General features: G+C 45.4%; 2 protein-coding genes across 7 annotated transcripts; one reads left to right on the top strand and one right to left on the bottom strand.

Annotated features, from left to right (window-relative positions):
- Positions 1–23272: 23272 nt before the first annotated feature.
- On the bottom strand, positions 23273–30988 carry LOC311141645 (endothelial lipase-like). 2 transcript variants are annotated; one of them, XM_084177043.1, is made up of 10 exons: positions 30703–30988; positions 28539–28723; positions 28150–28329; positions 27143–27254; positions 26624–26848; positions 25924–26166; positions 25475–25595; positions 24939–25169; positions 24565–24672; positions 23273–24088 (listed from the first exon to the last, which is right to left on the bottom strand). In XM_084177043.1, the coding sequence occupies exons 1-10, from the start codon at positions 30785–30787 to the stop codon at positions 24076–24078; spliced, it is 1503 nt and encodes a 500-aa protein (XP_084033169.1). In that variant the 5' UTR covers positions 30788–30988; the 3' UTR covers positions 23273–24075. The 2 variants fall into 2 exon arrangements, with proteins under 2 accessions (XP_084033169.1, XP_084033170.1); XM_084177044.1 differs by having other exon boundaries at positions 29959–30977.
- A 17384-nt stretch (positions 30989–48372) lies between these two features.
- LOC311140984 (E3 ubiquitin-protein ligase KCMF1-like) lies at positions 48373–70914 on the top strand. Of its 5 annotated transcripts, none has more exons than XM_084176251.1 (9): positions 48373–48533; positions 49649–49691; positions 50512–50679; positions 52183–52322; positions 58742–58843; positions 64648–64828; positions 67515–67603; positions 68258–68493; positions 69262–70914. In XM_084176251.1, the coding sequence occupies exons 3-9, from the start codon at positions 50649–50651 to the stop codon at positions 69554–69556; spliced, it is 1074 nt and encodes a 357-aa protein (XP_084032377.1). In that variant the 5' UTR covers positions 48373–48533; positions 49649–49691; positions 50512–50648; the 3' UTR covers positions 69557–70914. The 5 variants fall into 5 exon arrangements, with proteins under 5 accessions (XP_084032377.1, XP_084032376.1, XP_084032374.1 ...); XM_084176252.1 differs by having other exon boundaries at positions 48429–48533; positions 49566–49691; XM_084176250.1 differs by lacking the exon at positions 49649–49691 and having other exon boundaries at positions 48388–48533.
- Positions 70915–71315: the final 401 nt, after the last annotated feature.

Below are 71315 nucleotides of genomic sequence, written 5' to 3'. Positions count from 1 at the left end.
TATCTCTCTCTCCATTCTGCTTCTCTCTCTCTCCATTCTGCTTCTCTCTCTTTCCATTCTGCTTCTCTCTCTCTATTCTGCTTCTCTCTCTCTATTCTGCTTATCTCTCTCTCCATTCTGCTTCTCTCTCTCTCCATTCTGATTCTCTCTCTCTATTCCGCTTCTCTCTCTCTCCATTCTATTTCTCTCTCTCCATTCTGCTTCTCTCTCTCTCCATTCTGCTTCTCTCTCTTTCCATTCTGCTTCTCTCTCTCCATTCTGCTCATCCCTCTCTCCATTCTGCTTCTCTCTCTCTCTATTCTGCTTCTCTCTCTTTCCATTCTGATTCTCTCTCTCCATTCTGCTTCTCTCTCTCCATTCTGCTTCTCTCTCTCCATTCTGCTTCTCTATGTCCATTCTGCTTATCTCTCTCCATTCTGCTTCTCTCTCCATTCTGCTTCTCTCTCTTTCCGTTCTATTTCTCTCTCTCCATTCTGCTTCTCTCTCTCTCCATTCTGCTTCTCTCTCTCTCCATTCTATTTCTCTCTCTCCATTCTGCTTCTCTCTCTCCATTCTGCTTCTCTCTCTCCATTCTGCTTCTCTCTCTCCATTCTGCTTCTCTCTCTCCATTCTGCTTCTCTCTCTCCATTCTGCTTCTCTCTCTACATTCGGCTTCTCTCTCCATTCTGCTTCTCTCTCTCCATTCTGCTTCTCTCTCTCCATTCTGCTTCTCTCTCTCCATTCTGCTTCTCTCTCTCCATTCTGCTTCTCTCTCTCTCCATTCTGCTTATCTCTCTCCATTCTCCTTCTCTCTCTCCATTCTGCTTCTCTCTCTCTCTATTCTGCTTCTCTCTCTCATCATTCTGCTTCTCTATCTCCATTCTGCTTCTCTCTCTCCATTCTGCTTCTCTCTCTCCATTCTGCTTCTCTCTCTCCATTCTGCCTCTCTCTCTCTCCATTCTGCTTAGCTCTGTCCATTCTGCTTCTCTCTCTCTCCATTCTGCTTCTCTCTCTCCATTCTGCTTCTCTCTCTCTCCATTCTGCTTCGCTCTCTCCATTCTGCTTCTCTCTCTCCATTCTGCTTCTCTCTCTCCATTCTGCTTCTCTCTCTCCATTCTGCTTCTCTCTCTCCATTCTGCTTCTCTCTCCATTCTGCTTCTCTCTCTCTCCATTCTGCTTCTCTCTCTTTCCATTCTGATTCTGTCTCTCCATTCTGCTTCTCTCTCCATTCTGCTTCTCTCTCTCCATTCTGCTTCTCTCTCTCAATTCTGCTTCTCTCTCTCCATTCTGCTTCTCTGACTCTCCATTCTGCTTCTCTCTCTCTCCATTCTATTTCTCTCTCTCCATTCTGCTTCTCTCTCTCCATTCTGCTTCTCTATCTCCATTCTGATTCTCTCTCTTTCCATTCTACTAAACTTTCCCATTCCGCTTATATCTCTCTCCATTCTGATTCTCTCTCTCTATTCTGCTTCTCTCTCTCAATTCTGCTTCTCTCTCTCCATTCTGCTTCTCTCTCCATTCTGCTTCTCTCTCTCTCCATTCTGCTTCTCTCTCTTTCCATTCTGATTCTGTCTCTCCATTCTGCTTCTCTCTCTCCATTCTGCTTCTCTCTCTCTATTCTGCTTCTCTCTCTCCATTCTGCTTATATCTCTCTCCATTCTGATTCTCTCTCTCTATTCTGCTGATCTCTCTCTCCATTCTATTTCTCTCTCTCCATTCTGCTTCTCTCTCTCTCCATTCTGCTTCTCTCTCTTTCCATTTTGCTTCTCTCTCTCCATTCTGCTTATCTCTCTCTCCATTCTGCTTCTCTCTCTCTCCATTCTGATTCTCTCTCTCTATTCCGCTTCTCTCTCTCTCCATTCTATTTCTCTCTCTCCATTCTGCTTCTCTCTCTCTCCATTCTGCTTCTCTCTCTTTCCATTCTGCTTCTCTCTCTCCATTCTGCTCATCCCACTCTCCATTCTGCTTCTCTCTCTCTCTATTCTGCTTCTCTCTCTTTCCATTCTGATTCTCTCTCTCCATTCTGCTTCTCTCTCTCCATTCTGCTTCTCTCTCTCCATTCTGCTTCTCTATGTCCATTCTGCTTATCTCTCTCTCCATTCTATTTCTCTCTCTCCATTCTGCATCTCTCTCTCTCCATTCTGCTTCTCTCTCTCTCCATTCTGCTTCTCTCTCTACATTCTGCTTCTCTCTCCATTCTGGTTCTCTCTCTCCATTCTATTTCTCTCTCTCCATTCTGCTTCTCTCTCTATCCATTCTGCTTCTCTCTCTCTCCATTCTGCTTCTCTCTCTACATTCTGCTTCTCTCTCCATTCTGCTTCTCTCTCTCCATTCTGCTTCTCTCTCCATTCTGCTTCTCTCTCTCCATTCTGCTTCTCTCTCTCCAATCTGCTTCTCTCTCTCCATTCAGCTTCTCTCTCTCCATTCTGCTTCTCTCTCTCCATTCTGCTTCTCTCTCTCTCCATTCTGCTTTTCTCTCTCTCATTCTGCTTCTCTCTCTCCATTCTGCTTCTCTCTCTCTATTCTGCTTCTCTCTCTCTCCATTATGCTTCTCTCTCTCTCCATTGTGCATCTCTCTCTCTCCATTCTGCTTCTCTCTCTCCATTCTGCTTCTCTCTCTCCATTCTGCTTCTCTCTCTCTCTATTCTGCTTCTCTCTCTCTCCATTCTGCTTCTCTCTCTCCATTCTGCTTCTCTCTCTCCATTCTGCTTCTCTCTCTCCATTCTGCTTCTCTCTCTCTCTATTCTGCTTCTCTCTCTCATCATTCTGCTTCTCTATCTCCATTCTGCTTCTCTCTCTCCATTCTGCTTCTCTCTCTCCATTCTGCCTCTCTCTCTCTCCATTCTGCTTCGCTCTCTCCATTCTGCTTCTCTCTCTCTCCATTCTGCTTCTCTCTCTCCATTCTGCTTCTCTCTCTCTCCATTCTGCTTCGCTCTCTCCATTCTGCTTCTCTCTCTCCATTCTGCATCTCTCTCTCCATTCTTCTTCACTCTCTCCATTCTGCTTCTCTCTCTCTCCATTCTGCTTCTCTCTCTCTCCATTCTGCTTCTCTCTCTCTCCATTCTGCTTCTCTCTCTCCATTCTGCTTCTCTCTCTCCATTCTGCATCTCTCTCTCCATTCTTCTTCACTCTCTCCATTCTGCTTCTCTCTCTCTCCATTCTGCTTCTCTCTCTCTCCATTCTGCTTCTCTCTCTCTCCATTCAGCTTCTCTCTCTCCATTCTGCTTCTCTCTCTCCATTCTGCTTCTCTCTCTCTCCATTCTACTAAACTTTCCCATTCCGCTTCTCTCTCTCTCCATTCTGCTTCTCTCTCTCCATTCTGCTTCTCTCTCTCCATTCTGCTTCTCTCTCTCCATTCTACTAAACTTTCCCATTCCGCTTCCCTCCCTCTCCATTCTGCTTCTCTCTCTCCATTCTGCTTCTCTCTCTCTATTCTGCTTCTCTCTCTCCATTCTACTAAACTTTCCCATTCTGCTTCTCTCTCTCCATTCTTCTTCTCTCTCTCCATTCTGCTTCTCTCTCTCCATTCTGCTTCTCTCTCTCCATTCTGCTTCTCTCTCTCAATTCTGCTTCTCTCTCTCCATTCTGCCTCTCTCTCTCTCTATTCTGCTTCTTTCTCTCTCCATTCTGCTTCTCTCTCTCCATTCTGCTTCTCTCTCTCCATTATGCTTCTCTCTCTCTCCATTCTTCTTCACTCTCTCCATTCTGCTTCTCTCTCTCTCCATTATTCTTCACTCTCTCCATTCTGCTTTTCTCTCTCTCCATTCTGCTTCTCTCTCTCCATTCTGCTTCTCTCTCTCCATTCTGCTTCTCTCTCTCAATTCTGCTTCTCTCTCTCTATTCTGCTTCTCTCTCTCCATTCTGCTTCTCTCTCTCCATTCTTCTTCTCTCTCTCCATTCTGCTTATCTCTCTCCATTCTGCTTCTCTCTCTCCATTCTGCTTCTCTCTCTCTCCATTCTACTAAACTTTCCCATTCCGCTTCTCTCTCTCTCCATTCTGCTTCTCTCTCTCCATTCTGCTTCTCTATCTCCATTCTGATTCTCTCTCTTTCCATTCTACTAAACTTTCCCATTCCGCTTCCCTCCCTCTCCATTCTGCTTCTCTCTCTCCATTCTGCTTCTCTCTCTCAATTCTGCTTCTCTCTCTCCATTCTGCTTCTCTGACTCTCCATTCTGCTTCTCTCTCTCTCCATTCTATTTCTCTCTCTCCATTCTGCTTCTCTCTCTCCATTCTGCTTCTCTATCTCCATTCTGATTCTCTCTCTTTCCATTCTACTAAACTTTCCCATTCCGCTTATATCTCTCTCCATTCTGATTCTCTCTCTCTATTCTGCTTCTCTCTCTCCATTCTGCTTCTCTCTCTCTCCATTCTACTAAACTTTCCCATTCCGCTTCTCTCTCTCTCCATTCTATTTCTCTCTCTCCATTCTGCTTCTCTCTCTATCCATTCTGCTTCTCTCTCTCTCCATTCTGCTTCTCTCTCTACATTCTGCTTCTCTCTCCATTCTGCTTCTCTCTCTCCATTCTGCTTCTCTCTCCATTCTGCTTCTCTCTCTCCATTCTGCTTCTCTCTCTCCAATCTGCTTCTCTCTCTCCATTCAGCTTCTCTCTCTCCATTCTGCTTCTCTCTCTCCATTCTGCTTCTCTCTCTCTCCATTCTGCTTTTCTCTCTCTCATTCTGCTTCTCTCTCTCCATTCTGCTTCTCTCTCTCTATTCTGCTTCTCTCTCTCTCCATTATGCTTCTCTCTCTCTCCATTGTGCATCTCTCTCTCTCCATTCTGCTTCTCTCTCTCCATTCTGCTTCTCTCTCTCCATTCTGCTTCTCTCTCTCTCTATTCTGCTTCTCTCTCTCTCCATTCTGCTTCTCTCTCTCCATTCTGCTTCTCTCTCTCCATTCTGCTTCTCTCTCTCTCTATTCTGCTTCTCTCTCTCATCATTCTGCTTCTCTATCTCCATTCTGCTTCTCTCTCTCCATTCTGCTTCTCTCTCTCCATTCTGCCTCTCTCTCTCCATTCTGCTTCGCTCTCTCCATTCTGCTTCTCTCTCTCTCCATTCTGCTTCTCTCTCTCCATTCTGCTTCTCTCTCTCTCCATTCTGCTTCGCTCTCTCCATTCTGCTTCTCTCTCTCCATTCTGCATCTCTCTCTCCATTCTTCTTCACTCTCTCCATTCTGCTTCTCTCTCTCTCTCCATTCTGCTTCTCTCTCTCTCCATTCTGCTTCTCTCTCTCTCCATTCTGCTTCTCTCTCTCCATTCTGCTTCTCTCTCTCCATTCTGCATCTCTCTCTCCATTCTTCTTCACTCTCTCCATTCTGCTTCTCTCTCTCTCCATTCTGCTTCTCTCTCTCTCCATTCTGCTTCTCTCTCTCTCCATTCAGCTTCTCTCTCTCCATTCTGCTTCTCTCTCTCCATTCTGCTTCTCTCTCTCTCCATTCTACTAAACTTTCCCATTCCGCTTCTCTCTCTCTCCATTCTGCTTCTCTCTCTCCATTCCGCTTCCCTCCCTCTCCATTCTGCTTCTCTCTCTCCATTCTGCTTCTCTCTCTCTATTCTGCTTCTCTCTCTCCATTCTACTAAACTTTCCCATTCTGCTTCTCTCTCTCCATTCTGCTTCTCTCTCTCCATTCTGCTTCTCTCTCTCCATTCTGCTTCTCTCTCTCAATTCTGCTTCTCTCTCTCCATTCTGCCTCTCTCTCTCTCTATTCTGCTTCTTTCTCTCTCCATTCTGCTTCTCTCTCTCCATTCTGCTTCTCTCTCTCCATTCTGCTTCTCTCTCTCTCCATTCTTCTTCACTCTCTCCATTCTGCTTCTCTCTCTCTCCATTCTTCTTCACTCTCTCCATTCTGCTTTTCTCTCTCTCCATTCTGCTTCTCTCTCTCCATTCTGCTTCTCTCTCTCCATTCTGCTTCTCTCTCTCAATTCTGCTTCTCTCTCTCTATTCTGCTTCTCTCTCTCCATTCTGCTTCTCTCTCTCCATTCTTCTTCTCTCTCTCCATTCTGCTTATCTCTCTCCATTCTGCTTCTCTCTCTCCATTCTGCTTCTCTCTCTCTCCATTCTACTAAACTTTCCCATTCCGCTTCTCTCTCTCTCCATTCTGCTTCTCTCTCTCCATTCTGCTTCTCTATCTCCATTCTGATTCTCTCTCTTTCCATTCTACTAAACTTTCCCATTCCGCTTCCCTCCCTCTCCATTCTGCTTCTCTCTCTCCATTCTGCTTCTCTCTCTCAATTCTGCTTCTCTCTCTCCATTCTGCTTCTCTGACTCTCCATTCTGCTTCTCTCTCTCTCCATTCTATTTCTCTCTCTCCATTCTGCTTCTCTCTCTCCATTCTGCTTCTCTATCTCCATTCTGATTCTCTCTCTTTCCATTCTACTAAACTTTCCCATTCCGCTTATATCTCTCTCCATTCTGATTCTCTCTCTCTATTCTGCTTCTCTCTCTCAATTCTGCTTCTCTCTCTCCATTCTGCTTCTCTCTCCATTCTGCTTCTCTCTCTCTCCATTCTGCTTCTCTCTCTTTCCATTCTGATTCTGTCTCTCCATTCTGCTTCTCTCTCCATTCTGCTTCTCTCTCTCCATTCTGCTTCTCTCTCTCTATTCTGCTTCTCTCTCTCCATTCTGCTTATATCTCTCTCCATTCTGATTCTCTCTCTCTATTCTGCTGATCTCTCTCTCCATTCTATTTCTCTCTCTCCATTCTGCTTCTCTCTCTCTCCATTCTGCTTCTCTCTCTTTCCATTTTGCTTCTCTCTCTCCATTCTGCTTATCTCTCTCTCCATTCTGCTTCTCTCTCTCTCCATTCTGCTTCTCTCTCTTTCCATTCTGCTTCTCTCTCTCTATTCTGCTTCTCTCTCTCTATTCTGCTTATCTCTCTCTCCATTCTGCTTCTCTCTCTCTCCATTCTGATTCTCTCTCTCTATTCCGCTTCTCTCTCTCTCCATTCTATTTCTCTCTCTCCATTCTGCTTCTCTCTCTCTCCATTCTGCTTCTCTCTCTTTCCATTCTGCTTCTCTCTCTCCATTCTGCTCATCCCTCTCTCCATTCTGCTTCTCTCTCTCTCTCTATTCTGCTTCTCTCTCTTTCCATTCTGATTCTCTCTCTCCATTCTGCTTCTCTCTCTCCATTCTGCTTCTCTCTCTCCATTCTGCTTCTCTATGTCCATTCTGCTTATCTCTCTCCATTCTGCTTCTCTCTCCATTCTGCTTCTCTCTCTTTCCGTTCTATTTCTCTCTCTCCATTCTGCTTCTCTCTCTCTCCATTCTGCTTCTCTCTCTCTCCATTCTATTTCTCTCTCTCCATTCTGCTTCTCTCTCTCCATTCTGCTTCTCTCTCTCCATTCTGCTTCTCTCTCTCCATTCTGCTTCTCTCTCTCCATTCTGCTTCTCTCTCTCCATTCTGCTTCTCTCTCTACATTCGGCTTCTCTCTCCATTCTGCTTCTCTCTCTCCATTCTGCTTCTCTCTCTCCATTCTGCTTCTCTCTCTCCATTCTGCTTCTCTCTCTCCATTCTGCTTCTCTCTCTCTCCATTCTGCTTATCTCTCTCCATTCTCCTTCTCTCTCTCCATTCTGCTTCTCTCTCTCTCTATTCTGCTTCTCTCTCTCATCATTCTGCTTCTCTATCTCCATTCTGCTTCTCTCTCTCCATTCTGCTTCTCTCTCTCCATTCTGCTTCTCTCTCTCCATTCTGCCTCTCTCTCTCTCCATTCTGCTTCGCTCTCTCCATTCTGCTTCTCTCTCTCTCCATTCTGCTTCTCTCTCTCCATTCTGCTTCTCTCTCTCTCCATTCTGCTTCGCTCTCTCCATTCTGCTTCTCTCTCTCCATTCTGCTTCTCTCTCTCCATTCTGCTTCTCTCTCTCCATTCTGCTTCTCTCTCTCCATTCTGCTTCTCTCTCCATTCTGCTTCTCTCTCTCTCCATTCTGCTTCTCTCTCTTTCCATTCTGATTCTGTCTCTCCATTCTGCTTCTCTCTCCATTCTGCTTCTCTCTCTCCATTCTGCTTCTCTCTCTCAATTCTGCTTCTCTCTCTCCATTCTGCTTCTCTGACTCTCCATTCTGCTTCTCTCTCTCTCCATTCTATTTCTCTCTCTCCATTCTGCTTCTCTCTCTCCATTCTGCTTCTCTATCTCCATTCTGATTCTCTCTCTTTCCATTCTACTAAACTTTCCCATTCCGCTTATATCTCTCTCCATTCTGATTCTCTCTCTCTATTCTGCTTCTCTCTCTCAATTCTGCTTCTCTCTCTCCATTCTGCTTCTCTCTCCATTCTGCTTCTCTCTCTCTCCATTCTGCTTCTCTCTCTTTCCATTCTGATTCTGTCTCTCCATTCTGCTTCTCTCTCTCCATTCTGCTTCTCTCTCTCTATTCTGCTTCTCTCTCTCCATTCTGCTTATATCTCTCTCCATTCTGATTCTCTCTCTCTATTCTGCTGATCTCTCTCTCCATTCTATTTCTCTCTCTCCATTCTGCTTCTCTCTCTCTCCATTCTGCTTCTCTCTCTTTCCATTTTGCTTCTCTCTCTCCATTCTGCTTATCTCTCTCTCCATTCTGCTTCTCTCTCTCTCCATTCTGATTCTCTCTCTCTATTCCGCTTCTCTCTCTCTCCATTCTATTTCTCTCTCTCCATTCTGCTTCTCTCTCTCTCCATTCTGCTTCTCTCTCTTTCCATTCTGCTTCTCTCTCTCCATTCTGCTCATCCCACTCTCCATTCTGCTTCTCTCTCTCTCTATTCTGCTTCTCTCTCTTTCCATTCTGATTCTCTCTCTCCATTCTGCTTCTCTCTCTCCATTCTGCTTCTCTCTCTCCATTCTGCTTCTCTATGTCCATTCTGCTTATCTCTCTCTCCATTCTGCTTCTCTCTCCATTCTGCTTCTCTCTCTTTCCGTTCTATTTCTCTCTCTCCATTCTGCTTCTCTCTCTCTCCATTCTGCTTCTCTCTCTCTCCATTCTATTTCTCTCTCTCCATTCTGCTTCTCTCTCTCATTCTGCTTCTCTCTCTCCATTCTGCTTCTCTCTCTCCATTCTGCTTCTCTATCTCCATTCTGCTTCTCTCTCTCCATTCTGCTTCTCTCTCTCCATTCTGCTTCTCTCTCTCCATTCTGCCTCTCTCTCTCTCCATTCTGCTTCGCTCTCTCCATTCTGCTTCTCTCTCTCTCCATTCTGCTTCTCTCTCTCTCCATTCTGCTTCTCTCTCTCTCCATTCTGCTTCGCTCTCTCCATTCTGCTTCTCTCTCTCCATTCTGCATCTCTCTCTCCATTCTTCTTCACTCTCTCCATTCTGCTTCTCTCTCTCTCCATTCTGCTTCTCTCTCTCTCCATTCTGCTTCTCTCTCTCTCCATTCTGCTTCTCTCTCTCCATTCTGCTTCTCTCTCTCCATTCTGCATCTCTCTCTCCATTCTTCTTCACTCTCTCCATTCTGCTTCTCTCTCTCTCCATTCTGCTTCTCTCTCTCTCCATTCTGCTTCTCTCTCTCTCCATTCTGCTTCTCTCTCTCCATTCTGCTTCTCTCTCTCCATTTTGCTTCTCTCTCTCTCCATTCTACTAAACTTTCCCATTCCGCTTCTCTCTCTCTCCATTCTGCTTCTCTCTCTCCATTCTGCTTCTCTCTCTCCATTCTGCTTCTCTCTCTCCATTCTACTAAACTTTCCAATTCCGCTTCCCTCCCTCTCCATTCTGCTTCTCTCTCTCCATTCTGCTTCTCTCTCTCTATTCTGCTTCTCTCTCTCCATTCTACTAAACTTTCCCATTCTGCTTCTCTCTCTCCATTCTTCTTCTCTCTCTCCATTCTGCTTCTCTCTCTCCATTCTGCTTCTCTCTCTCCATTCTGCTTCTCTCTCTCCATTCTGCTTCTCTCTCTCTCTATTCTGCTTCTTTCTCTCTCCATTCTGCTTCTCTCTCTCCATTCTGCTTCTCTCTCTCCATTCTGCTTCTCTCTCTCTCCATTCTTCTTCACTCTCTCCATTCTGCTTCTCTCTCTCTCCATTCTTCTTCACTCTCTCCATTCTGCTTTTCTCTCTCTCCATTCTGCTTCTCTCTCTCCATTCTGCTTCTCTCTCTCCATTCTGCTTCTCTCTCTCAATTCTGCTTCTCTCTCTCTATTCTGCTTCTCTCTCTCCATTCTGCTTCTCTCTCTCCATTCTTCTTCTCTCTCTCCATTCTGCTTCTCTCTCTCTCCATTCTATTTCTCTCTCTCCATTCTTCTTCTCTCTCTCCATTCTGCTTCTCTATCTCCATTCTGATTCTCTCTCTTTCCATTCTACTAAACTTTCCCATTCCGCTTATATCTCTCTCCATTCTGATTCTCTCTCTCTATTCTGCTTCTCTCTCTCAATTCTGCTTCTCTCTCTCCATTCTGCTTCTCTGACTCTCCATTCTGCTTCTCTCTCCATTCTGCTTCTCTCTCTCTCCATTCTGCTTCTCTCTCTTTCCATTCTGATTCTGTCTCTCCATTCTGCTTCTCTCTCCATTCTGCTTCTCTCTCTCCATTCTGCTTCTCTCTCTCTATTCTGCTTCTCTCTCTCCATTCTGCTTATATCTCTCTCCATTCTGATTCTCTCTCTCTATTCTGCTGATCTCTCTCTCCATTCTATTTCTCTCTCTCCATTCTGCTTCTCTCTCTCTCCATTCTGCTTCTCTCTCTTTCCATTTTGCTTCTCTCTCTCCATTCTGCTTCTCTCTCTCCATTCTGCTTCTCTCTCTCTCCATTCTGCTTCACTCTCTCCATTCTGCATCTCTCTCTCCATTCTTCTTCACTCTCTCCATTCTGCTTCTCTCTCTCTCCATTCTGCTTCTCTCTCTCTCCATTCTGATTCTCTCTCTCTATTCCGCTTCTCTCTCTCTCCATCCTATTTCTCTCTCTCCATTCTGCTTCTCTCTCTCTCCATTCTGCTTCTCTCTCTTTCCATTCTGCTTCTCTCTCTCCATTCTGCTCATCCCTCTCTCCATTCTGCATCTCTCTCTCTCTATTCTGCTTCTCTATCTTTCCATTCTGATTCTCTCTCTCCATTCTGCTTCTCTCTCTCCATTCTGCTTCTCTCTCTCCATTCTGCTTCTCTATGTCCATTCTGCTTATCTCTCTCTCCATTCTGCTTCTCTCTCCATTCTGCTTCTCTCTCTTTCCGTTCTATTTCTCTCTCTCCATTCTGCTTCTCTCTCTCTCCATTCTGCTTCTCTCTCTCTCCATTCTATTTCTCTCTCTCCATTCTGCTTCTCTCTCTCCATTCTGCTTCTCTCTCTCCATTCTGCTTCTCTCTCTCCATTCTGCTTCTCTCTCTCCATTCTGCTTCTCTCTCTCCATTCTGCTTCTCTCTCTACATTCGGCTTCTCTCTCCATTCTGCTTCTCTCTCTCCATTCTGCTTCTCTCTCTCCATTCTGCTTCTCTCTCTCCATTCTGCTTCTCTCTCTCTCCATTCTGCTTCTCTCTCTCTCCATTCTGCTTCTCTCTCTACATTCTGCTTCTTTCTCCATTCTGCTTCTCTCTCTCCATTCTGCTTCTCTCTCCATTCTGCTTCTCTCTCTCCATTCTGCTTCTCTCTCTCCAATCTGCTTCTCTCTCTCCATTCTGCTTCTCTCTCTCCATTCTGCTTCTCTCTCTCCATTCTGCTTCTCTCTCTCTCCATTCTGCTTTTATCTCTCTCATTCTGCTTCTCTCTCTCCATTCTGCTTCTCTCTCTCTCTATTCTGCTTCTCTCTCTCCATTCTGCTTCTCTCTCTCTCCATTGTGCATCTCTCTCTCTCCATTCTGCTTCTCTCTCTCCATTCTGCTTCTCTCTCTCCATTCTGCTTCTCTCTCTCTCTATTCTGCTTCTCTCTCTCTCCATTCTGCTTCTCTCTCTCCATTCTGCTTCTCTCTCTCCATTCTGCTTCTCTCTCTCTCTATTCTGCTTCTCTCTCTCCATTCTGCTTCTCTCTCTCCATTCTGCTTCTCTCTCTCCATTCTGCTTCTCTCTCTCTCCATTCTGCTTCGCTCTCTCCATTCTGCTTCTCTCTCTCTCCATTCTGCTTCTCTCTCTCCATTCTGCTTCTCTCTCTCTCCATTCTGCTTCGCTCACTCCATTCTGCTTCTCTCTCTCCATTCTGCATCTCTCTCTCCATTCTTCTTCACTCTCTCCATTCTGCTTCTCTCTCTCTCCATTCTGCTTCTCTCTCTCTCCATTCTGCTTCTCTCTCTCTCCATTCTACTAAACTTTCCCAATCCGCTTCTCTCTCTCTATTCTGCTTCTCTCTCTCTCCATTCTGCTTCTCTCTCTCCATTCTGCTTCTCTCTCTCTCTCCATTCTGCTTCTCTCTCTCCATTCTGCTTCTCTCTCTCCATTCTGCTTCTCTCTCTCCATTCTGCTTCTCTCTCTCCATTCTGCTTCTATCTCTCCATTCTGCTTCTCTCTCTCCATTCTGCTTCTCTCTCTCCATTCTGCTTCTCTCTCTCTCCATTCTACTAAACTTTCCCATTCCGCTTCTCTCTCTCTCCATTCTGCTTCTCTCTCTCCATTCTGCTTCTCTCTCTCCATTCTGCTTCTCTCTCTCCATTCTACTAAACTTTCCCATTCCGCTTCCCTCTATCTCCATTCTGCTTCTCTCTCTCCATTCTGCTTCTCTCTCTCTATTCTGCTTCTCTCTCTCCATTCTACTAAACTTTCCCATTCTGCTTCTCTCTCTCCATTCTCCTTCTCTCTCTCCATTCTGCTTATCTCTCTCCATTCTGCTTCTCTCTCTCCATTCTGCTTCTCTCTCTCTCCATTCTGCTTCTCTCTCTCCATTCTGCTTCTCTCTCTCTATTCTACTAAACTTTCCCATTCCGCTTCCCTCTATCTCCATTCTGCTTCTCTCTCTCCATTCTGCTTCTCTCTCTCTATTCTGCTTCTCTCTCTCCATTCTACTAAACTTTCCCATTCTGCTTCTCTCTCTCCATTCTGCTTCTCTCTCTCCATTCTCCTTCTCTCTCTCCATTCTGCTTCTCTCTCTCCATTCTGCTTCTCTCTCTCCATTCTCCTTCTCTCTCTCCATTCTGCTTCTCTCTCTCTCCATTCTGCTTCTCTCTCTCCATTCTCCTTCTCTCTCTCCATTCTGCTTCTCTCTTTCTCCATTCTGCTTCTCTCTCTCTCCATTCTACTTCTCTCTCTCCATTCTGCTTCTCTCTCCTTTCTGCTTCTCTCTCCATTCTGCTTCTCTCTCTTCATCCAGATCAAAAGCTATGTATGGTTATTTTACAGATTTTATCCTCAGTGACGTACTTGGGGGTGATCACGTGTTTTTTGAAAACTACAACGAGTTTTAGGGATGAGTGAGGTTGATTTCCTGATCTCCGCTTGTCCCACCCCTGAATTTGGGGAATTTGAAAAAGTGTGCGTTCGTAGTTAAACAACCATGAGACTGTAGTTCTGTGTCAGTCAGAGTGCTTCTCTTGTTGCTACAGTCGCTACTAATGTATAGTGTGCTGCTGCATAGCGATGTGCCCCCTGCAGAGTTGGACGATTACAACTTTTATCAAGTGTTGATGAATCACCTTTATTCGCCAACTACAATTACACATACCCGGAATTTGACTTAGTGAGAAGGCACTGCCAGCAAAAGACAATAGACAGTACAAACAGAATTCACAGAATACAATATTGGAACAGTAAACAGAAAACAGAATACTCTGAAGTATAGGCTGATTAGTTTCCGTCAGTTTTGTTGGAGAGGAACCAGGAAGCGAATCACAGAGGCCCGTCTCCTAAAGCACACCAGAGCCCCAGCGCGCCGTCCCCTTCTCCTCCGGTGTACAGCTTCATAGTCCCGGCTAGTAGACCGACTCGTACTTTCGCAATATTTTGTGCATGAGGACAGAATTTTCGGGGCACAAACCAGTTGGCAATGTGTCCCTAATAATCAATAGCTCCTCCCAGTCCCTAATATTCAGTAGCTCCTCCCAGTGAAAGTAGTCCGCATATTGACGCAAACCCATGAGTAAACAAACAAAAACAACAAAGACGCGAGCAGCAACAAAGCTGGGGAAGCTCACGCAAACACTGACTACTGGGGCGGCAGGTAGCGTAGTGGGTAAGAACGTTGTGCCAATAACCAAAAGGTCACTGGTTCTAATCCCTGAGCCGACTAGGTGAAAAATCTGTCGATGTGCCCTTAAGCAAGGCACTTAACCCTAATTGCTCCTGTAAGTCGCTCTGGATAAGAGCGTCTGCTAAATGACTAAAATGTAAATGCACAGACAGTGATGGCTACAGAGACAGTGTTTGTTGTAATGAGTGGGACAGGGCACAGAAGGCTGGAGGACAGGCTAAACCAGAGGGGCCAAGAGGACAGATGACAACAGACAGAATGAATGTTTTGTGCCTGCTAGCTAATGTTTTTCTATCGGCATAATTTCCTGTAGTGCTGTTGTGTATCGTTACTAGATCGACTTCGAGTTCTGTCTGGTATGTTTAGATCCAGAGCTAGCGCCCAGCTAAGACCCATTTAGCTTAGACGCTCCTCCCTGTACCCGCCTTCCAGACGCAAAGCATCATGGAAGCTGTAGTTCTAACAAATGACTTCCTGGTTTGATAAAAGGCTATTTTATCGCTTATTTGCTCCAAAAAAGTGTTAAAATGTTCAGGGAATTTGGATAACTAAGGCCACTAACAACTTGCTGTGGAGTCGTGGAGACAAGCTGTGGAATGTTCCTTTAATGATCTTTTTTGGCCTTCCTTTGACACTGAGTTCTGTAAATGTCCTGGAGGGCAGGCAACGTGCCACTCGGTGATGCGTTGGGCTGACTGCGCCACCCTCTGGAGAGCCATGCGGTTGAGGGCGGTGCAGTTGCTGTACCAGGCAGTGATGCAGCCCGACAGAATGCTCTCAATGGTGCATCTGTAGAAGATTGTGAGGGTCTTAGGGGCCATGCAGACTTTCTCCAGCCGCCTGAGTTTGGCCTTCTTCACCACGGTGTTGGTGTGGTGGAACCATTTCAGGTCCTCATTGATGTGCACGCCAAGGAACTTCAAGCTTTTGACCCTCTCTACTGCAGCCCCGTCGATGTGGATGGGGGCGTGCCCCCTCTTCTGTCCTGTAGTCCACAATCAGCTCCTTTGTTTTGTTGACGTTGAAGGAGAAGTTATTTTCCTGGCACCACTATGCCAGGGCTCTAACCTCCTCCCTGTAGGCTGTCTCGTCGTTGTTGGTAATCAGGCCTACCACTGTCGTGTCGTCAGCAAACTTGATCATTTAGTTGGAGTCGTGTGAAGCCAGGCAGTCATGGGTGAACAAGGAGTACAGAAGGGGGCTGAGCACGCACCCCTGTGGGGCACGTGTGTTGAGGGTCAGCGTGGAGGAGGTGTTGTTGCCTACCCTCACCACCTGGGGTTGGTCTATCAGGAAGCAACTTTGCAAAGGTTAACATGCTTGAAGAAGAGGGGTGCTGTGGGATTTTTTAAGATACTCTTTGAAGAGGGTTTCAGATGTTTTCGGGAGATGGGCAGGGAGTCTGCTGTCCTAGCTTCAGTGGGAAGCTGGTTCCACCAATGGGGTACCAGGACAGAGAAGAGCTTAGACTGGGCTGAGCAGGAGCTGCCCTCCCATAGGGGTGGGAGGGCCAAGAGACCAGAGGTGGCAGCACGTAGTACTCGGGTTGGGGTGTATGGTTTGAGCATAGCCTGAAGGGGTGGGAGGGGCATTTCCTCTTGCTGTTCTGTAGGTAAGCACCATGGTCTTGCATGTACCATGGTCTAGATGCCAGATGAGTGTGCGGAGGAGCGGGGTGACGTGGGAGAATTTGGGAAGGTTGAACACCAGGTGGGCTGCAGCGTTCTGGATAAGTTTCAGGGGTTTGATGGCACAAGCAGGGAGCCCAGCCAACAGTGAGTTGCAGTAATCCAGACGGGAGAGGACAAGTGCCTGGATTAGGACCTGCGCCTCTTCCTGTGTGAGGTAGGGTCGTACTCTATGGATGTTGTAGAGCATGAACCTGCAGGAGCGAGTAACTGCTTTGATGTTTGCAAAGAACGACAGGGTGTTGTCCAGGGTCACGCCAAGGTTATTTTTTGCACTCTGGGAGGGGGACACCGTGGAGTTGTTAACCATGATGGAGAGGTCTTGGAGTGAGCAGGCCTTCCCCGGGAGAAAGAGCAGCTCCGTCTTGTCGAGGTAGTTGTCGATGTTCTTCCCAGAGGTGACCCAGAACATATCCCAGTACTCGTGATCAAAACAGTCCTGTAGCATGGATTCCGATTGGTCAGACCAACGCTGAACAGACAGGTTGGCTGACAGGATCACGAAAATGATGCGTAAGCATCGATGAGGCAGAAGGCCATGTGGTATAATGATTTTGAATGGTCAGATACCTAGCAACAATGACTAGAAGCTGCCATGTGGGGAATCGTAGGTGGCTCATTTCAGCACGTTGTACAGTGAGGGAAATAAGTATTTGATCCCCTGCTGATTTTGTACGTTTGCCCACTGACAAAGAAATGATCAGTCTATAATTTTAATGGTAGGTTTATTTGAACAGTGAGAGACAGAATAACAACAAAATAATCCAGAAAAACGCATGTCAAAAATGTTATAAATTGATTTGCATTTTAATGAGGGAAATAAGTATTTGACCCCTCTCAATCAGAAAGATTTCTGGCTCCCAGGTGTCTTTTATATAGGTAACGAGCTGAGATTAGGACCACACTCTTAAAGGGAGTGCTCCTAAGCTCAGCTTGTTACCTGTATAAAAGACACCAGTCCAATCAATCAATCAGATTCCAAACTCTCCACCATGGCAAGACCAAAGAGCTCTCCAAGGATGTCAGGGACAAGATTGTAGACCTACACAAGGCTGGAATGGGCTACAAGACCATCGCCAAGCAGCTTGGTGAGAAGGTGACAACAGTTGGTGCGATTATTCGCTCGCAAATGGAAGAAACACAAAATAACTGTCTCGGCCTGGCCTGGGGCTCCATGCAAGATCTCACCTCGTGGAGTTGCAATGATCATGAGAATGGTGAGGAATCAGACCAGAACTACACGGGAGGATCTTGTCAATGATCTCAAGGCAGATGGGATCATAGGCACCAAGAAAACAATTGGTAAAACACTATGCAGTGAAGAACTGAAATCCTGCAGCGCCTGCTAGGTCCCCCTGCTCAAGAAAGCACATATACAGGGCTGTCTGAAGTTTGCCAATGAACATCTGAATGATTCAGAGGAGAACTGGGTGAAAGTGTTGTGGTCAGATGAGACCAAAATCCATGTTTGGAGGAGGAGGAATGCTGCCTATGACCCCAAGAACACCATCCCCACAGTCAATCATGGAGGTGGAAACATTATGCTTTGGGGGTATTTTTCTGCTAAGGGGACAGGACAACTTCACCGCATCAAAGGGACGATGGACGGGGCCATGTACCGTCAAATCTTGGGTGAGAACCTCCTTCCCTCAGTCAGGGCATTGAAAATGGGTCGTGGATGGGTATTCCAGCATGACAATGACCCAAAACACACGGCCAAGGCAACAAAGGAGTGGCTCAAGAAGAAGCACATTAAGGTCCTGGAGTGGCCTAGCCAGTCTCCAGACATTAATCCCATAGAAAAGCTGTGGAGGGAGCTGAAGGTTAGAGTTTCCAAAAGTCAGCCTCGAAACCTTAATGACTTGGAGAAGATCTGCAAAGAGGAGTGGAACAAAATCTCTCCTGAGATGTGTGCAAACCTGGTGGCCAACTACAAGAAACCTCTGACCTCTGTGATTGCCAACAAGGGTTTTGCCACCAAGTACTAAGTCATGTTTTGCAGAGGGAGTCAAATACTTATTTCCCTCATTAAAATGCAAATTTTTGACATGCGTTTTTCTGGATTTTTTTGTTGTTATTCTGTCTCTCACTGTTCAAATAAACCTACCATTAAAATTATAGACTGATCATTTCTTTGTCAGTGGGCAAACGTACAAAATCAGCAGGGGATCAAATACTTTTTTCCCTCACTGTATCTTGTTTTTGATACCATGTCTTGTTTCGAGATGATTTGATGTCATGTCTATGCTAATATGGCTAAAATTCGATAGCTAGCTTCCTGTTTTAATATCTGCCTATACGCGGGAGGAGCAGAATGGAGGTGTGGTCTGATATGCCAAAGGGGGCCTCACATTAGTCCAGTCAATTGGGAATGTTGGCAGAGCCATATGAGATACTCACAGCCCACCCCCTCCTCCTTTTGCTTGATCCTTCAGCCCTGACCCAGAGGGCACCAGTCAGCATGTAATTGTACTGTGTACACCATGTGTATTCTGTGCAAATGAAATAAACTTGACTTTACCAACCTTTTACTGTCCCAGGGCACTAGCTAGCCTGTTAGCCAACCTTTTACTGTCCCAGGGCACTAGATAGCCTGTTAGCCAACCTTTTACTGTCCCAGGGCACTAGATAGCCTGTTAGCCAACCTTTTACTGTCCCAGGGCACTAGCTAGCCTGTTAGCCAACCTTTCACTTAACCATTGGGCCCTGCAGTCAATTAACAAACTAATTAAATGTCTCTCTACCTATGGCTCGCTATCTACGTATCTAGCCTATGGCCATGTTCCAGAGCATCAAATCCATGATTCATTGTGGGTAAATGGCTCGCTATCTACGTATCTAGCCTATGGCCGTGTTCCAGAGCATCAAATCCATGATGCATTGTAGGTAAATGGCTCGCTATCTACGTATCTAGCCTATGGCCGTGTTCCAGAGCATCAAATCCATGATGCATTGTGGGTAAATGGCTCGCTATCTACGTATCTAGCCTATGGCCGTGTTCCAGAGAATCAAATCCATGATGCATTGTGGGTAAATGGCTCACTATCTATGTATCTAGCCTATGGCCGTGTTCAAGAGGATAAAATCCATGATGCATTGTGGGTGAATGGTGACTGACTGATCTACAAATAATAATGAGTAGTTATTTATGATGCAAGGTGATTTGTAGATCAGTCAGTCAGCTGCAAAGTTGAACAAGCCCATAGTCTATCCATGGATCTCTATATATCAGTGGAGGCTGCTGAGGGGAGGACTGCTCATAATAATGGCCGGAATGGAGTGTAAAGGCTGGAATGGAGTTAATGGATTGGTATCAAACACATGAACGTGTGTGTTTGATACCATTCCATTTACTCCATTCCAGCCATCATTATGAGCCGTCCTCACCTAAGCAGCCTCCACTGACATACTGTTTATCTATGGCTCTGCTGTGAATTAACATTTACATTTACGTCATTTAGCAGACGCTCTTATCCAGAGCGACTTACAAATTGGTGCATTCACCTTATAGCCAGTGGGATAACCACTTTACAATATGTATTTATTTTTTATTTATTTTTTGTGGGGTGGGGTAAGGGGGGGTAGAAGGATTACTTTATCCTGTCCCAGGTATTCCTTAAAGAGGTGGGGTTTCAAGTGTCTCCGGAAGGTGGTGAGTGACTCCGCTGTCCTGGCGTCGTAAGGGAGCTTGTTCCACCATTGGGGTGCCAGAGCAGCGAACAGTTTTGACTGGGCTGAGCGGGAACTGTGCTTCCGCAGAGGTAGGGGGACCAGCAGGCCAGAGGTGGATGAACGCAATGCCCTCGTTTGGGTGTAGGGACTGATCAGAGCCTGAAGGTACGGAGGTGCCGTTCCCCTCACAGCTCCGTAGGCAAGCACCATGGTCTTGTAGCAGATGCGAGCTTCAACTGGAAGCCAGTGGAGTGTGCGGAGGAGCGGGGTGACGTGAGATAACTTGGGAAGGTTGAACACCAGACGGGCTGCGGCATTCTGGATGAGTTGCAGGGGTTTAATGGCACAGGCAGGGAGCACAAATGTAGGTTATAACTTACCCCTAGCAGCTACTGTTAGCTAGCCAAGTGCAAAGCTAGCCACTGAATCGACTCAGCCAGTTCGCGTCTGTTCGCTAGGTCGTTCCAGCCATTGTTTAGTAGCTACCCAGGTAGCAACAAGCTAGCTACATTTCAAGCACAGTAGCCACTTACTACCTAACGTTAACGCTTCAGACAATGAGGTTAGAAAAACAGCTGAATGGTAGGCAATTATTGTATGTAATTATTATAGGCAGCCAGCTGGCGTACTTACAGGTGCTCTCAGGCGTGAAACAACTATCCACAGTTGCTAATAGTTACCAGTAGCTACCTGCTAGCTAGTCCAGGTAGTGGATTAGCTAGGTTCGTGCTTCACCGGGCTCAGGTGAATACAATACTAACCTACAATAATTACATACAACAACCCACGATAACTACCTACAATACCCAACTACAATCTAAATACATAGTTTAAGCTTTACTCGACAAAGCCCAAGCTATGTATATAAGCCATATAAGCCAAGCTTACCTCCCGCCAGAGAGAGAGACAACCTCACCCGACGACGACGACGACACTTTAACCATAACTCATTTATGCATTCTTACAGTATATTACTAATATAAGTATATTACTAATATAAGAAATTAAAAAATGATTTTCAGTTCTTATATTAGTGGGCTAGTTATGATACTTATGGTAGGAAATCCCACACAACGTCTATTTTCTGGTTTAACTTCTCCTTTTGGAGATGTGCTACACTGTGTTTCTTGTTGTTTCTCTGTTTTTTGGAACAGAGAGAGGAACAGAAGAGGGACATGTTTGAAACTTCACTGATTATGACGTGCAGGCCAGGAGTACTGCCATGTCATGTTGTGGCCACAGACAAATGTATCGTTTGAAAAAATGGTGCCAATTTCCTCTGAAAAATTGGCTGCACGGAAGAATTTGAAGTACAATGTCTTTTTAGTTTTTTTTTAGGCACCTTACATTTTGAAAAGTAATTCGATGCTGAAATTCATTGCATCTGGTTTGCGATGTTGAAGATCTGAAACGTGTCAATTCAACGAGATATATCAATCTTATGAACCCTTAACTATTCAAGAAGTGTTTACAAAGGTCATGAAACCATCTGACAGATGTTGCTGGATGAGATGAGTTTCCACACACTGTAAAGTAGGGGTGTAACGATCCATCTCCTACATCGATGTATCGATTTATATTCCTATGATCCAACTACATCGATCTGTGCTCGGCGAGTTGGCCTTTTGGACAACATATATCAATCTAACATCGTTTTAAAATGTAATAAATCGATTGTATCGATACTAGGAAATAACCCATTGGATTTAAGCACGTCAGACTTTATATGGATGTTTTTTCTTAGCACTTTTAATGATAAAGGCTTTAAACATTAATCGATTCAGTCTGCCTATCCGTGACGTCATCGCCCCGCGCCAGCAGCAGCGCAAAGGCGCAAAGACAACAAAACATAGCATGGCGGACGACAGAGGAGAAGCCGACGAGCGAGAAATTATCAAGCCACCATTGCGGTCCTTACAAGAAACAGGAATCTAGGAAACTTCACCTGCACTGTCCAGTATCCAGGTATTTATTTCAGTCACACTGGTTGAATTTTTGGCTAAAAGGTTACTGAATCGATTTCAAGTCACTGAATCGTTTCGGATCGTTCTAAATGAACCAATATCGTCCTTGAATCGTATCGACAACCACGAATCGTGATACAAATCGAATCGTTGTTAAAACGAATCGTTACACCCCTACTGTAAAGTTATTGGAGCATCTGGAAAACCGCTATCCAATCCATCGTTGTTGTTTTTGTGGTTTTCCCAAGAATTTCAGTGCCTTGTAAAGGTCACCTGCGAGATTCTGGAAACTCAAGAGTAAAGTATAGATGAATGTGTGTGTCTAAAAAGCGCTCTGTGAACTAGATGGCTAGACAGAAGGCATTTCTCTAGTCATCGATTATGTTTCCTCACACCCTGTCTCTCCATCGACTACTCTAACCTCATTGGAGGAGGAGATCCAAACTCCCTCCTCTTGGATCTTCTCCTCCAATGAGTTTTGAGGAGGCTAGGAAAAAAGAGGGAAGTCTTCATTAGGAAAGAACCATACTGTTACGTGTGACATGTTTTTCTTTCTCCCAATCTTCCTTTGTAGTGTGTGTGTGTGTGCGTGTATGTGTGTGTGTGTGTGTGTGTGTGTATGTGTGTGTGGTGTTGTTCTGGTCATTACAGGTGTGCTGAGTTGCGGCTGACGATGGTGGGCGTGGCTTCGGTCCGGAGTCCTGGCAGCTGTGGTTGAGTGACTGATTGACTAGAGTATATAAACTGCTTGCCGTGTGAGCGCGAGAGAGAGAGAGGGCACTTTTTGTTTGAGGATTTGGTTATTTTAAATGTGTCTTTGGTTGTGTTCCAGCCTACCTGGGCCTAACCAGGTCATTTCCCCGGCTCCTCTCTGTCCGATTCCGGTCATGGGAGATATAATAAACTCCAGGACCCAGGTGGAATACAGCAGGAGGACAGGCTGGTATGGTGTTGGCCTACGCCAGCAGCTCTACATGTACCAACAGAGATGTTAGGATAGGGCTCATGGATCACCACTATTTAGAAGCACCTAGACTTCTCCTGGAGTTAGATTGGTGAATTTCCCATTCTGTCAAAATGAGGGCAAAACTCGCAACCTTTCGCACTAGAACTACTTACTCAAGAAGCACAGTCTATACCACCGATCCAGAACAACCAAGGCATTATTTAACCCAGGGCGACATGTCGTCATGCGGTTGTGTGACCTTTAGGTCTCAGAAAGGCAGTAGCTTTGCACTATGGGCCCAATTCAGACTTGAGATAAGTAGACTTAAAAAATATTTTAGTTAAGTCCATATTAAGTCAACGTAGTCACTTCACTATGAACACTGAGGAAATATCCGATTTTGGGCGTTAAGTTAGAGCAACTCATAAATGGTTGCCATATTTTAGTAGTAAACTAACCTGTTAGTAAACCTTTGACGTCAAAAAGGTGAGTAACTTGTGGGAATTTCAAGTATTCTACACTCAAGGATGAGCCAAATTAACCATATTTTAGACAGCACCTGTAATGATGTCATGTCATCGTATCGTGGGGACCAGGTTAGAGTTACGAGATCATTGGCTTGGTTCCATATTCCGTTATGTCAAAAGGAGATTACTGATGTTTAGGATAGCATGATGGCTTGGGGATATACTGACTTGGGGTAAAGGGTAATAACATCAGAAGAATGCGAGTGCTCATTGACGATGGCCAGATGGGGGGGGTTGAAGAAATGTGTAACCAAGAGTATAAAAGTTGTGAGGTGTTCAACTGCCAATGGGGCAAGGCTATGTCTGTTTGTTAGATGAACCCACAAGCTCGTGATCCAATAAACACTTGGTATAAAATCTCCACAGAATGTCTAAGTAAATTCTAGAAACTCATAACACCTCGGTATAGTTATCCAGCTGAAGAAAAAAAAAAAGGCCAAATCTTTTAAAAATAAGTGAATGTTTATTTTTTGAAAAACGTTAGTTACATTTGACACATTTTAGTCATTTAGCAGACGCTCTTATCCAGAGCGACTTACAGTTAGTGAGTGCATACATTTTCATACACTATATACACACACACACATACAAAACACACCCACAAATAACTATGGTACATAGAACCATAATAGCGACACGGTGAAAGATCATGTGCATGTAGCCCAGTCACATCCTTCAGTTATACATTGTATTCACGTTAATCTCACTCTATCCAAAAGGCACGCTCATACACAAATTATGTGCACACACGCAAAAATCGACATTCACTCACACGCAAGCAGACAAATACTGCAGCTCACAAATAGGGAATTATTCAAACAATGTAACGTGCTTCAGTACAGGGTGTACTTGGGGTTGATAAATAAGCTTGGTCTTGCAGTGCTTCCATTCTTCATAAATTAATATAAAAATATACAGTAAAGAGACTAGGTTTGTTGGGGGGGAACGTCCGATGGATAACACATATTTAACACTATTTTTCTAAATCCGAGTTGACCGCCCGTCTGCACAAAGAAACGCTCTGCGAATCCTCAGACAGTCCTGACAGACAGCACACTAAGGCCCATCCCCCCCCCCCACTGCCAGCACGTGCAGCGCCTCCCCGCAGTCCCATTTGACAGAGCCCAGAGTCATGTGACCACAAGTAAACCGTCCAGGTGCTCAGACGAAGAGAAGGCGGTTCTTACTGCCATTCCTTCCACCTTCGGGTCCCCATGGTGACAGCGCATTGAAGTGCTGAATCCTTATATGTGCAATCTGTCAATCAAAGCATGAAGAACAGTCAATATACATGATTGACAATACATCTACAGACAGACAGTCTCAGGACGTTGTCGAATGGTTTAAAGTAATTCAAATCTAATAAGACTCCCGAGTGGCGCAGTGGTCTAAGGCGCCGCATTGCAGCGCTAGGCTGTGCCACTAGAGATCCTGGTTCGAATCCAGGCTCTGTCGTAGCCGGCCGCGACCGGGAGACCCATGGGGCGGCGCGCACAATTCGTCCAGTTTAGGGGAGGGAATGGCCGGCAGGGGATGTAGCTCAGTTGGTAGAGCATGGCGTTTGCAACGCCAGGGTTGTGGGTTTGATTCCCACTAGGGGCCAGTATGAAAAACTCACTAACTGTAAGTCGCTCTGGATAAGAGCGTCTGCTAAAATGACTAAAATGTAAAAAAATGAAAAATGTAAGACACCGTTGGAGAATTCAACACCATTTGAGTGGGCTGGGCCGTACCTTTTCCTACTGGGTTTGACCTCCCAGCCGTCGCGACACTTGACGTATGTGATCCCCTGTCCTGGAGTGAGCTCAGTCACTGAGGGGTCCTGGGCACAGAATGTGAACCTACACAAGCACAAAACAAGGAAAACGGGTCAATACGAGAAGTGTAAGACAACACAAAAAGGCAAAGACCAAGAGACTTGACTTAATATTCCAGCGCAACCGAGTCCCAGTTCATAAAGGTATAATTGACTATAATGACAATGTCCTGGTTTATGAGCGTATTATCAAATCAATGATGGCTGACTCCGCTTGGTGAACCACCCAGTGGAATATAACTAGTATTACAAAAACAAAATGGCTGCCGCTGTTCTCCCACCCCAACTTACTTCTTCTGAGTTTCTCCACACTTGACACGGATCCTGCGGACCTCCAACACCTGGTTGGTGGGCGTGCTGCTGCTCTTCCAGTCCCAGAAGTTCTTCTTAATGTTTTTCCAGAAGGACCCGAAGGACTCAGACGCCCCCTCCCAGCTCAGACGGATCTTCAGCAGGTCCCCGATGTCGTCCTCGGTGAAGACCAGGAAGGTATTGGTCAGGTTCAGACCCACTTTGTTAGGACTGGAGAGAGACACACAAAGGGTCAACCACAGGTCGTCTACATACAGTAAATAGTCTTCACTTATTTGCTATTAAAGTGAGAAGTTCGGGCTGGATCAAAAAAAGCCACAAGACCACAAATTCAAAATGAGCAGCACCACAATCCTAACGTCACCCATTCAGTACAGAGGTTTTTCTCAGCACACAGCCATGAGACCTAGTACAAGTAGAAATGTTGGCGCAATAGTACTACTCAAGTCTTTTCATTGTTTCTTTATACTGGGTTAGGTATAGTATAGGGTACTATGTAGTACAGCAGTGCTCACATGTCCACATGCAGGTCGTGGCTGTCGTTGTGAGCGCCATACAGCTTCACGTAGAAGGTCGGGTCAGCATCGTCGGCCTGCTTTCTGTTGAACACATGCATCTTCATCTGGTAATGGATGCCTAGGAGGGAAAAACAGAGCCAAGAGGGTCAATAGCGGTTATCAACACTAGGGGCAAGGGCTAAGCGCACACAGGAGATTACAGTAGCATTTATGACTGCAAGGTGCGTCATAAAACAAATGTTTAGAGATATCAGAATTTGACCAGCGATAAGAAAAGGTGTTTATAGCAACAGATGTAGAATTACCTGCAGGAGGATTTAACCCTGAGCCCACTAGTAAGTTATTAAGAAAAAAAGCACAAAAACTTAACCTGTTTTTTTTCTCTCCCAGTTATAGTGTTGGAACCACTAAACTAACCAATCACAGGGCTACAGAACACAGCTCACCTCCGAAGGGTGTGTCGGCGCGGGTCTTCAGGTACATCTTGCTGTTACGCCTCTTCCTCGTCTTCTTGGCGTTGTATCCCATCTGGTTACAGCGGTTCTTACGGCAGCTCAGGCAGATGCCCTTCTTGAAGCGTTCAGGGTCTGTGCACTGGTAGGCAAAGCTTGTGTGTGCCTTGCTGATCAGAGAGTCTACAAACAGGTGTACAGCTCGCTCGTGCTCACACTTCATCACATCCATGAAATCTGAGGAGAGAAGAACAGTCAGATTAACTCACCACAACAGCAAAACCAGTACAGCACCATGTCCAAGTTAAGGTTACAGAATTCCCATAATTCCCTGAGTTTCAGAAATCTTGTTTGGAGGATTTCTGGAACCAGAAGGGAATGTATTACAAGATAATCCTCCAAATGAGATTTCTAAAAAAAACACTGAATTTGGGAAAGTTTCAGAAATGTTGGTCTCGGCGACTACTCCCCGCGTCTCTCGGCGACTACTCCCCGCGTCTCTCGGCGACTACTCCCCGCGTCTCTCGGCGACTACTCCCCGCGTCTCTCGGCGACTACTCCCCGCGTCTCTCGGCGACTACTCCCCGCGTCTCTCGGCGACTACTCCCCGCGTCTCTCGGCGACTACTCCCCGCGTCTCTCGGCGACTACTCCCCGCGTCTCTCGGCGACTACTCCCCGTGTGTGGGTACTCACTTCCTCCGGCGGCGCTGGTCAGCACGCTGGTCAGGTCACAGCCCGGCTGCACGTCTCCTCCGTTGGGGTAGATGTCAATGTCTCCGATGGGCTGCTGGATCCCGATGCTCACTCCCAGCGCCTCGCGCGTGTACGTATGCAGGACGTCCACAAAGTCAGCGTCGTCCGAAGAGAGGCGCTTCTCATCCCCCACCCCCTCAAACATGGGCCCTGCCGGGTCTAGACCTATAGGAGAGATGGGAGAAACAGGAACGTCTCATTTGGTGAACAAGAGAGGGGTGTGTCTAAGAGCTATAGGCATACATCTTCTGCAGTCAATACACCGTGACCATTGGCATCTTAACACATCCGTCACTCCATAATGACATATTGATGCTCGTTAGATATTTGACAAGGGTCCTTGTTTCCTACTGGACTAGTACGGAGTTTGATTTACAGGAGCTTGGCACCGTTCCAAAGGTTCATCCAGTTTCCTGTGAGGAGCAACAGTGAGTGAGGTCATATCCTGCCGCCACTTACCCGTGATCCGGCCGACGCTCCCTCGCACGAACGTGCCGGCGTAGCCCGCTACATGAGCCCCCAAGCTGTAGCCAATCAGATGCACATTCTGCAAGGGCAGCTGCTGTTCCTCCTATCGGATTCAAGACAAACCACACATCAGCAGCTGCTACACTCTCCCCCGCCCCAAACTCACTGAACAAGACCTGGCCCTCGGCCAATAGCAGTCAGTCATTCCCTGGGCACCAGCCAATCCCAGTGGAGATAATGAGGGAAGAATACGTTCACGCTGTTCATGCCATGCAACAGCACCTCTACCTTCTGCCTCTGCTGGTCTCGGTCTACTCCCCTAACCACAGCCTGAACCATGGGCTTGAGTGTCAGTGTCCTGGCCTGGTTCAGGGGACAGATTCTGGCCTGAATGGGACGCGTCCCAATACTGTTAAATAGCCTCCTTTCCCTCAATCATCCATCTGAAATAGACTAGATGGGTAGAAAGGAAAGCAGTATGGTGCATTTGAACTACACCCAGTCTCTGCTCTTAGTGGAAGTAAATTCACGAATGAGGGGAGAGGACTGCGAATGCAGCCATTGGCTCTTGTGGAGAGCGATTCCCATCGCAAACTAGACAGAGGACAACTCTTCCTCAAGAGCGTCTGCCGAGTCCCTCCCGACCGACCAAATGGAAACGACAGTATACCCAGAACTCCCATTTGGGATTCTATAATTCCCACCCACACCTGCAAAGGATGCCAACGGCTTCCCAGCTGTTCTGTTGCTAAGGGAAACCCCCTCTAGCCAGCTGGTGGGACTGCAAGGGTGTACGGCTGCTCAGCGGTGTGCCAACACACTGGACTCCACGTGTCCTGGATCCATCTCCGCTCGCTAAGCTACTGGAGACAGTCCTGTCCTCTGTCAGTATGTGTCAGCCTAGAGATCAATGTATACAACAGCCCTATGCACCAATACTCCTGGCCAATAGAAGACACCACTGAACTATCAAATAAATTCAAATCAAAATCACACACCTGGAGCCAGTTGATGGTGGTGGCGACGCTGAGGCCGACTTGGTGGGTGTGGTTTACAGCGTCGGGGTAGAGCTGGTGGGCCATGGGCAGCCAATCAACGATGACTACGTTGGCCTCCGGCTCTCGCTGCATCATGGCCGCCACTAGCTTCCGCATCCAACTCTCAAACATCCCGCTCATCTGGGGAGGGGGGGGGCAAGTCAGCGATCCTCAAACTTTCCGTCTTCAACTCATCGTGTGCACACACACACACACACACAACAGTCGAACATCTAAAAGGCTCATGTGACCCCTCAAACCCATTTCTAAAAACACAGACACATCAAAGCCTCACTGAAGCAAAGTGTGTGAAGGCAGTCTATAAAGGGAGAGAGGAGTGTCTGTTTTACCGTCCAGCCGTGGATAATAAAGATGGTCTTGGCTGTGACGTTGAAGCCACACTCCTGCAGACTCCTCTTCTCACCAGGCAGCAGGATGCAGCCGTCCACGTCTAGATCCAGGCTCTTCCTCATGTTGTATGTGATCCTGTCATGGAGCGCCTCATCATCACTGTGTAGCACTTTAAACTCCTCATCTGAGAAAGAGAGCGAACGAGAGAGAAGAGGAGGGGGGGGGAAGAGATGAGGGGGGGAGAAAGAGAAGGGAAGAGGGAAAGGGGGGGGGGGAGAGAAAGAAGGGAAGAGGAGGGGGGGGGAGAGAGAAGGGAAGAGGGACATTAGGATGAGCATCATCTCTAGGTGCACCTCAAAGTGTTGTCCTTGATTCTTCTTCCTCCATCCACTGCACCAGACTGGTGAACACAATATAGTGACTCCCTATCAACGGCAGGTAGCTTAGCGGTTAAGAGCGTTGTGCCAGTAACCGAAAGGTCGCTGGTTCTAATCCCTGAGCCGACTAGGTGAAAAAAATCTGTCGATGTGCCCTTGAGCAAGGCCCTTAACCCTAATTGCTCCTGTAAGTGGCTCTGGATAAGAGCGTCTGCTAAGTGACTAAAATGTAAACATCTTTGCTTTTCCCATCCCACGTTTTTGATCATCTAGGCCAGGAATGGGCAACTGGCGGCCTTTGGTAGGCCCGCCGCACATCAATTCAGTGTAGTGCAGATGGGAGGAGAAGAGTAAGGAGAAGAAGCTGTTGCTGAAAAGCAACTATTTCTGTGGACAACGCCCTGAATTCACCTGCTAATACAGTACAGACAGTGTAGCCTATACAATTTAGCCACGTAGGCCATACTGCCGCGACGATATCTAAAAATCACACACACTGCTGCTCCTACTGTTTATTATCTATCCTGATTGCCTAGTCACTTTTACCCCTACCTACATTATAACTCTAACTCATACCCCTGCACGTTCACTAGGTACCAGTCTGTCTAGTCCGTGTGTGTGTGTATATATATATATATATATATATATATATATATATATATATATATATATATATATATATATATAGTGTCCTTATTGTTATTTTATCATACATTTCCTTTTTATTAATGTTTAACTCTGCATTGTTGGGAAAGGGCCCGTAAGTAAGCGTTTCACGGTAGTCTACACTTGTTAAATTCGGCGCGTGTAAATTGCTCCTGTGCGCCTTCCTGCCCCTGTCCCGCGAACACATTTCGGCAGTCCAGAACTCTTCACACTTTCTGTTTTATGTCGTACACCTGTCGTGCTCGTACTGCCACGCTTTCACACGAACACTCAAGATATCTGCAGAGTCAAAAATATATATGTTTTACCGGACTACCGGCGTCTCAACAAAGCAAATTTGCCTACAGTGTTAATTCCGTTCCTCTCTCGCACCTACCTGGGCTTGAACCAAGATCCCTCTGCACACATCGACAACGGTTCCCCCTCGCAGCACAGTTACCCGTCACGCCACAAAATCCGTAGGCGTCGCGGATCTGGGAAACACCTCCTTAAAGGTCTCAGAGCGTGACGTCACCTGATTGAAACGCTCCTAACGCGCGTTGATAACTAGCTGGCCGTTTCACACCGGTTACATGTAGTCAGGCGGGTCATTTACCAATCACATGGAAAATATTTATACAACTTTGTTACGACTGGCACATGAGCATAAATTCCTCTTAGTTAGGAACAGAACAGGATCAAGTGGAATCCTGTGGACATTCTATAAAATTGCTTTAATGTAGAAATGTAAAGACATTTAAAGAGGGTCTAAATTCAAAATGTTGAATTCTGATTGATTGCTTAGGGCTACTTTTAAAATAGGCTCGCAGCACACTGACTGGGCTCTCAGCAAAACGCGGATTTAGCTGATATTCTCTTTTCCACATGAAACAGGAGACGTGGCGTCTTGTCCGGGTTTTGCTCCCCATGGTTACCCCTTCCTAAAGACACGTTTTCAACTCACGCTAAAACTGCTTAGAGTCATTGACCCTTTCCTCATGGCGTCTCTCCTTTAAGACGCAAATAAATTCCAGTGGGTAGTTTAGCCTATTATTGAAAATGTAGGGCAGGCTATCCGAATCTGGTGTTAAAAAGGGTAAATGAAATAGTTTCTCTGTGATTAGATTGGATATCCTTTTACCTTTGAAAACTGCGTTCTCTCCCGACACAAAGACTGTAACTGCACAAAGTACGAAAATCCACAACGAAAGAGTGATATTTGTCATTTCTTTCTCACTCAAAAAAATGTGAAGCCCGTCGTTGTTTCGATAAGAACTGGAACTTTCACAGTTGGTGGTGTTTGTCAGAGAACCTGTCCAACCGTCCAAGTATCAATGAAAAGCCGGCGGCAGTGTTCCGTCTACGCGTAACACCGGTAGCAGCAGAGTGAATGTATGAACCTGCGTCAAGTTTCTCATCACATATTTAAATAGTTTCTCCTTTAGTCATCTGATCATCGGCAGATCGCTACGTGGGAATTCTAGGCTTGTAATTGGTCAAGCCTCCATTTGTTTACGTTTAAAGGCGTGGCAAAGAAAGGATGAATGAATTTGTAGTACCTTATCTACAACGCTTTGACGAGCTGTGGGATCTGCACCTATATGGTTCCGAATATTGGGACAGTGAGTACATTACTAGCATGGAAGACAAATGCCAATATCTCGGTCACAACTTGTCATAACCTGTAGGCATCACGCAGCAGCTATTGTCTCTAAATCTTCAAGTCAAAACGGGACCTTCCTTTGGCATTTACCCCATAGTAACCCCTCACACTTATAGAGGCTACCTTTGACAGTCAAAACAGAGAGAGAGAGAGAGAAGAAGGTCGATTTTTTTTGTTGTGTTTCAGAGACCAAACGTTATTCGTCTAATTGTGATTATGAATTATTACACTGAACAAAAATATAAACGCAACATGTAAAGTGTTGGTCCCATGTTTCATGAGCTGAAATAAAACATTCCACAAATGTTCCATATGTACAAAAAACGTATTTCTCTCAATTGTTGTGCACAAATTAGTTTACATCCCTGTTAGTGAGCATTTCTCCTTTGCCAAGATAATCCATCCACCTGACAGGTGTGGCATATCAAGAAGATAATTAAACAGCATGATCATTACACAGGTGCACCTTGTGCTGGGGACAATAAAAGGCCACTTTAAAATGTGAAGTTTTATCACACAATACAACGCCGCAGATGTCTCAAGTTTTGAGGGAGCATGCAACTGAAATGCTGACTGCAGGAATGTCCACCAGAGCTGTTGCCAGATAATTGAATATTCATAAGCTGCCTCCAACGTCGTTTTAGAGAATGTCAGTATGTCCAACTGGCCTCACAACCGTAGACCACTTGTAACCATGTCAGCCCAGGATGTAGGGAATTTATTTCAATTGACTGATTTCTTATATATGAACTGTAAATCATTAAAATCTTTGAAATTGTTGCATGTTGCGTTTATCATATTTTTTGTTCACTATAATTTGTGTGGCTTCGGGTTGCATTCAATAGAGCGCGAAAACAAGAACATGTCCATCCTCGCATGGACAAAAAAAGGTATATTCTATTAGGCCTATATTCTGAGAACTAGACGAGACAATAAAAACAGGGAAGTGTCCCCCTCTGCTAGCCCATGGGAATGTTTAAAGGCCCCTCGCGCGATGGGGGGAGGGTTGGTTAGCTCCCTCTCTCTCACTCTCCTGTCCCTCTCTCTCTCTCTCTCCCTCCGGGTCTCTCTGGCGAGGTGCCAAGCCTGCTCACGGACGGAGTTTCAATTGATGAGGGGAAGAATAGGCTCACTCACGCAAGGGCTCGGCTACAACAATACCAGTGTTTACACACACACATGAGCGCACAGTAGGACGTGTTGCTGGAGAGATGTACACCTGCTACCCGCTGGCACCTCGGCAGGAGCTGAGGAGAATCCCTTGAATTTACGAAACACACAGCGTCTCTCTCTGACGCCCTCTTCTCTTAGATAAATAAGCAGTTAGGCCTATCAGATGTTGCTGATGTGCTTTCTAATGTGTTTGAGTAGGCTTGTGTTAAATAACGTCGTCAGCACTGTTGAGAACCCTCGTCGTGACTTAATGCTCTAGAATGAATGACTCAATGGTTCTATTCAAAGTTCATCTGAGTCTGCATGCAGATAAAGATAGATGGATATTTTAAATCTCTGCTTCATCAAAACGTCGGACACCATGTGTGGACAGATTACACCTGCTGTTACAAATAGCCAAAGACCTTTCATGTCATTGCATCCTGCTGCCTGCTAAGGTACTGCTACTTCTCAGTGGGATCCTTTGGATGATATAACTGTAGGCCAGGGTCCCCTATTCATAAAGTGTTTTAGAGTAGGAGCACCCTAACCAGGTTGGAGTTTTCAGGAGAAATGGAAAGAGAACCTGTGAAATGACTTCCGCTTTTGGACGTTAAAAGGTCAACTGCCCCTTAGAACCAACTTCTCTGGTTTGAAACGGCCTACATACACTACCCACCACTGTGACCTGTACGCTCTTGTTGGCTGGTCCTCACTACATGTTCGTCGTCAAACCCACTGGCTCCAGGCCATCTATAAATCACTGCTAGGCAAATCCCCGCCTTATCTTAGCTCATTGGTCACCATAGCAGCACCCACCCGTAGTCTGCGCTCCAGCAGGTATATCTCACTGGTCATTCCCAAAGCCAACACCTCCTTTGGCCGCCATTCCTTCCAGTTCTCTGCTGCCAATGACTGGAACGAATTGCAAAAATCTCTGAAGCTGGAGACTCTTATCTCCCTCAATAACTTTAAGCATCAGTTGTCAGAGCACCTTACCGATCACTGCACCTGTACACAGCCCATCTGAAATTAGCCCACCCAACTACCTCATCCCTATATTGTTATTTATTTGCTCTTTTGCACCCCAGTATCTCTATTTGCACATAATCTCTTGCACATCTAGCATTCCAGTGTTAATACTATTGTAATTATTCTGCACTATAGCCTATTTATTGCCTTACCTCCATAACTTGCTACATTTGCACACACTGTATATATATTTTCTGTTGTATTTCTGACTTTATGTTTTTTACCCCATATGTAACTCTGTGTTGTTTTTATTGCACTACTTTGCTTTATCTTGGCCAGGTCGCAGTTGTAAATCAGAACCTGTTCTCAACTGGCTTACCTGGTTAAATAAAGGTGAAAAAAAAAAAAAAAATGTGGCATCAATATGAGTCAGAAGCATTCGTTCCAGTGCCAAAATTGACTACAAAGTGTAAATGAGTTAATTACGGTCATAAAGTCAGTCTTCATCCAAAACTGAGTTTTGTAAGCGAGTTCGTCACGACTTACCGGAGGGTTGGGTCTGGATTAGGATCATGCCCACTTTCCCAGTGCCCACTAACACGAGAGAAGCAGCTGTGCTGACGTATCCAATCATAGCAGCCAGAACCTCCAGACAGTGAGACAGACCTGCCCAATACGCAGTGCTTCACACCTGTTCATATCAGACAACAGTTGCCAATGTTATGTTGAAATAACCCTTGGCCCCTAGGCCCTTTCCCTAGGCCGCTCGTCTCCACACGTCTCCACACATCTCCACACGTCTCCACACATCTCCACACGTTTCCACACGTCTCCACACGTCTCCACACGTCTCCACACGTCTCCGCTCGTCTCCACACGTCTCCACACGTCTCCGCTCGTCTCCACACGTCTCCACACGTCTCCACACGTCTCTGCTCGTCTCCACACGTCTCCGCTCGTCTCCACACGTCTCCACTCGTCTCCACACGTCTCCGCTCGTCTCCACACGTCTCCGCTCGTCTCCGCTCGTCTCCACACGTCTCCGCTCGTCTCCGCTCGTCTCCACACGTCTCCACACGTCTCCACACGTCTCCGCTCGTCTCCACTTGTCTCCACACGTCTCCGCTCGTCTCCACACGTCTCCACACGTCTCCGCTCGTCTCCGCTCGTCTCCACACGTCTCCGCTCGTCTCCACACGTCTCCACACGTCTCCACATGTCTCCACACGTCTCCACACGTCTCTGCTCGTCTCCACACGTCTCCGCTCGTCTCCACACGTCTCCACACGTCTCCGCTCGTCTCCGCTCGTCTCCACACGTCTCCACACGTCTCCACACGTCTCCACACGTCTCCACACGTCTCCGCTCGTCTCCACACGTCTCCACACATCTCCACTCGTCTCCACACGTCTCCACACGTCTCCACACGTCTCCGCTCGTCTCCACACATCTCCACACGTCTCCGCTCGTCTCCACACGTCTCCACACGTCTCCACACGTCTCCGCTCGTCTCCACACGTCTCCACACGTCTCCGCTCGTCTCCACACGTCTCCACACGTCTCCGCTCGTCTCCACACGTCTCCACACGTCTCTGCTCGCTGGTGACTTGATAAGCCTGCTAGCTACTACTTCCTAGCTTCATTAAAAACACAGAGTTCGAACTTAGCTAGCTAACAAGTGATTTTGGGCACTGATAAACAGCATGTAGCTTGTTCTTTATTTACGATAGTTTGACAGCTGATGAGGAAGTTGTAGACGTGTTATTGTTCTCAGAAATCAGTCCTGAGCATGCAACAAGACTTTCCTGACTCCATTGTATGCAGCGCACTGACTAGTTTTCATGCAAATGTTTTTAACTTGAGAAATACTGCACCAATCACCTTAGCTAGATGTAAAATTGCGGGACTAAGACCTCGGCAAAAAAACGTCTACATTATTTATCTTAGAATTAATTCTGACTATTTTAAGGAAGTGGTTATGTTGTTGCTACAGTGACTCATGAGGGACAAACAACAGTACCTGCAAGGGTACGATATGCGAACGTCCACCACACCCACATCAAACCACACCCCAAGACAACTTTTGTTTGGCTTCAGTCACAGCCTCTATCATTTCTTAATGAGCAATCTTCAAAACGAGGCCAAATCAGGAAGTGCAAGTCGTCCTTTAGCAAGGCGACTCTCCATCTGAACTCTTCCTCCACATTTACTGGATTGGTTGAACAGTGCAGAAGAGAACCTCCCCAAAAAGTGTTTTTCTCTCATTTTATATTAGGTTAGGGTCTGAGTACTGATCCAATGACTACAGAAGGAAACCGGAACCTTTATCACACACATGCACTCTCATTCAGGGGAATCAATGATAGATTATGATTCTTGGCGATATCGTTCTGTAACACACTGGGTACAGGTGAGAGATGTCCAATAGGCTAGCTCTCTTTCCAGCTGTGTTCAAGTGGTCAAGCGTTATGGCTTTTCCAACTGGACACCGTTCCTTGTAAATGGGATAATGCATGTAGTAATGTGTAAGGAATCACTGTGTAACATCAACCTGACCCCCCCCATGGTCTATTTGTGGCATAAAGACATCCAACCATACATTGATATGGTTGGTAAAGCCTTATGCCCGTGTGAACATTTGGAATGCATGTTTAGCACACACACACACACACACACACACACACACTCACACACCTCATGTCTGCTAGGCAGAAGGAGTTCAGGGTTTGTTTATTGGACAGTCGTGGTCATTAAATATCTCAATAGGTCTGGATGCCAGTCTGTTTGCCAGGTCTGTTTGCCAGGTCTGGATGCCAGTCTGTTTGCCAGGTCTGGATGCCAGTCTGTTTGCCAGGTTGTCGTTGTTTGGCAGAACAAGGTTTGTTTGGCAAGGCAACAATGTGTCGTTGTTGAATACATAAACAGTAAGTCAGTTACCTAGGCTACTCTATTGTTGCTTGGCTACCAAGACTCCTTGCTCTGGCCAATCACAGACACAATGAGCCTGGATCTGAGTACCTCCCCGACCCTTCACTGAATGCCAACTGGGGCCGTCTGATTGGTCCAGAGCCAGAACACACGCGAGTAAAGCGTCAGTTTTAAAAATTCGTCATTGGTCTTTGATGCTCTGATTAGATCCCACCTGGGCGGGCAGTTATAGTCCTATTGCGCTGACATCCAGCATGTGTAAGTTGATGGAGGATGATGTATTTCTTGGAAGTTAGGGGTTTTACGAGCGCAGCACAGAGTGGGTTCAGGAGAGGGAGGTCTGACATGGTGAGAGTTAAAAGAGGTGATGAGTGTTGTGTATTTTGACATTGAGAAAGCTACGATACCATGTGGAGGGAAAGGGTTGTTGATCAAGTTGAGTGCATTGGGCATTGGCGGACATCTGTATAACTGGATCATGGACTTCCTGTTCGATCGAGTCATACAGATGAGTGTGAGGTCAGAATTGTCAATGTGGTTTGAAGTGGACAACGGTACTCCTCAGGGAAGCGTGGTCAGCCCGGTGTTCTTCACCCTGATGATAGATTATATATTTAAGGAGGTGGGACAGGGAGTGGGTATTGCCTTGTATGCTGATGATGGGGTCTGTATGGAAGAGAGGTGGGAATGTGAAATATGTGACGAGGAAGATGCTAGAAGCTGTGGGAGATTGGTCTCTAACATGGGGGTTTAGGATGTCTGTGGCCAAGTCCTGCTTTATGGTGTATTCTAGGAGGAAGGTTAAAGCTGTTAGGGCTGCAAATAAACGGCCAGGATATACAGTAGGGCGTCTGAGTTGAAGTATTTAGGTATGTGGTTTGATGGGAGGCTTACGTACAAGAGACATGTTCAATAATATTGAAATTAAGTTTTTAAATTTTTTATTATGGGCGCTTTGTATATGGATCGGCGGCCAAAACGGTACTACAGCGCCTAGAAAGGATACAGTCAAGGGCCCTGAGATTGTGTGTGTGGGATCCTTCAGGACGACACCTGTTGAGGCATTACGGGTGGATAGTGTGTGGGATCCTTCAGGACGACACCTGTTGAGGCATTACGGGTGGATAGTGTGTGGGATCCTTCAGGACGACACCTGTTGAGGCATTACGGGTGGATAGTGTGTGGGATCCTTCAGGACGACACCTGTTGAGGCATTACGGGTGGATAGTGTGTGGGATCCTTCAGGACGACACCTGTTGAGACATTACGGGTGGATAGTGTGTGGGATCCTTCAGGACGACACCTGTTGAGGCATTACGGGTGGATAGTGTGTGGGATCCTTCAGGACGACACCTGTTGAGGCATTACGGGTGGATAGTGTGTGGGATCCTTCAGGACGACACCTGTTGAGGCATTACGGGTGGATAGTGTGTGGGATCCTTCAGGACGACACCTGTTGAGGCATTACGGGTGGATAGTGTGTGGGATCCTTCAGGACGACACCTGTTGAGGCATTACGGGTGGATAGTGTGTGGGATCCTTCAGGACGACACCTGTTGAGTCATTACGGGTGGATAGTGTGTGGGATCCTTCAGGACGACACCTGTTGAGTCATTACGGGTGGATAGTGTGTGGGATCCTTCAGGACGACACCTGTTGAGTCATTACGGGTGGATAGTGTGTGGGATCCTTCAGGACGACACCTGTTGAGTCATTACGGGTGGATAGTGTGTGGGATCCTTCAGGACGACACCTGTTGAGGCATTACGGGTGGATAGTGGGTGGGATCCTTCAGGACGACACCTGTTGAGTCAGTACGGGTGGATAGTGTGTGGGATCCTTCAGGACGACACCTGTTGAGTCAGTACGGGTGGATAGTGGGGAACTGCCACTGAGGATAAGGCGGTACTAACTTGCATTAGCGTACTGGGTCGAGGTTGAAAGGGGTGTTCAGAACGACATCCTGCGGTCATGGCAACTGGGGAATGCTGGGAGCGAGGAGTGGGTAAGCAGAGGGCGTACGGGTGGACAGTCGGGCAGAAAGTGGTAGAATATGGACTGGGGGGGGGGGGGGGCGAGAGAGAGAGACGGGGACGGCAATTGCATTGGGGAACGTTCCTCCGTTGGCTGTTTAGATGTGTAGATGTGGATATGATTGAGGGTAGGAGAGAATGGGAAGAGGACATGAGACTGTGTGTGGAGAGATACACTGTATATAGATAATCAGTTGTATTAGTTTTTTAAGGATATACTGTATATAGATGGTTCATAGGATCCAGTCAGTGCTAGGGTGGGGGCAGGGGTGTATATTCCAGATTTCAATGTTAGAGTATGTAAGCGGGTTAACTGATTATGTGTCAGTGTTTGCGGCCTGGTTGATGGCCATGATTATAGGTTTGAGATGGGGTGGAGGAGGAGTTGAAACCTCTCAGAGTGGTGATCTGCTCTGATTAAGGCTGCAGTGTTGAGGAAGTGTGAAGACGGGCAGGTCGGATAGGGGAGACTTATTTGTGGAGATGACGGTGCTGTTAATGGGATTGGAGAGAATGGGAGTGGTGGTAAGCTTTTGCTGGGCACCCTCCCATGTGGGTGTGGATGGTATTGAGAAGGCCGATGTTGTGGCTAAGAGTGCTGTGAGGAGAGAGGGGGTAGATATTCAGGTCCCGCTGGGCCGCAGGGAAGTCAAGTCCTTGGGCTCGATCTTTGGCAAAGGGAATGCTAGTAGTAAAATAATAAAAAATAAAAAAGGGGGGAGTCACAGATATCTTTAAAAGACGCTAGGGGTGTGGATCAGAAAACCAGTCAGTATCTGGTGTGACCACCATTTTCCTCATGCAGCGCCACACATCTCCTTCTCATAGAGTTGATCAGGCTGTTGATTGTGGCCTGTGGAATGTTGTCCCACTCCTCTTCAATGGCTGGGCGAAGTTGCTGGATATTGGTGGGAACTGGAACACGCTGTTGTACACGTCGATCCAGAGCATCCCAAACATGCTTAATGGGTGACATGTCTGGTGAGTATACAGGCCATGGAAGAACTGGGACATTTTCAGCTTCAAGGAATTGTGTACATGAGGTCTGTGCGTTCAAATTGCCATCGATAAAATGAAATTGTGTTTGTTGTCCATAACTTATGCCTGCCCATACCATAACCCCACCGCCACCATGGGGCACTCTGTTCACAACGTTGACATCAGCAAACCGCTCGCCCACACGACTCCATACACGTGGTCTGCGGTTGTGAGGCCGTTTGGACATACTGCCAAATTCGACGTTATGGTAGAGAAATGAACATCAGTTCTATTGGCAACAGCTCTGGTAGACATTCCTGCAGTCAGCATGACAATTGCACGCTCCCTCAAAACTTGAGACGTCTGTGGCATTGTGTTGTGTGATAAAACTGCACATTTTAGAGACGCCTTGTGTGAAAGGGTGAGATTAGGCTGGACGGGGTTGGGGTTTGGGTGGTGTAGTGGGGGGGGGGTAGAGAGGCTGGACGGGGTTGGGGTTTGGGTGGTGTAGTGGGGGGGGGGGGGTTAGAGAGGCTGGACGGGGTTGGGGTTTGGGTGGTGTAGTGGGGGGGGGGGGGGTAGAGAGGCTGGACGGGGTTGGGGTTTGGGTGGTGTAGTGGGGGGGGGAAAGGGGAGGATAGTGGTGTCTAGGGCTCTATTTCACTTTCTTAGAGGAACAGGACTAATGAAGATCATGTAATGTAGGTGGTCCGTGAATGGCCTCACACTCCAGTACAGTAGGAGGCGGTGTATGCACCGTAAAAGTTGGACGCGATCAACCAACCCAATCTCAAAGAAAAAGAAGAAGAAGATACTCTGATTGGTTAGAGAAAATCCAATCGCTGATGATTGTTTTGTACAACACCCCTCGTCACTACAAACGACCGCAATGATGGCAGTCAGACTAAAGGTATCCATGAGAAGAAGATTTTGGGTGGTATTTTATTCTGACATGTTTAACTATCTGTGTAGTTTCTTCTGGCAGATTACTGACAGAGTTGTTATCCTGCTATGTGGTTCCTGCGGTTAAAAGGACTAGTCATTTAACAAGTGAAACTCTAGCGCACTCAAGTGGCCAACATAGAAACTACACCTTTCTATAAAATGCCATTTAGCAGACGCTTTTATCCAAAGCGACTTACAGTCATGTGTGCATACATTTTTTACGTATGGACTAATCTTTTTTTGGAATGGAGGTAAGTTACAAACTTCACTTCAGTTCAGAGATTGATCAATTAAAGATGTATGCTCCTGTGAGGGCACGTCTAGTGGCACTTCTGGTCCTCTGTAGCTCAGCTGGTAGAGCACGGCGCTTGTAACGCCAGGGTAGTGGGTTCGATCCCCGGGACCACCCATACACAAAAATGTATGCACGTATGACTGTAAATCGCTTTGGATAAAAGCGTCTGCTAAATGGCATATTATTATTTAGTGTTGAATTGGTACATGACACATGCAGCAAAGACAGAGATTATGTAGGTTTCAAAAAATAACAGTCTGCATAGTAGAGACAGGAGGACATACAGTATAAAACGTTTTCAATCAATCATCCACAAAACTAGATTATGGTCATATGTAGGCTACTCTTTACATTACATTATTCGGTTCCGCCAAAATTACGTTTCTTCCTTCTTTTCCTGGCCACTGTGCTTCTGCTTGCTCTTTGGGATTGGGTTACTGTAAAACACGTTGACAACCATCATGGATCTGATAAAAGATAAACCCACACCAACAAAGTGTTAACTAACCTACGTCTCTGGTTTCAAGTATCCGCCTACATTGATGTGTGTCTGAAGGGGTACGTGACAGCAGCACTCAGCAGCATACGGACAACAGCGCCTCCTGGCGTTGCTCCGGAGCATTGGACGGTGACAGCAGCAGCAGGAGGCGGGCGGCCCGTGTGTGTCGTGAACAACATTAGTCGTGAGCAAGAATAGTAGAATCGGCTGTTCGCCTTCTAAATAAAAGTCCCCAAAATGAAACTGACGCTAACGGACGAAAATAGTGAAATCATGCCACAATTGGACTGGATAATGCTAAACAAGGTTGGAATGTTGTTATATAAATTCAACATTAGTTAATTTGACCCCCCCCAAAAAAAAATCAGTTGAAATCACACTGTGTATGTATAGATTAAAGAATTGCATTGGTGGCATACTTATATAATATAATGTACAGCCTTACCTATGGATCTTGGGTCCATGAAATGGGGTTTCAGCCTACTCAGCGACACCCACAGATTACAATTATAAAGAGTTTACACAAATATTAGCCCTTGTAGCTCTTATAGGGGGGATTTTAACTGTGGGAAATGACATATTAGTGATTTAGCGGACGCTCTTATCCAGAGCGACTTACTGTAGTGAGGGCGTACGTTTTCTGGACTGGTCCCCCTGTGGGAATCGACCCCCACAATCCTGTCTACCAACGGAGCCACATGGGAAGTGACCTCACTGTTCAGCCTGTTGTGTGTCTTGAACATTCATATGGGATCTTGGGTCCAGGAAATTGGGGATCAGTCTACACAGGTGACACCCACAACTTGTGAAGAGTTTTCACAAATCTAGGGTTTAGATTAAGCAGGTCCTGCAATTTTCATAAAGCAATGTGTTTTCGGGCCTTCGTTTTGGACTTGAAGTTTTAAAGTGTTAATGTCACGTGCACAAAGTACAGTGAAATGTCTTTCTTTCAAGCTCTAAACCCAACAATGCAGTAATCAACATCAATGTAGCACTAAAAATAACACAAGGTAGAACAAAAACACACAAGAAATACAAATAAGAAATAAGAACAGGAGAAAGTAAGAAGCTAAATACAGGGTCAGTTCAATACCATATTTATAATGTGCAGGGATACTGGAGTGATGGAGGTAGATATGTATAGGGGTAAGGTGACTATATACAGGGTCAGTTCAATACCATATTAATAATGTGCAGGGATACTGGAGTGATGGAGGTAGATATGTATAGGGGTAAGGTGACTATGTACAGGGTCAGTTCAATACCATATTAACAATGTGCAGGGATACTGGAGTGATGGAGGTAGATATGTACAGGGGTAAGGTGACTATGTACAGGGTCATTTCAATACCATATTAACAATGTGCAGGGATACTGGAGTGATAGAGGTAGATATGTATAGGGGTAAGGTGACTATATACAGGGTCAGTTCCAGTACCATATTAACAATGTGCAGGGATACTGGAGTGATAGAGGTAGATATGTATAGGGGTAAGGTGACTATATACAGGGTCAGTTCCAGTACCATATTAACAATGTGCAGGGATACTGGAGTGATAGAGGTAGATATGTATAGGGGTCAGGTGACTATATACAGGGTCAGTACCATATTAACAATGTGCAGGGATACTGGAGTGATAGAGGTAGATATGTATAGGGGTCAGGTGACTATATACAGGGTCAGTACCATATTAACAATGTGCAGGGATACTGGAGTGATAGAGGTAGATATGTATAGGGGTAAGGTGACTATATACAGGGTCAGTTCCAGTACCATATTAACAATGTGCAGGGATACTGGAGTGATAGAGGTAGATATGTATAGGGGTAAGGTGACTATATACAGGGTCAGTTCCAGTACCATATTAACAATGTGCAGGGATACTGGAGTGATGGAGGTAGATATGTATAGGGGTCAGGTGACTAGGCATCAGGATATACAGTATGATGAATAGATGTACGTATGATGATTGTGTGTGTATAAGGATCAACTCAGATATTATGTGAAAGCCATTTAGTTAGCTATTTATCAGTCTTATGGCTTGAGAATAGAAGCTGTTCAGGAGCCTGTTGGTGTCAGACGATGCACCGGTACCGCTTGCCGTGCGGAAGCAGAGAGAACTAGGGCTGTCCCTGACAAAAATATATAGTAATTTGTTTTTCTGACCAATCGACTGGTCTACATTTTCAAACGTGTATTTTTCCATACAAAGTGCATTCGGAAAGTATTCAGACCCCTTGACTTTTCCACATTTTGTTACGTTACAGCCTAATTCTAAAATTGATTAAATGGTTTTTTCCCCCTCATCAATCTACACACAATACCCCATAATGACAAAGCAAAAACAGGTTTTTAGACAATTTTGCAATTTTAAAAAAAGAAATTAAAGAAATATCACGTTTACGTAAGTATTCAGACCCTTTACTCAGTACTTTGTTGAAGCACCTTTGGCAGCGATTACAGCCTCGCTTCTTCTTGGGTATTACGCTACAAGCTTGGCACACCTGTATTTGGGGAGTTTCTCCCATTCTTCTCTGCAGATCCTCTCAAGCTCTATCAGGTATGTATAGGGGTAAGCTATTTTCAAGTCTCTCCAGAGATGTTCGAACGGGTTCAAGTTCGGGCTCTGTCTGGGCCACTCAAGGACATTCAGAGACTTGTCCCGAAGCCACTCCTGCGTTGTCTTGGCTGTGTGTTTAGGGTCGTTGTCCTGTTGGAAGCTGAACATTCGCCCCAGTCTGAGGTCCTGAGCGCTCTGGAGCAGGTTTTCATCAAGGATCTCTCTGTACTTTGCTCCGTTCATCTTTTCCCCGATCCTGACTAGTCTCCCAGTCCCTGCCGCTGAAAAACATCCCCACAGCATGATGGTGCCACCACCATGCTTCACCGTAGGGATGAACAATTCGGACAATTCCTTCGACCTCATGGCTTGGTTTTTTCTCTGACATGCACTGTCAACTGTGGGACCTTATGTAGACAGGTGTGTGCCTTTCCAAATCATGTCCAATCAATTGAATTTACCACACGTGGACTCCAATCAAGTTGTAGAAACATCTCAAGGAGGATCAATGGAAACAGGATGCACCTGAGCTCAATTTCGAGTCTCATTACAAAGTTCTGAATACTTATGTAAATAAGGTATTTATGTTTTTTATTTGTAATAAATGTAGAACATTTTCTAAAAACCTGTTTTCGCTTTGTCACTATGGGGTATTGTGTGTAGATTGATGAGGAACATTTTTAATTTAATCAATTTTAGGATAAGGTTGCAACATAATAAAATGTGGAAAAAAGTGAAGGGGTCTGAATACTTTCCCAATGCACCGTATTAGACAAATCCTATGTGTTTTAAATGAAATCAACTGTATGCATTGAGCTTGTCTGATGCTTTAAGCGCACAGTTTGATTAAATACTTTAGACACACAAATAACTAGAGGGAGTCCGACCGCAATTGATTTGATTGCGCCGCCTGGCTCAGACTTGTGAGCTGAGGGAGTGACTGTGTGACCAGCACCCGTTGTCGGTCTCCCCTCCCTGCTGCAGCGACCACCACACATCAACAGTGTGTATAGCGCTGTCCGTGTTGTTGAAGCTGCAACGTAATTACAGCCATTTCTGACTGAAAAGTTATCTTACCGAAATCCCTCATTTGTTTTATGAAAATTAGAACAGTAAAATATATTTTTTGGGGGGGGTCATTCCTGTGGTACATGGTCAGATATACCACGGCTTTCAATCGATCAGCTTTTCAGGGCTCGAACCACCCAGTTTACAATTGTAAATAAATGCCGTTTGCACATGTGCATAACTATAGATAAATCCAACAGGAGAGTTTGAGTGATTCATGTTGGACAGAGGATCTCATGTTCATACATTTGATATACGCCTAGTGACAGTAACAATAGTTGTATTATTGCGTTGTGTACATGTCTTAACATGGAAGGACATTAAATCAACTGGTTACAGTGAGGGAAAAAAGTATTTGATCCCCTGCTGATTTTGTACGTTTGCCCACTGACAAATAAATGATCAGTCTCTAATTTTAATGGTAGGTTTATTTGAACAGTGAGAGACAGAATAACAACAAAGAAATCCAGAAAAACGCATGTCAAAAATGTTATAAATTGATTTGCATTTTAATGAGGGAAATAAGTATTTGACCCCCTCTCAATCAGAAAGAGTTCTGGCTCCCAGGTGTCTTTTATACAGGTAACGAGCTGAGATTAGGAGCACACTCTTAAAGGGAGTGCTCCTAATCTCAGCGTGTTACCTGTATAAAAGACACCTGTCCACAGAAGCAATCAATCAATTAGATTCCAAACTCTCCAACATGGCCAAGACCAAAGAGCTCTCCAAGGATGTCAGGGACAAGATTGTAGACCTACACAAGGCTGGAATGGGCTACAAGACCATCGCCAAGCAGCTTGGTGAGAAGGTGACAACAGTTGGTGCGATTATTCGCAAATGGAAGAAACACAAAATAACGGTCAATCTCCCTCTGCCTGGGGCTCCATGCAAGAACTCACCTCGTGGAGTTGCAATGATCATGAGAACGGTGAGGAATCAGCCCAGAACTACACGGGAGGATCTTGTCAATGATCTCAAGGCAGCTGGGACCATAGTCACCAAGAAAACAATTGGTAACACACTACGCCGTGAAGGACTGAAATCTAGCAGCGCCCGCAAGGTCCCCCTGCTCAAGAAAGCACATATACAGGGCCGTCTGAAGTTTGCCAATGAACATCTGAATGATTCAGAGGAGAACTGGGTGAAAGTGTTGTTGTCAGATGAGACCAATATTGAGCTCTTTGGCATCAACTCAATTCGCCGTGTTTGGAGGAGGAGGAATGCTGCCTATGACCCCAAGAACACCATCCCCACCGTCAAACATGGAGGTGGAAACATTATGCTTTGGGGATGTTTTTCTGCTAAGGGGACAGGACAACTTCACTGCATCAAAGGGACGATGGACGGGGCCATGTACCGTCAAATCTTGGGTGAGAACCTCCTTCCCTCAGCCAGGGCATTGAAAATGGGATGTGGATGGGTATTCCATCATGACAATGACCCAAAACACACGGCCAAGGCAACAAAGGAGTGGCTCAAGAAGAAGCACATTAAGGTCCTGGAGTGGCCTAGCCAGTCTCCAGACCATAATCCCATAGAAAATCTGTGGAGGGAGCTGAAGGTTCGAGTTGCCAAAAGTCAGCCTCGAAACCTTAATGACTTGGAGAAGATCTGCAAAGAGGAGTGGGACAAAATCCCTCCTGAGATGTTTGCAAACCTGGTGGCCAACTACAAGAAAAGTCTGACCTCTGTGATTGCCAACAAGGGTTTTGCCACCAAGTACTAAGTAATGTTTTGCAGAGGGGTCAAATACTTATTTCCCTCATTAAAATGCAAATCAATTTATAACATTTTTGACAAGCGTTTATCCAGATTTTTTTGTTTGTTATTCTGTCTCTCACTGTTCAAATAAACCAACCAACCAATTAAAATTATAGACTGATCATGTCTTTGTCAGTGGGCAAACGTACAAAATCAGCAGGGGATCAAATACTTTTTTTCCCCCTCACTGTATGTGAGTCGACCCTAGTCTTACTGCCGGTGAGTTGGCTTACAAGACCTCTCCCCTTCATTCTGTAAGTACACTCAAAGATATCTTATAATATTGTGTTTGATAGTATGTTTTTGTCATAAACCATGTTCTTCTGGGTAATGAAATTGGACCCAGGTATCAAATTTATAATCAGGGTTGTAAGAATAAAACAGATTTGAAGCAATAAATGAATAATTTTGTGTATACAGTACTTTAGACAAGTCTGTTCAACACGTGATGGTTCACCTCTTAGTTGATGTATAGGGCATAGTTATTCACCAGCTATAGAGTAAGTTGATGTTTATTGTTTGTAAGACTGCCGGGATGGAGATGCAACAATGGCCTTGAGAACAGCAGGAAGTGTGTTGGTGGTCTTTCTCTGGCCTGTGGCAGGTACGGGCTCATTCATTGGTTACCCGCATTCTCTATACTGTTTTAGCTACACACAATTCTAAAATGTCATAAAGCAATTTAGGACAAGATGCTTAATAAAGGTATAGTTCACCCAAATTACAAAATGACATATTGGTTTCCTTACCGTTTAAGCAGTATAACAACCTCCCGAGTGGCGCAGTGGTCTAAGGCACTGCATCGCAGCGCTAGCTGTGCCACTAGAGATCCTGGTTCGAATCCAGGCTCTGTCGTAGCCAGCCGCGACCGGGAGACCCATGGGGCTGCGCACAAGTCGTCCAGGGTAGGGGAGGGAATGGCCGGCAGGGATGTAGCTCAGTTGGTGGATTCGATTCTGAGTGCCAACCCCACCTACATCTGGCACATGAACGGACAACATCTCGATGAACCCACCTCCCAACAACACTTCTGTTATCAGTTATTTTAAACACAGCTACTCATATGAGAACTTGTTCTCAACTGGCTTACCTGGTTAAATAAAAGTGAAATAAAAAATAAAAATGTGCTGTAAAAGGCCATGAGGATCTCCTGCAGTGTGTGAGTCTGGCTACAACTACAGTAATTTTTTTTTAAGTTTGCAAAGTTTGCGTCTTACTAAGATTATTACTATCACTAAAGTTGTATTGTTCAGGCCTGAATCAGCTGGTTTAAAAAATAATAATTTTAGGTATTTTAGTTGTTCTGGGTACAACCTGTTTCACATTTTTCAAGATGGTTGTAACTGTTGCCAAATAATGAAATGAACGTATATAGCTTGGAATGCAGTGGCCTCCCCTAACAGGTCTCAAATCCACACCTCTAGCACCAATGACCAGCACACTAACCACTGTCCCAATAAGGGATATTAATGTATTTATTTATTTTACCTTTATTCAGTGTAGTGACGCCTCAAGCACTGAGATGCAGTGGCTTAGACCACTCTGGGCCACTAGAGTCAGGCCCTGTCCAGAAGAAATCCTAACCCCTTCTCGCTAGGCACTTGTGTTGATCTGAAACCAACTGGATTGGTGTAAGCAATAGGGTGAATGCACTTTGAAGTCAATCTCAGTTTTGTTAAAAGTACACTCAAGAAAAACTACTTGATTTTTTTTATTTCACCTTTATTTCAACAGGGAGTCCCATTGAGATGTAGCTCTCTTTTACAAGGGACCCCTGCATATACACAATGTATAAATACAACATAATACAAATATTGATCATAGTAATTCAGTTAATATAATTAAAAGAGGTTAATATGCCCCACCAACATTCGACAACCATACAGAAAGCCCTTAATAAATGCATTAGTTTCAAATGTGTCACTTTTATTTTGAAATCGAACCGCCGATTCCGCTATTGTTTCTCAGGCTGATGTTGTTGACGACACACACGGTGCCAGACCGGACCCCTTGATACGGGAGGAGGCCAGGGACAGCCAGGCCCGGCTTCTCTTCTCATACGATATTAATTGCGTGGTTCAAGCTAGAGTAAGCCCATAGGATGTCCCGTCATGAAGGTAAGAAGTTAACTCGCACAAAGAGACCCGGGCGAAGCGGTTGCGATAGCTGCCGGTTAGCGACATGGAGGGTGTTTATATTGAACTGCATGATGGCGGACCCCTTTACATTTTACCACTTTATCCAGCCCCTGAGCTTCTGTAGCTAGCTAAACAGCTTTCCAACAAAGGGAGACTGGTAGTTGAACGTAAGGACACTGCACAAGAAAGCAGTTAATATTTTCCCGAGTTAAGTTAGTTAGCTAGCTAGCTAACTAGTTCGCACGGTAGCCAGCCAGCTACTACAGTAACTAGTTAGCTAGCGTTAGTTGACTTGCTAAGTTAGTTAACTAACTATCATTTAAACCTGAAGTTAGCTAGCTAGTTTACAAGGCTTAGGTACGGCAAACCATTACAAATTGAAATGTATTCGACACTATCGTGGCTGTCAACACATCACTAGCTTGCTCTGTTTCCCTTTCCCATCTAACCTTGTTAACGTCACACACACGTCGTTAAGGGAATGGACTGGCATCAAATTGGCGATGGACGAGGCCCTGTAACCAATTTAGCGTGTTAAAAATCTACCACCATAATGTACAAGTCAAATTATTTGATTGGTTTCTAAAGCAGATAATGGACAACCTTGCTGGATCAGTTCTGACCTCTGCGAGTTAGCGACAGTATGTTGACAAGCTGTATTTGGCGTAGCCTGGAGATCCGACGTTAGATTCAACGTCGGGCATCATTGAGTGCGGATTAGGAAAGTTTCCTCTCACGACCTTTTACAAGCCAGAATGTTGAATCAAATGATATTTTAACTTACTTTACCGGTTTTTGCAGGTAGGAATGAGATGTACAATGTCCACAGAAAAGTATAATTACAAACTTTTCAAAGTGCTGGGAGTGCTGTTCAGATTTCTATCACCTGAAGCAGGGGTCCCCAACCGAGGGGGCACAATGTTTCGTTGGGTGGCAATGGACCCTGTTTGTTTTGAGGGGTACATTTTAGATTTTTATAATTCGCGATTGTTTATACCGACCATGCTTTAGGCTAGAAACAAGCAGTGAAATGCCAGAGGAAGACATGACGCGGATGCACATGGGAATATCATTGGTTTGTCTCTGTCATTCAGTATCTGACCTACAAAAGGACCAACCGCACAGACAACTGGTAAAGTACGTTCAAATATAATTTTATTCAACATTCTGGCTTGTAGAGGTCGTGAGAGGAAACTTTCCAAACGCTCATTTATGCCCCGACGTAGAATTCAAAGAAATTCAACGTTGGGTTTCCAGGCAATGTTTGGGAGTGTTGGCTTGCTGTGCCAGCTAGCTAACTTTTAACCTCACGGACCAGGCGGAGAAAGAGACGCCTGAGCAGAGTCCCCACAAGAAAAACAGAAACATCTGCTTTCTACCAACGCCGCTAAGGGTACCTGGTTTTTAGCAAGACTATTGTAGTCAATCAATTGCCTGCTGTCAAAAGTTGGTGGTCCACATAGCTAGCTGGGTAATAGTATTTTTCAAATGCATGCCAGACTACTCCAGTCTTTCATAACGAGGGCCATCAGTCCTGCACTGGCATTGTAGCTATGTTGGCAAATAGTGTTCTCTCTTTTGATTACTGACGTGGACACTGGAAATGTGAAGCGTCTGTGTAATAGGGTATGTTAAGTGTTATGTCAAGATGTTGGTTGTATATCATGGTGGCTAGTTAGGATGGATACATTATGCAACATGTGGGCTTGCTGTGTGTGTTGTGGGGTTTGACCAATACCCTGTCTGTGTGTTTTATACCCAGACTGCCGTGTGTGTTGTGGGGTTTGACCAATACCCTGTCTGTGTGTGTTGTGGGGTTTGACCAATACCCTGTCTGTGTGTGTTGTGGGGTTTGACCAATACCCTGTCTGTGTGTGTTGTGGGGTTTGACCAATACCCTGTCTGTGTGTGTTGTGGGGTTTGACCAACGTCCTGTTTCTGTTGTATCCTTCCCCAGGTGTGAGCTGCGACGCGTGTTTGAAAGGTAACTTCCGGGGGCGGCGGTACAAGTGTTTAATTTGCTACGACTACGACCTGTGTGCGTCGTGCTACGAGGGCGGAGCCACCACCACAATACACACGGCAGAGCACGCCATGCAGTGCATGCTAACCAGGGTCGACTTCGGTACGTACACACACACACACACACTTACATATAAACACACAACTACACGCGCATCACAACTACACGCCACAAGTCACACTGCACTGCATACTAACCAGGGTCGACTTCAGCACGTGCATAGCTAATACAACCACACACTTTAACCAGACGACAAACACCACAACTACACACCCTGAGCAATGATTCTGCCTGCACTGATTCACTGTCCTCTGTCCTTCCAGAGATCTTTTCCATCCTGTCTAACCCTGTCCCCTACTCCCTAACCACTACTGTTCTATCCTGTCTAATCCTGTCCCCTACTCCCTAACCACTACTGTTCCATCCTGTCTAACCCTGTCCCCTACTCCCTAACCACTACTGTTCCATCCTGTCCCCTACTCCCTAACCACTACTGTTCCATCCTGTCTAACCCTGTCCCCTACTCCCTAACCACTACTGTTCCATCCTGTCTAACCCTGTCCCCTACTCCCTAACCACTACTGTTCCATCCTGTCTAACCCTTTCCCCTACTCCCTAACCACTACTGTTCCATCCTGTCTAACCCTGTCCCCTACTCCCTAACCACTACTGTTCCATCCTGTCTAACCCTGTCCCCTACTCCCTAACCACTACTGTTCTATCCTGTCTAACCCTGTCCCCTACTCCCTAACCACTACTGTTCCATCCTGTCTAACCCTACTCCCTAACCACTACTGTTCCATCCTGTCCCCTACTCCCTAACCACTACTGTTCCATCCTGTCTAACCCTTTCCCCTACTCCCTAACCACTACTGTTCCATCCTGTCTAACCCTGTCCCCTACTCCCTAACCACTACTGTTCTATCCTGTCCCCTACTCCCTAACCACTACTGTTCCATCCTGTCTAACCCTTTCCCCTACTCCCTAACCACTACTGTTCTATCCTGTCTAACCCTGTCCCCTACTCCCTAACCACTACTGTTCCATCCTGTCTAACCCTGTCCCCTACTCCCTAACCACTACTGTTCCATCCTGTCTAACCCTGTCCCCTACTCCCTAACCACTACTGTTCCATCCTGTCTAACCCTGTCCCCTACTCCCTAACCACTACTGTTCTATCCTGTCCCCTACTCCCTAACCACTACTGTTCTATCCTGTCCCCTACTCCCTAACCACTACTGTTCCATCCTGTCTAACCCTGTCCCCTACTCCCTAACCACTACTGTTCCATCCTGTCTAACCCTGTCCCCTACTCCCTAACCACTACTGTTCCATCCTGTCCCCTACTCCCTAACCACTACTGTTCTATCCTGTCTAACCCTGTCCCCTACTCCCTAACCACTACTGTTCCATCCTGTCTAACCCTGTCCCCTACTCCTTAACCACTACTGTTCCATCCTGTCCCCTACTCCCTAACCACTACTGTTCCATCCTGTCTAACCCTGTCCCCTACTCCTTAACCACTACTGTTCCATCCTGTCCCCTACTCCCTAACCACTACTGTTCCATCCAGTCTAACCATTACCCTGTCCTCTTTCCTTCCAGACCTGTATTATGGGGGAGAGGCCTTCTCGGTGGAGCAGCCCCAGGCTTTCACCTGTCCCTCCTGTGGCAGGATGGGCTATACGGAGACGTCTCTACAGGAGCACGTGACTGCAGAGCACACAGAGACCTCCTCAGAGGTGGTGAGTATATACCGAGTGTACAAAACATTAGGAACACTGGCTCTTTCCATGACAGCCTGACCAGGTGAAAGCTATGATCCCTTATTGATGTCACCTGTTAAATCCACTTCAATCAGTGTAGATGAAGGGGAGGAGACAGGTTAAAGAAGGATTTTTAAGCCTTGAGACAGTTGAGACATGGATTGTGTATGTGTGCCATTCAGAGGGTGAATGGGCAAGACAAAACATTTAAGTGTCTTTGAACGGGGTATGGTAGTAGGTGCCAGGCGCACCGGTTTGTGTCAAACCCAGTAGCGTTGCAGTTATTTTCACGCTCAACAGTTTCCCGTGTGTATCAAGAATGGTCCACCACCCAAAGGACATCCAGCCAACTTGACACAACTGTGGGAAGCATTGGAGTCAACATGGGCTGTTGAGGCTGTTCTGAGGGCAAAAGGGGGTGCAACTCAATATTAGGAAGGTGTTCCTAATGTTTTGTACACTGGGTATATTACTGTATAGTATTATATAAGAACACAGAGACGTCGCTACAGGACCACGTGGCTGCAGAGCACACAGAGACCTCAAGAGGTGGTGAGTGGACCACTACCTTTTTTGGGGCCCCGGTCTTAGCCATGAAAACATGAGTGAGTCTTTAGGCCAAGCACCGGTGTAAATCCCTGCAGTGGAAAAGAGACATCAGTGTTTCCTCTAGATTCTTTCCAGGCAGGAGGGAGGTGCAAAATGTCCCCAAAGCAATGAAGGCCATGTTCAGTAAAACGAACAGCATCCAAAAAGACAAGTCTGGCTGTGAAGTGTTTTCAAATGCATTTGATGTGGAGCATGCTCAGATGGCCGTGTGTTCTACCAGGGGTTGGAACCGATTCATGGAACAGAACCGATTCATGGAACAGTACTGGCTGAAGTTTGCCAGTGAACATCTGAATGATTCAGAGGAGAACTGGGTGGAAGTGTTGTGGTCAGATGAAACCAAAATCGAGCTCTTTGGCATCAACTCAACTCGCCGTGTTTGAAGGAGGAGGAATGCTGCCTATGACCCCAAGAACACCATCCCCACCGTCAAACATGGAGGTGGAAACATTATGCTTTGGGGGTGGTTTTCTGCTAAGGGGACAGGACAACTTCACCGCATCAAAGGGACGATGGACGGGGCCATGTACCATCAAATCTTGGGTGAGAACCTCCTTCCCTCAGCCAGGGCATTGAAAATGGGTCGTGGATGGGTATTCCAGCATGACAATGACCCAAAACACACGGCCAAGGCAACAAAGGTGTGGCTCAAGAAGAAGCACATTAAGGTCCTGGAGTGGCCTAGCCAGTCTCCAGACCTTAATCCCATAGAAAATCTGTGGAGGGAGCTGAAGGTTCGAGTTACCAAACGTCAGCCTCGAAACCTTAATGACTTGGAGAAGATCTGCAAAGAGGAGTGGGACAAAATCCCTCCTGAGATGTGTGCAAACCTGGTGGCCAACTACAAGAAACGTCTGACCTCTGTGATTGCCAACAAGGGTTTTGCCACCAAGTACTAAGTCATGTTTTGCAGAGGGGTCAAATACTTATTTCCCTCATTAAAATGCTAATCAATTTATAACATTTTTGACATGCGTTTTTCTGGATTTTTTTGTTGTTATTCTGTCTCTCACTGCTCAAATAAACCTACCGTTAAAATTATAGACTGATCATGTCTTTGTCAGTGGGCCAATGTACAAAATCAGCAGGGGATCAAATACGTTTTTCCCTCACTGTACATGGAACAGTACAGGAAAAGAACGAACATTCTCATGGCGCAGAATCATACACACAATTATATATTTATATATTACTTTGGAAGTATGCTTGGGGTCATTGTCCATTTGGAAGACCCATTTGCGACCAAGCTTTAACTTCCTGACTGATGTCTTGAGATGTTGCTTCAATATATCCACATAATGTTCCTTCCTCATGATGCCATCTATTTTGTGAAGTGCACCAGTCCCTCCTGCAGCAAAGCACCCCCACATCATGATGCTTTCACAGCCGTGCTTCACGGTTGGGATGGTGTTCTTCGGCTTGCAAACTTTCCCCTTTTTCCTCCAAACATAACGATGGTCATTATGGCCAAACAGTTCTATTTTTGTTTCATCAGACCAGAGGACATTTCTCCAAAAAGTACGATCTTTGTCCCCATGTGCAGTCGCAAACTGTAGTCTGGCTTTTTTATGGCGGTTTTGGAGCAGTGGCTTCTTCCTTGCTGAGCGGCCTTTCAGGTTATGTCGATATAGGACTCGTTTTATTGTGGATATAGATACTTTTGTACCTGTTTCCTCCAGCATCTTCACAAGATCCTTTGCTGTTGTTCTGGGATTCAAATCAAATCAAATCAAATTTTATTGGTCACATGCGCCGAATACAACAGGTGCAGACATTGCAGTGAAATGCTTACTTACAGCCCTTAACCAACAGTGCATTTATTTTAAACAAAAAAAGTAAGAATAAAACAACAACAAAAAAGTGTTGAGAAAAAAAGAGCAGAAGTAAAATAAAGTGACAGTAGGGAGGCTATATATACAGTAAAATAAAGTGACAGTAGGGAGGCTATATATACAGGGGGGTACCGTTGCAGAGTCAATGATTTGCACTTTACGCACCAAAGCACGTTCATCTCTAGGAGACAGAAAGCGTCTCCTTCCTGAGCGGTATGAAGGCTGCGTGGTCCCATGGTGTTTATACTTGCATGCTATTGTTTGTACAGATGAACGTGGTACCTTCAGGTGTTTGGAAATTGCTCCCAAGGATGAACCAGACTTGTGGAGGTCTACAATTCTTTTTCTGAGGTCTTGGCTGATTTCTTTTGATTTTCCCATGATGTCAAGCAAAGAGGCACTGAGTTTGAAGGTAGGCCTTGAAATACATCCACAGGTACACCTCCAATTGACTCAAATGATGTCAATTAGCCTATCAGAAACTTCTAAAGCCATGACATCATTTTCTGGAATTTTGCAAGCTGTTTAAAGGCACAGTCTACTTAGTGTATGTAAACTTCTGACCCACTGGAATTGTGATACAGTGAATTATAAGTGAAATAATCTGTCTGTGTATTAATCTAAAATGTGCAAGAATTTCTAAAAACCTGTTTTTGTTGTCTGAATACTTATGTATATAAGATATTTCTGTTTATTTTTAATAAAGTAGCAGAAATTTCAAAATAACTGTTTTCGATTTGCATATGGGGTATTGTGTGTAGATTGATGAGGATTTGTTTTTATTTAATCAATTTTAGAATAAGGCTGTAACGTAACAAAATGTGGAAAAAGTCAAGGGGTCTCAATACTTTCCGATTGCATTGTATGTGTGTATATACAGTGGGGAAAAAAAGTATTTAGTCAGCCACCAATTGTGCAAGTTCTCCCACTTAACAAGATGAGAGAGGCCTGTAATTTTCATCATAGGTACATGTCAACTATGACAGACAAATTAAGATTTTTTTTCTCCAGAAAATCACATTGTAGGATTTTTTATGAATTTATTTGCAAATTATGGTGGAAAATAAGTATTTGGTCACCTACAAACAAGCAAGATTTCTGGTTCTCACAGACCTGTAACTTCTTCTTTAAGAGGCTCCTCTGTCCTCCACACGTTACCTGTATTAATGGCACCTGTTTGAACTTGTTATCAGTATAAAAGACACCTGTGCACAACCTCAAACAGTCACACTCCAAACTCCACTATGGCCAAGACCAAAGAGCTGTCAAAGGACACCAGAAACAAAATTGTAGACCTGCACCAGGCTGGGAAGACTGAATCTGCAATAGGTAAGCAGCTTGGTTTGAAGAAATCAACTGTGGGAGCAATTATTAGGAAATGGAAGACATACAAGACCACTGATAATCTCCCTCGATCTGGGGCTCCACGCAAGATCTCACCCCGTAGGGTCAAAATGATCACAAGAACGGTGAGCAAAAATCCCAGAACCACACGGGGGGACCTAGTGAATGACCTGCAGAGAGCTGGGACCAAAGTAACAAAGCCTACCATCAGCAACACACTACGCCGCCAGGGACTCAAATCCTGCAGTGCCAGACGTGTCCCCCTGCTTAAGCCAGTACATGTCCAGGCCCGTCTGAAGTTTGCTAGAGTGCATTTGGATGATCCAGAAGAGTATTGGGAGAATGTCATATGGTCAGATGAAACCAAAATATAACTTTTTGTTAAACTCAACTCGTCGTGTTTGGAGGACAAAGAATGCTGAGTTGCATCCAAAGAACACCATACCTACTGTGAAGCATGGGGGTGGAAACATCATGCTTTGGGGCTGTTTTTCTGCAAAGGGACCAGGACGACTGATCCGTGTAAAGGAAAGAATGAATGGGGCCATGTATCGTGAGATTTTGAGTGAAAACCTCCTTCCATCAGCAAGGGCATTGAAGATGAAACGTGGCTGGGTCTTTCAGCATGACAATGATCCCAAACACACCGCCCGGGCATCGAAGGAGTGGCTTCGTAAGAAGCATTTCAAGGTCCTGGAGTGGCCTAGCCAGTCTCCAGATCTCAACCCATAGAAAATCTTTGGAGGGAGTTGAAAGTCCGTGTTGCCCAGCGACAGCCCCAAAACATCACTGCTCTAGAGGAGATCTGCATGGAGGAATGGGCCAAAATACCAGCAACAGTGTGTGAAAACCTTGTGAAAACTTACAGAAAATGTTTGACCTGTGTCATTGCCAACAAAGGGTATATAACAAAGTGTTGAGAAACTTTTGTTATTGACCAAATACTTATTTTCCACCATAATTTGCAAATAAATTCATAAAAAATCCTACAATGTGATTTTCTGGATTTATTTTTCTCATTTTGTCTGTCATAGTTGACGTGTACCTATGATGAAAATTACAGGCCTCTCTCATCTTTTTAAGTGGGAGAACTTGCACAATTGGTGGCTGACTAAATACTTTTTTCCCCAACTGTATACAGTGCCTTCGGAAAGTGTTCAGATTCCTTGACTTTTTCCATATTTTGTTACTTTACAGCCTTATTCTAAAATTGATTAAATAAAACAATTTCCTCATCAATCTACACACAATACGCCATAATGACAAAGCGAAAACAGTTATTTTGAAATTTCTGCAACTTTATTAAAAATAATAAACAGAAATATCTTATATACATAAGTATTCAGACCCTTTGCTATGAGAGTCGAAATTGAGCTCAGGTGCATCCTGTTTCCATTGATCATCCTTGAGATGTTCCTACAACTTGATTGGAGTCTACCTGTGGTAAATTCAATTGATTGGACATGATTTGGAAAGGCAAACACCTGTCTATATAAGGTCCCACAGTTGACAGTGCATGTCAGAGCAAAAACCAAGCCATGAGGTCAAAGGAATTGTCCGTAGAGCTCTGAGACAGGATTGTGTCGAGGTACAGATCTGGGGAAGGTTACAAAAAAATGTCTGCAGCATTGAAGGTCCCCAAGAACACAGTGGCCTCCATCATTCTTAAATTGAATAAGTTTGGAACCACCAAGACTCTTCCTAAAACTGTCCGCCTGGTCAAACTGAGCAATCGGGGGAGAAGGGCCTTGATCAGGGAGGTGACCAAGAACCCGATGGTCACTCTAACAGAGCTCTAGAGTTCCTCTGTGGAGATGGGAGAACCTTCCAGAAGGACAACCATCTCTGCAGCACTCCACCAATCAGGCCTTTATGGTAGACTGGCCAGACAGAAGCCACTCCTCACTAAAAGGCACATGACAGCCCGCTTGGAGTTTGCCAAAAGGCACCTAAAGACTCTCAGACCATGAGAAACAAGATTCTCTGGTCTGATAAAATCGAGATTCAACTCTTTGGCCCGAATGTCAAACGTCACGTCTGGAGGAAACCTGGCACCATCCCTAGAGTGAAGGGTGATTTATTAACTACAAAAAATGTATTTTATTTTTACTCTGGTGGCGCTCTGCACACTCAAGCTTGTTAAGCCAACTCTTTGAAGTTCAAAGTTCCTTCATAGAAGCCGCTCCTTTGTTGGTATAATTATTTTGGCCTAATTCAGATAATGCATGTCATAACAAGATGCCCTGCGCCTTCTCCTCCACTCTCTCTCGCTCACTTCCCACCCGCAAAATTTCATTCGCATCTCGCGCCCGACACTTGTCTGTCCAATGCATGTAAACATCTTGCCCGCTCCATAGCAAGCTGCTCTATCCGCACTGATTGGTAGGTAATTTAATGTCTAGGTAAATGTAAAAATAAATAAATCAAATCTGAATTTTTAAAAGGAATTATCTAAACCGTTACTTTTTTTCCCCCAGTTCGTACCGGTTCAGAACATTATTTTGCTGGTCAGAACAGTGGAACATGAAAAACAAAAAAAAATGTGTTCTGTTCAGAACTAAACGATTGGAAAATAATTGAGGTTCCAACCTTTTGTTCTCTCTCTCCCTCCAGATCTGTCCAATATGTGCTGCGCTGCCTGGCGGAGACCCTAATCACGTGACGGACGACTTTGCTGCTCATCTTACACTTGAACACAGAGCACCCAGAGACTTGATATCCTTTACACTCAGGGCGTTTCTCAATATGCATACTACCGTGCTCCGAGGATGCATCGGTCGAAGAATGAGTCCAAATCAAAGTATGCGAAACGGAGCACTGAAGGCACTTCTCAGATGCGTACTCCGCTTGTACACATTTCGAAGCATGCATCAATGCAAGCTTCAATGAAAAGCATGGACATAAATGTGACGCAAACACGTAAGAAACGATGTAAAATTTCTCAATCAGTGCTGAGCATTGTTTGGGCTGAAGCGAGAGAAAATAATCTGACCTCTGAATGAAATGTTGCCCATTCACGTCTCATATCTTACCTGACTACAATAATGTATCTTGATACGTTAATAAATACATTGTTAATTTTGGCATGTTTACCTGCCTACAATACCCACTGGAGTGTGCATAGATCGCAACCCCATAGTAGGTCAATAGGGCTAGCTAGCTAGCTAACCACAGAGTCCCGACTCCCCTCCTCTCACTTCCAAAAATGTAATCTGACAGAGAGGTGATAATATCAGCAAACCACAACTGATCACCTGAAGTCACGATATATATATATATATATATATATATATACTACCGTTCAAAAGTTTGGGGTCACTTAGAAATGTCCTTGTTTTTCATGAAAACATACATGAAATGAGTTTGAATAGGAAATATAGCAAAATGCATAGGATATGTAGTCATTGACAAGGTTAGAAATAATGATTTTTAATTGAAATAATAATTATGTCCTTCCAACTTTGCTTTCGTCAAAGAATCCTCCATTTACAGCAATTACAGCCCTGCAGATCTTTGCCATTCTAGTTGTCAATTTGTTGAGGTAATCTGAAGAGATTTCACCCCATGCTTCCTGAAGCACCTCCCACAAGTTGGATTGGCTTGATGGGCACTTCTTACGTACCATTCGGTCAAGCTGCTCCCACAACAGCTCAATAGGGTTGAGGTCCGGTGACTGTGTTGGCCACTCAATTATAGACAGAATACCAGCTGCTTCTTCCCTAAATAGTTCTTGCATAGTTTGGAGCTGTGCTTTGGGTCGTTGTCCTGTTGTAGGAGGAAATTGGCTCCAATCAAGCGCCGTCCACAGGGTATGGCGTTGCAAAATGGAGTGATAGCCTTCCTTCTTCAAGATCCCTTTTACCCTGTACAAATCTCCCACTTTACCACCCCCAGACCATCACATTGCCTCCACCATGCTTGACAGATGGCATCAAGCACTCCTCCAGCATCTTTTCATTTGGACTGCGTCTCACAAATGTTCTTCTTTGTGATCCGAAAACCTCAAACTTCGTCTGTCCATAACACTTTTTTCCAATCTTCCTCTGTCCAGTGTCTGTGTTTTTTTTGCCCATCTAAATATTTTCTTTTTATTGGCCAGTCTCAGATATGGCTTTTTCTTTGCAACTCGGCCTAGAAGGTCAGCATCCCGGAGTCACCTCTTCACTGTTGACGTTGAGACTGGTGTTTTGCGGGTACTATTTAATGAAGCTGCCAGTTGAGGACCTGTGAGGCGTCTGTTTCTCAAACTAGACACTAATGTATTTGTCCTCTTGCTCAGTTGTGCACCGGGGCCTCCCACTCCTCTTTCTATTCTGGTTAGAGACAGTTTGCGCTGTTCTGTGAAGGGAGTAGTACAGAGCGTTGTATGAGATCTTCAGTTTCTTGGCAATTTCTCGCATGGAATAGCCTTCATTTCTCAGAACAAGAATAGACTGACGAGTTTCAGAAGAAAGTTATTTGTTTCTGGCCATTTTGATTCTGTAATCGAACCCACAATTGCTGATGCTCCAGATACTCAACTAGTCTCAAGAAGGCCAGTTTTATTGCTTCTTTAAATCAGCACAACAGTTTTCAGCTGTGCTAACATAATTGCAAAAGGGTTTTCTAATGATCAATTAGCCTTTTAAAAATGATAAACTTGGATTAGCAAACACAATGTGCCATTGGAACACACAGGACTGATGGTTGCTGATAATGGGCCTCTGTACGCCTATGTAGATATTCCAGCTACAATAGCCATTTACAACATTAACAATGTCTACACTGTATTTCTGATCAATTTGATGTTATTTTAATGGACAAAAAAATTGCTTTTCTTTAAAAAACAAGGACATTTCTAAGTGACCCCAAACTTTTGAACGGTAGTGTACACACTCACTCACTCACTCACTCACTACCGGTCAAAAGTTTTTTTGAACACCTAGTCATTCAAGGGTTTTTCTTTATTTTTACTATTTTCTACATTGTAGAATAATAGTGAAGACATCAAAACTATGAAATAACACATATGGAATCATGTAGTAACCAAAAAAGTGTTAAACAAATCAAAATATATTTTATGTTTGAGGTTCTTCAAATAGCCACACTTTGCCTTTGCACACTCTTGGCATTCTCTCAAACAGCTTCACCTGGAATGCTTTTCCAACAGTCTTGAAGGAGTTCCCACATATGCTGAGCACTTGTTGGCTGCTTTTCCTTCACTCTGCAGTCCGACTCATCCCAAACCATCTCAATTGGGGTGAGGTCGGGGGATTGTGGAGGCCAGGTCATCTGATGCAGCACTCCATCACTCTCCTTCTTGGTAAAATAGCCCTTACACAGCCTGGAGGTGTGTTGGGTCATTGTCCTGTTGAAAAACAAATGATAGTCCCACTAAGCCCAAACCAGATGGGATGGCGTATCACTGCAGAATGCTGTGGTAGCCAAGCTGGTTAAGTGTGCCTTGAATTCTAAATAAATCACAGACAGTGTCACCAGCAAAGTACCCCCACACCATAACACCTCCTCCACCATGCTTTACGGTGGGAAATACACATGCGGAGATCATCCGTTCACCCACACGACGACTTACAAAGACACGGCGGTTGGAACCAAAAATCTCCAATTTGGACTCCAGACCAAAGGACAAATTTCCACCGGTCTAATGTCCATTGCTCGTGTTTCTTGGCCCAAGCAAGTCTCTTCTTCTTATTGGTGTCCTTTAGTAGTGGTTTCTTTGCAGCAATTCGACCAAGAAGGCCTGATTCACGCAGTCTCCTCTGAACAGTTGATGTTGAGATGTGTCTGTTACTTGAACTCTGTGAAGCATTTATTTGGGCTGCAATTTGTGAGGCTGGTAACTCTAATGAACGTATCCTCTGCAGCAGAGATAACTCTGGGTCTTCCATTCCTGTGGCGGTCCTCATGAGAGCCAGTTTCATCATAGCGCTTGATGGTTTTTGCGACTGCACTTGAAGAAACTTTCAAAGTTCTTGAAATGTTCTGTATTAACTGACCTTCATGTCTTAAAGTAATGATGGACTGTCATTTCTCTTTGCTTATTTGAGCTGTTCTTGCCAAAATATGGACTTAGCCCTATTTGGTAAAATACCATCTTCTGTATAGATTTTTCAGATCTACATATGTTTGACACATAACATTAGTTACAGAGGGTAGTCGAGGTCCAGGAAAAGGCCATCATCGATGAACAGCCGACATGTTGATGACGCAATTTACTCCAAAAGGTAACGCAGTAGCACCGTAGTGCTTCTCAAATGTTAAATGTATGCGTTCTCCACGCTCCTCATAAGAACGTGCTCGGTGCGGAAAACGGTAGTATGCATATTGAGAAACACCCTGAGACTACTGTCTACAGTACACAGTCTAACCCTAACCCAGATACTTGAAATCCTTTACACTCCGCCTACTACTCCAGAAAAGGATAAGCCCCCCCCTCTGAGCCTGGTTCCTCTCTAGGTTTCTTCATTATAGGGAGTTTTTCCCCAATGTGCGTCTGCTTTGCTTTGCTCTTCGGTGTCTAGTCCAGGTAACTGTGAAGTACGTTCGTTGTAACAACTGCTGATGTAAAAAAAAAAAAAAAAGCGCTTTATAAAATACATTGGATTGTCTTCTCTGCAGGACAGTCTTAACGCTAAAGGCGTCCGCATGCTTCCCATCTGAAACAGTTTGTGCATGTGTTATGATGACATTTCCTGGAGTTTTTGTTCATTTTGGTCTTTGTCAGGGTTTTTTCCCCCCCGGCTGTTCATGCACACGTTCTTTTCTCGTCGGTCATTGGTCAACAGTAGGGATTCTTTAATGAAGCGTTTGTTGTCGTTCAACGACAGACAAATCGTTTTCATGCACAGTTTTTCATTTGAGAAATGCTGCACCTAACATCTTAGTTAGATGTAAACTTGCGCAACTAAGATCTCCTCAGGGGAAAAAACGTCAATTTAATGACAGGTTTCTTGTGTTACCCGTCAAGATGGTCAAACGGTACAACTGCTGCTTTTTTTTCTTTTTTTTCAAGTTGAAGGTCTTAACTCTTAACTCCGAGACTTGATACCATTTTATGTGTAGACTACTATTCTACTGCACTGCAATTAATTATATAGAATTATCTAATTCTAAGGGGGATTCTACTACGTAACATGTCTAACAAATGGAAACTCCCCCTTCAGGGAAGCAAAAGGTCAATGTAAAACTTGCTGGAACCACAGGGCCATCTGCTGGACAGCACTGAGTACTACAACATACTGTGTGTGTATCAGTTTAGCCTGTTGTGTGTTTGAGATCGGGGACGGAGAGGGAGAGTGTTTTTATATACTGAACAAAAAATATAAAACGCAACATGCAACAATTTCAAAGATTTTACTGAGTTACAGTTCATATAAAGGAAGTCAGTCAATTGAAATACATTCATTAGACCCTAATCTATGGATTTCACATGACTGGAATACAGATGTGCATCTGTTGGTCACAGATACCTTTAAAAAAAGGTAGGGGCGTGGATCAGAAAACCAGTCCGCATCTGGTGTGGCCACGATTTTCCCCATGCAGCGCGACACATCTCCTTCGCATAGAGTTGATCAGGCTGTTGATTGTGGCCTGTGGAATGTTGTCCGACTCCTCTTCAATGGTTGTGCGAAATTGCTGGATATTGGCGGGAACTGGAACACGCTGTCGTACACGTCGATCCAGAGCATCCCAAACATGTTCAATGGGTGACATGTCTGAGTACGCAGGCCATGGAAGAACTGGGTAATTTTTAGGAATTGTGTACAGATCCTTGCGACATGGGGCCGTATATTATCATGCTGAAACATGAGGTGATGGCGGCAGATGAATGGCACGACAATGGGCCTCAGGATCTCGTCACGGTATCTCTGTGCATTCAAATTGCCATCGTTGAAATGCAATTGTGTTCGTTGTCCGTAGCTTATGCTTATAACCCCTCCGCCACCATGGGGGTACACCGTTAACAACGTTGACATCAGCAAACCACTCGCACTCACGACGCAATACACGTAGTGTGAGGCCGGTTGGACGTACTGCCAAATTCTCTAAAATGAGGTTGGAGGCGGCTTATGGTAGAGAAATTAACATAAAATTATCTGGCAACAGCTCTGGTGGACGTTCCTGCAGTCAGCATGCCAATTGCACGCTCCCTCAACTTGAGACATCTGTGGCATTGTGTTGTGTGACTAAACTGCACATTTTAGAGTGGCCTTTTATTGTCCCCAGCACAAGGTACACCTGTGTAATGATCATGCTGTTTAATCAGCTTCTTGATATGCCACACCTGTCAGGTGGATGGATTATCTTGGCAAAGCAGAAATGCTCACTAACAGGGATGTAAACAAATTTGGGCACAACATTTGAGAGAAATAAGCTTTTTGTGCGTATGGACAATTTCTGGGATGTTTTATTTCAGCTCATGAAACATGGGACCAAGACTTTACATGATGAGTTTTTATATTTTTGTTCAGTGTATATTCATGACATGTCCATGATGTTCCTTGACGGTGTTGCTCCACGATGAGTCGAGCGGGGTGCGGCACGTGCGTCGGATGTTCCACCCGGGTCGGGGTCTGGGGGGGCAGAGGGCCCGGCGCTCCAACATGCACTTCACCTCCTCAACCTCCGGGGGGGGCACTACCACACAGACCTCTACCCAGAGCTCCAACCACAACAGGGAGGCCATGGATCCTATAGCAGGTAGGGGGAAAGGGGAAGGGGCGGGGGTGGGGGGAGGGGGAAGGGGCGGGGGTGGGGGGAGGGGGAAGGGGAAGGGGGAAGGGGGGGCTGGTTTGGAGATGACATAGCCTAATACAGAAGCATGTCTGTTCTACAAAATATGTATCCCAAAATGTATTCTCAAATTATTTACAATGCCTTCAGAAAGTATTCACACCCCTTGACTTTTTACCACATTTTGTGTTACAGACAGAATTTTAAAATGGATTAAATTACTGGCCTACACACAATACTCCATACTGTCAGAGTGAAGGATGTTTTTAGAAATTAATTACATAGCCTTAATTTCAGTTTTACAAATGGAAAAACTGAAATGTCTTGAGTCAATAAGTATTCAACCCCTTTGTTATGGCAAGCCTAAATAAGTTCAGGAGTACAAATGTGCTTAACATAATATTTTGCATGGAATCACACTGTGTGCAATAATAGTGTTTAACATTATTTTTTTAATGACTACCTAATCTCAGTACCCCACACATATAATTTTGGAAGGTCTCTCAGTCAACCGTGAATTTCAAACGCAAAGACCAGGGAGGTTTTCCAATGCCTCGCAAAGAAAGACACCTATTGGTAGATGGGTAAAAAAAAAAAAGCAGACATTGAATATCCCTTTGATCATGGTGAAGTTATTAATTACACTTTGGATGGTGTATCAATACACCAAGTCACTACAAAGATTCAGGTGTCCTTCCTAACACAGTTGCCGGAGAGGAAGGAAACCGTATTGACTCGGTTGTGAATACTTACGCAAATGAGATTCCTGTGTTTTCATTTTCTATAAATTTGCAAACATTTCTAAATATGTTTTCACTGTCATTATGGGGTATTGTGTGTAAATGGGTCAGAAAAAAAACATATTTTAATCAGTTTTGAATTCAGGCTGTAACACAACAAAATGTGGAATAAGTCAAGGGGTATGAATACTTTCTGAAGGTTGCGCTGTGTGCACTGAAATGACACGCACTGAAATGACATGCATGATTGTTGCTGACGCTCTGATTTTCAGTTGAAGAGAATTAAATAGTCTGTCATATGCACCACAATGGCGCTAAACTCAAGCAGCTGTAGCGGCTGGTAAAGTCATTCAAAGCCTCTACTTTGCAGATCAATTCTTCACATTCATTGTTTTAAACAAAATCTTAAAAATCACAACACTGGTAAACCGTGGTTGACGGTTTACCAGTGTTGTGATTTTTAAGATTTTGTTTAAAACAATGAATGTTGAGAATTGATCTGCACTGTATGTTCCTGGTCCTCTGTAGCTCAGCTGGTAGAGCAGGGCGCTTGTAACGCCAAGGTAGTGGGTTCGATCCCCGGGACCACCCATACACAAAAAATGTATGCACGCATGACTGTAAGTCGCTTTGGATTAAAGCGTCTGCTAAATGGCATATTATTATAATTAATTATTTATGTTTGTTAGCTAGCCAGACAGTTTTAGAGAAATGATTCCATACATATTTTCAAATTAACTGGCAATATGCCAACATTCCATTCAAACAATGCAGTCAATTCACAGCCATAAACTGGCTGAAATCAGTTGATGGGACGGAGACGAGTTGTAAATGCAACAAATAATTTCCCAAGAAAACAAAATCTGAGACATTTATGGTCTCTTTACAGATGTTAAATTGGTATAAAACCCATATAAACTGTATTTATAATTATATGACAATATTTTAGGTTGACTATATAATTCCATTACACAATTTACACCATTACACAATGCCTAGGCAACCAAAGACTCGTTTGCTAAAACACCTTGCTTGTTTCAGCAAGGAGTAAGGAAGTTTCATCACCTTGTAGAGTCCCATTTTACAGTAGAAAATGGACTCAACCGCCCGAATGCCTGGCCGTCCAGTCATTATTCAGCTGTTCATTACACAGACAAAAACAAGGGGGGTTGTGTGTAACTGCCAAAATAAAGGAAACCCACAACATAAAGTGTCTTAACAGGGCGTTGGGCCACCACGAGCCGGAACAGCTTCAATGCACCTTGGCATAGATTCTACAAGAGTGGAACTCTTATTTTCTTCCACAAGAAATTCCATCATTTGGTGTTTTGTTGACGCTGGTGGAAAAACACTGTCTCAGTCGCCAACCCCAGAATCTCCCATTAGTGTTCAATTGGGTTGAGCTCTGGTGACTGAGACGGCCCATGGCATATGGTTTACATAGTTTTCATGCTCATCAAACCATTCAGTGACCACTCGTGCCCTGTGGATGGGGGCATTGTCATCCTATGGGGGCATAGCCATGGTGGCCAAAATAATGGCCTGCCCACACGAAAACACACAGATTCTTCAAAAATAATATGCATTGTGCAACACACACCATTAGTACACACCCACCCAAGGCCCTTATAGACCAGTCCAGACAGTAAAGACAGTGTTTGTGTGTCGGTGTTGCAATGACACATTCCTTAAAAGTTATCCTAATCCTGATTTTAATCCAGTTGGTTCAATGCTGTGTTTTAACGGCTGGCACCGGCCCGGACAGACAAGTCAGACTTAAGCCAGACCAAAGTATTTGACTCCTGTTGGAAACACCATATTTCACTCTCTCAGGGCTGGTTAGGGTTGAATAATATGATTTTATTTAACCCTCCTCCTCCCTCCCTCCCTGTCTCTTCGCCCCCGCCTCGCAGAGCTGCTGTCCCAGTTGTCAGGGGTGCGTAGGTCGGCGGGCGGCCAGCTGAGTTCGGGTCCTTCAGCCTCCCGGCTACAGCAGCTCCAGGTAGGTAGTCCAGAGGAGGGTCAGCAACCAGAGGGTCGACAGTTCGAATCCCAGCTCCGACGAAGAATCCCAGTAGCCTAGAATCTAAGATGCCATTTTGCCCTTGAGTGAAGCGCTCAACCCTTCATCATTGTCTTCTACGACTTCTTCCTCTCCTTCTTCCTCTCCTCCTTCGTCATCTTCATCCTCATCCTCCTCTGTGTTCTTCCTCCTCCTCCTCTGTGTTCCTCCTCCTCCTCCTCTGTGTTCTTCCTCCTCCTCTGTGTTCTTCCTCCTCCTCCTCTGTGTTCTTCCTCCTCCTCCTCTGTGTTCTTCCTCCTCCTCCTCTGTGTTCTTCCTCCTCCTCCTCTGTGTTCTTCCTCCTCCTCCTCTGTGTTCTTCCTCCTCCTCCTCTGTGTTCTTCCTCCTCCTCCTCTGTGTTCTTCCTCCTCCTCCTCTGTGTTCTTCCTCCTCCTCCTCTGTGTTCTTCCTCCTCCTCCTCTGTGTTCTTCCTCCTCCTCTGTGTTCTTCCTCCTCCTCCTCTGTGTTCTTCCTCCTCCTCCTCTGTGTTCTTCCTCCTCCTCCTCTGTGTTCTTCCTCCTCCTCCTCTGTGTTCTTCCTCCTCCTCTGTGTTCTTCCTCCTCCTCTGTGTTCTTCCTCTTCCTCTGGATGCAGCTCCAGCTGGATCGGCAGCAGACCCAGGCTGCCAGACAGCAGTTGGAGATGTCCCGGAGCACCTCGCAACGCGGCAGCCGCACCTCCACCCAGGCAGGGCTGAACGCCAACCCCAACCCTGGGCATCACAACGCCAACCCTGGCTCCAACTCCTTCAACAACCCTAGTCCCAACCCGGTGCAGCACGTGTCCAACACACACACACAGAACAGCAACTCCCAGTTCCTTCTCAACAGGTTGGCAGCTGTCTGCTACACACACACAGAACAGCAACTCCCAGTTCCTTCTCAACAGGTTGGCAGCTGTCTGCTACACACACACAGAACAGCAACTCCCAGTTCCTTCTCAACAGGTTGGCAGCTGTCTGCTACACACACACAGAACAGCAACTCCCAGTTCCTTCTCAACAGGTTGGCAGCTGTCTGCTACACACACACAGAACAGCAACTCCCAGTTCCTTCTCAACAGGTTGGCAGCTGTCTGCTACACACACACAGAACAGCAACTCCCAGTTCCTTCTCAACAGGTTGGCAGCTGTCTGCTACACACACACACAGAACAGCAACTCCCAGTTCCTTCTCAACAGGTTGGCAGCTGTCTGCTACACACACACAGAACAGCAACTCCCAGTTCCTTCTCAACAGGTTGGCAGCTGTCTGCTACACACACACAGAACAGCAACTCCCAGTTCCTCCTCAACAGGTTGGCAGCTGTCTGCTACACACACACAGAACAGCAACTCCCAGTTCCTTCTCAACAGGTTGGCAGCTGTCTGCTACACTTCATTTAACCTTCATTTATTCTGGTTGTTCTCATTGAGATCAAATCTCTTGAGCGAGAGACTTGTTCTTAGGCTTCTGTCTGTCTGCTACTCTCCCCTCCCTCACTCACTCTCCCCTTTCTCCCTCTCCCCCCTCCCTCCCTCCCTCTCCCCTCCCTCCCTCCCCCTCTCCCCTCCCTCCCTCCCCCTCCCCCCTCCCCCCTCCCCCTCCCCCCTCCCCCAGACTGAGCGAGGAGAGGTTGTCGGAGGCGGAGCTCCAGCTGAGAGAGGGCCAGTGGGCGGACCGCTCCCTCTTCGTCACGGAGCTCCTCCTCTCCACCCTGATAGCCAATTCCGACAACAGCGAAGACGACGATCTCCATGACTGCCACGACGCCGTGACGCGAGGCTCGGACGCCTTCGCTGCCTTTGGAGACATGGGCTGCGTGGAGGTCATGACCTTAGACGTGGCGGTGGAAAACCTCAACCTCCGAGAACAGAAGAATGCGCAGCAGCCCCTGGCTTTTCCGCCACTTTGACCAAACCACCCAACGGAGAAGAAAATACTTTGTCTTTTCGGCTTTGGTTCATGTTTTATGTTTCGGAGTGGGTGATTGTCATCTCATCTGTCCCCCCCCCCTGTTCTATTATGTTGTGTACTTGACAGGACCCAGAGGAGAGAATATGAACGTGAGAGAGCGAGTGTCGTGAGCAAGAGCAATTGAACAATATAATAAATGTTTATGAAAGAAAGCCGATAATCAACTCCACATGAAGCCGTGTTTGACTGCTTGCCCCCAGCAGGTGAACGTAGGTCCTCAGACACACAGGAGGAGGACAGACGGATGATCTCAGTTGCATAATCCTCTCTCCTGGTCTCCTCAAAACCCGTTGGATAAGAAGGCCAGAGGTCCCTCCCCTCGGCACATCCTCCAATGGGTTTAGAGATGGAGAGAGGATGTGAGGAGTATGCAACTGAGGTCTTCTCAGACTCCTCTATGCTGGATAAATAATAAAACCTGATTGGATGGTTTGCCACAACCAAACGTTGGTACGTCCAGATTCTTCACCACACAATGTGCCCCCCTTTTCTCGACTACAGTCACTGTTCCATATTAAACTGCTATCTAAATGGGGAGTTGGGTACCATCCTAGAGATTAAACTTGTCTGTGGTCCTGTAGGGTGGCATATATGTTCGGTCTATGGCTATCTTCCTAACCTGCTCTATCAATATAGGGGGCGTTCAATTCTACACAAATGATTCTCTCCTCAAGACTGTTGATTGGATGGTTTTAATTCCTCCCCCCCTACCCCGTATGACATCACTTGATGGGGCCATGTGACCTTGCTTTTTATGCCAACTGAACTGTGGATCCTTTTTGAATTGCATATCCAGTGAAGCTTTATACAGTATGCATAACGCTACATATGAGGCGATAGAAGATTCACATACAAGACCGGTGGAGTGTTTTCTAAAAGCAGGTCTGAAAGAAGGAGTGTTGTTATAGAATCAGTTTTTCCTTTTCGATCACAATGACTGATTATATGGGGGGGGGGGGGGAGTAGCAGACAGCGCAGCACTTCTTTATGACTTTGAAGACCTGATGCCGTTCTCTCCTGCCAGTTTACATAGTTTTTCCCTGACTGACGGTATTCCTCTCCATTGCAAAGATGTTGATCCACCACAGTGTGACTGGAGAGAATCCTGTATGCTCTCTCTCTCTCCATTGGTTGGTTTCTCTGCGTGAGAAGACCTTTGTATGCCTCCAATGCTACCTTAACAAATGCAATGTATGATGACATGTTTTTTTGGGGCATTTGGAAAAGGCTAAAAGACAGGGTAAACTGTTCAACTTGGTGGACAATAAAATAGTTTTGGATGTAAAATGAACTACACCAACAGCGCTGTCTAGTGGTGTGTGTGTGTGTGTGTGTGTGTGTGTGTGTGTGTGTGTGTGTGTGTGTGTGTGTGTGTGTGTGTGTGTGTGTGTGTGTGTGTGTGTGTGTGTGTGTGTGTGTGTGTGTGTGTGTGTGTGTGTGTGTGTGTGTGTGTGTGTGTGTGTGTGTGTGTGTGTGTGTGTGTGTGTGTGTGTGTGTGTGTGTGTGTGCGTGGCTAGAGACTCCTAAATGCGACGGGGGGGGGGAAGAGAGAGAGAGAGAGAGAGAGAGAGAGAGAGAGACTAATGGCCACTTGGTGAGAGAGTGGGAGAGCGAGATTGAATAGCAGGGAAGAGGCAGTCTGTAGCGTGTTCCAAACGGCACCCTATTCCCTATATAGTGCACTACTTTTGACCGCA

Source organism: Coregonus lavaretus (assembly GCF_964263955.1).
Source record: "Coregonus lavaretus genome assembly, chromosome: 14".
Lineage (NCBI taxonomy): Eukaryota > Metazoa > Chordata > Actinopteri > Salmoniformes > Salmonidae > Coregonus > Coregonus lavaretus.
The sequence above is the reverse complement of the archived record's forward strand: the minus strand, read 5'-3'. Positions and strand labels throughout refer to the sequence as shown.

Bases quoted from the DNA above. Each gene is read 5' to 3' on its own strand.
- LOC311141645 (XM_084177043.1), bottom strand. From the start codon at position 30,787: ATGACAAATATCACTCTTTCGTTGTGGATTTTCGTACTTTGTGCAGTT. The intron at 26,849-27,142 runs GTAAGTGGCGGC...TCTCTCCTATAG, and splicing joins GAGCGTCGGCCGGATCACGG to GTCTAGACCCGGCAGGGCCC. The intron at 24,673-24,938 runs GTAAGTTGGGGT...GTGCTTGTGTAG, and splicing joins TGTGGAGAAACTCAGAAGAA to GTTCACATTCTGTGCCCAGG.
- LOC311140984 (XM_084176248.1), top strand. The intron at 58,844-64,647 runs ATATCCTTTACA...GTGTTGCTCCAC, and splicing joins ACAGAGCACCCAGAGACTTG to GATGAGTCGAGCGGGGTGCG. The intron at 67,604-68,257 runs GTAGGTAGTCCA...CTCTGGATGCAG, and splicing joins CCCGGCTACAGCAGCTCCAG to CTCCAGCTGGATCGGCAGCA.